General features: G+C 39.1%; 4 protein-coding genes across 4 annotated transcripts; 3 read left to right on the top strand and 1 right to left on the bottom strand.

Annotated features, from left to right (window-relative positions):
• The first annotated feature begins 1,940 nt into the window (after nucleotides 1-1,940).
• LOC149070120 (uncharacterized) lies at nucleotides 1,941-8,601 on the top strand. Its single transcript, XM_089249273.1, has 2 exons — nucleotides 1,941-3,428; nucleotides 7,906-8,601. The coding sequence occupies exons 1-2, from the start codon at nucleotides 1,941-1,943 to the stop codon at nucleotides 8,599-8,601; spliced, it is 2,184 nt and encodes a 727-aa protein (XP_089105399.1).
• Nucleotides 8,602-14,385: 5,784 nt separating this feature from the next.
• LOC149070119 (uncharacterized) lies at nucleotides 14,386-17,187 on the top strand. The gene is made up of 2 exons (XM_089249272.1): nucleotides 14,386-15,873; nucleotides 16,609-17,187. The coding sequence occupies exons 1-2, from the start codon at nucleotides 14,386-14,388 to the stop codon at nucleotides 17,185-17,187; spliced, it is 2,067 nt and encodes a 688-aa protein (XP_089105398.1).
• Nucleotides 17,188-20,473: 3,286 nt separating this feature from the next.
• On the bottom strand, nucleotides 20,474-26,878 carry LOC149070118 (intracellular coagulation inhibitor 1-like). Its single transcript, XM_089249790.1, has 2 exons — nucleotides 26,466-26,878; nucleotides 20,474-21,975 (listed from the first exon to the last, which is right to left on the bottom strand). The coding sequence occupies exons 1-2, from the start codon at nucleotides 26,468-26,470 to the stop codon at nucleotides 20,667-20,669; spliced, it is 1,314 nt and encodes a 437-aa protein (XP_089105916.1). The 5' UTR covers nucleotides 26,471-26,878; the 3' UTR covers nucleotides 20,474-20,666.
• Nucleotides 26,879-38,475: 11,597 nt separating this feature from the next.
• LOC149070117 (leucine-rich repeat protein soc-2 homolog) lies at nucleotides 38,476-71,710 on the top strand. The gene is made up of 14 exons (XM_089250143.1): nucleotides 38,476-38,893; nucleotides 42,284-42,415; nucleotides 43,393-43,461; nucleotides 44,546-44,761; nucleotides 46,958-47,053; nucleotides 47,349-47,469; nucleotides 48,358-48,466; nucleotides 49,204-49,297; nucleotides 49,636-49,740; nucleotides 50,981-51,095; nucleotides 52,501-52,713; nucleotides 55,448-55,585; nucleotides 58,060-58,229; nucleotides 60,834-71,710. Exons 1-14 carry the CDS (start codon nucleotides 38,588-38,590, stop codon nucleotides 60,867-60,869), a joined length of 1,920 nt encoding a protein of 639 aa, XP_089106269.1. The 5' UTR covers nucleotides 38,476-38,587; the 3' UTR covers nucleotides 60,870-71,710.
• The last annotated feature ends 379 nt before the right edge of the window (nucleotides 71,711-72,089 follow it).

The following is a 72,089-nucleotide window of genomic DNA, read 5'->3' as shown; positions in this document are numbered from 1 at the left end:
GGAATGTTCACCTTGGTTACCGCGATTCCCTAGCAACAATGGTTCTTCACTTCTTTAATCTTGTCAGTATGTGTATGATGATTTATACGCCTTTATAATTGTTTGTCACACTTTTTCAATCCGTCCAGTAACTGAAAAAAAAACCCCGGGCAGCGTCGGGTATTATTACAGGTAGTTATCAAATAAAAATATAAATAAATAAATGAGATATCATTGAAATTTATTCTTGAAATAAATTATTAAATGAACAAAAGGTAAATTTAAGCAATTAACACCAAAACAGGCCTCCTTGGACAAGAACCTTCGTAAACAGATGAATGAGACATTGACTTTTATCAAAGAAAACGAAGAAAATCACTACTCACGACGTTTCTGATGATAAATAGACAAACGACATATGGCTGGTATTACACTATAAATGTTTCAGAAAAGTTCAACAAATTTTATAAAACTTAAAAATGCAACCAATAAGCTTATTGAACTCCACTTATTACATTTGCTCGAATGTAAACAATACGCTTATTGGTTGTTTTTCAAATTTTATAAAATAACTTTTCTACAACTTCTATAGTGTAATTCCGTCCTACGATACATTCCGGCAACCCAATGAATGCCGTTCTCATAGGCCGGGCTTACACTAGAAAAGTTTCATAAAAGCTCTGATAAAACTAGAAAAATGCAACCAATAAGCGTATTGGCGAATTTAAGTCATTCGACTTATATTGGGGGGGTTTTTTTACAAGTTATGTAAAATATCTTTTATCATCTTTTATCAAACTTTTATAGTATAATTCTGGTTATAAGTAAGAAACCGGTACAGTTCGACGCAGGGGACCAACTCAAGCGACGAGTATTTCCGGTGGGCACGGACATATGATCGCACCGTTCGGTCCTGAAAATCTAAACGAATTTCTTGTTTACTTTAAACCACGACAACCAATCATAAAACATAAAAGAAATGTTTTATGAAGTTCAGCATTTGCACTTTTTTGTCGATTTTTTGTGCAACCATAATTCAAAAATGTGTTAAAAAAGAAAGAAGTTATTCTACCACAAAAAGTAAGCCTTAGCGTGATTTTTCAGGATGCTCATAATCTAAGCCCTACCCCGAAAATAAGCCCTAATGCATTTTTTGTCTTATTTTCGAGGAGAAACACTGTAGGTGTAGGCCCCGTCTTCACCGCATTCACCTCTGGGGGGGACAAAGCAATGTGGTTACATTCTTTAAAAACGCCACGCTTTTTTGAAACCCCGCTAGGTTTGATATTAACTGCAGGGGAAACATTATCATGAGATTCCCCCTTATGCATTCAAAGGCCGCAGGTCGTGGCCGGATGTCCGCGCGGCATCAACACCGTACTACGAGAACATTTCTTCTACGAGAGATAGAGACTTATGCTCTTTTTTTCATTAAATTTATTCAATTTAGCACCCGGAAAAATGGTTCTTCTACGAGAGTTGTATTCGCAGGGCCCCTTATGATGAAATCCACGGGCTGTGCCAATAAATTGAAGGGCCCGGACCCTGTACGAAAAGGGAACTCTTTAAAAGCAATGTAAAAACGATGAGTTGTGAAAACTTTTCTATCTTAGCTCATAAACTCCCATGAAATCTCCCACGAGAGGTCCATGGACCCCTGGTTAAGAACGCTTGGACTCTAGAAGGAACCGAATTCTTTTTAATTGAACCATCCTTCACATGTATACAAATACAAATACAACGCCACAACAGGCAAAATGCACAACCAGGTGGCTGAGAAAAAGATGCCCATACCTCTCTGCATACTCTCTTACATACCAGCATCTCTCTACATGCTAATTTAAATTTTAACATGTATAGTATAATTTAAAAATTTCCATAATGTCTTATTTTATTATCGTTTTAGAGAAATCAGCTTGTCATCGACTATTGGAATAACATTCTATCCAACTTCAACCGGAATGGCCGAGAAAAAGACCAAAAGCAATTGTAGGTGGTTCTGCAGAATAACGAGGTTCTTCTTGCTCGTACTCATTGCCGTACTCACCGTATTCAACTTCCTACAAATATTCAACATCACGGAAATGTCAAGAGCTCTCCTCAATACAAGTACAGCACTGGAAGTCCACGAGTACCTCATCGATACGCCAGGATGCCGCATACCGAAATTCGATCCCTTCCACCCGACAGTCGCCTATTACTACGAGAACGTCACCAACGAATTATGGCAGTGTCACAAAGACGGTTACCTGACTGTAGAAGGTGACCGAATCTACCTCAACGCGACACTCGTGCAGAGAGACTTCAACACGACTGACGTCGACTGCTACTACCAGTCGATAAGGCGACCGATTCTCAATGAATCCAATTCAGAAAAGCCCGATCATAACTTTCACATCTCGGAAAAGGCGAACCTAACTTTCGATTCCCCGATGGTGGACGAGTTCCTGAGAGTCACCTGCTACGCTGATGGCAACAGTACCATGATCTTCGAAGATTACCTTGCCCTTGTGATGCTAAAACCAGAAGTGGAGGCTGTCCGGGCACCAGAGGCCGAAGAGTTCCTGTCGGAGACTGCACTGAGTGTCATCCTCGTGGGCATCGACTCAGTCTCGAAGCTGAATTTTATTCGTCAGTTCCCCAAGACCTACGAGTTCCTACAGAATGTCATGAAGCCATTCGAGTTTCACGGCCATACGAAGATCGCTGACAACACCCACGTCAACATCGTACCGTTACTGACAGGGCGCTTCGTATCCGAGTACCGGACTATGGAGAACATTTCGAGCACTTACTACGACGACCTCGATCTCATCTGGAACGATTTCGAAGGTTTAGGTTACCGTACTCTGTACACAGAAGATTATCCACGTTGGGGGACCTTCACGTACAATAAGAAAGGCTTCTTGGATGAACCTACTGACTATTACTTCCGACCTCTCAGTCTAGCCATGGAAAATTCCGATTGGAGGAGCAAGCACGGTGCTTACTGCTGCGGTCACACGTCGGAGCCGGAATTCTATTACGACTACTTGCTGAGATTTCTGCAAACCATGGACGACAGGCCTTTCTTCGCGTTCACGTATGCCTCAAGGGTGACGCATAATTATCTGAACGAAGCCAAACACTTGGACGAACCGACTCACGAATTCTTCCGTAATCTTCACGATTCAGGTATTTTAAATCGTACGGTGTTGATTTTTTTCAGCGATCACGGCATACGTTACGGTGGCATACGCAATACTTACATCGGGAAGATCGAAGAGAGGATGCCGTTCATGTTCCAACACTATCCGAAATGGTTCTTGGAGAGATATCCAGGCATAGCAACGAGTCTGACAACGAATCAGCGTCGTCTAACTACGGTTTTTGATGTCCACAAAACTATGCTGGATGTGATGATGCTTTCACTCAAGCTGAATCAGGATAAGGATCCGGTATTGCTGCCGGTAAGTACAGTTTTCTGTTCTTAAGTACAGTGATCATCTCTCACTTATGCGTCGGTGCAAGGAAACAAGACAAAATGACGAATAAGTGAGAGAAGCGTATAAATGAATAGCATTATTACGATACGGTATATCTTTGACCGGGAGTACGGAAAATAGTCTTATATTTGAGAGAAATGAAAAAGTGTGAAAGGTGTATAAATGAGAGATTACTGTGTTAAAATTCAAAGAAATATTTTGCATGTAAGGGGCCACACTCAGTTTCAACCTAGAGAGAAAGAGATCAGGTCGGTGAGCGACTAAAAGAGTGACCCAAATCATGTGCAAACACGTGAATGACCAAAAGAGTGACCCAGGATTTATGATCAAGTTGAGGCGCATGGGAGTGACCAAAAGAGTAACGTAGGGAGTTTATGAAAATGATCAAAAGAGTGACCTAGAGAGCAATTGACCAGGTCGGTGAGCGACCAATAGAGTGACCTAAAGCGTGTGGAATGACCAAGGATTGAGGCACCAGGTCAGTGAGTAACCAAAAGAGTGACACAAAGAATGCGTTAGCGTCGGAAAGTGACCAAAATATTGACCAGTCCATGTCAGCGAGAAACCGAAAAACTGATCGGAAACATGTGCAAGCATGTGAGGGAGTGAGGGACAGAAGTGCATATACAGGAGCGGGGACTGAACGAGTTTTAAAGGGTTTTACGAGCTTTGCCAGAGCTGCAAATTTAAGGAACTAGTGGTCAAGAAAATTAGACTACAATAGGAGGAGGGGGGTGGCAGGCATAATTTGCAGGCATAAATTAATCTCCCGGCGGCAAAACCATAAATCCGCCGCTGGGACCGCTATCAGATACGGTACTCAGTGACCTTTTCTAACTTCGAGACGCGAATCCCAGCCGGTGTCGCATTTTAAAAAGTCTGTCCGCAGAGAGGAACAACGTGAGACATTCACACAAGCAGACGACAGGTTAAAAATCGTAAAAAGTGAATTTTCCCACACTCCACTTTATAGTGATGTGCTGCCATCTAATGTCAAATTTAAAAGTGACTCATTTGGTGATGATGAAGTTTAAAGTAAAAAATCTATATTCTTTATTCCGTTTAGTTCCTTATAAACAAAGCTCATAAACTGAACTGGAAATTTAAACTGAAAGTTCGGTTATTTTATTTGAGCATAAGGAGAAGTCCAAAACGAATTACCTCTTAATGAGCAGACGACAGACAAGAAGTCGGTTCCCCACAAGCTAAGCACACAAACAGAACTGGAAGTTCAAACTACCAGTTCAGGAATTTTTTCAGGACACAAGGAGACGCCCAAAACAAGTAACCAGAAGCAGACGACAGAGATTATATTACTTGAGGGCACTGAGTACTGGAGGGAGCATCCAGCCATCGCGACTGCAGCGACATCGAATGCAAGGAAACCACGTGACTCGGTGGAAACGAAGTTCCCGCCTGGCGATTTGTCCATAGAAATGTACAGTTCGGTCTCTAAATATTGGGTTTTAAAGATTAAAAAAAAGGATAAAGAACTCTCATCTAAAGGTGAAAAAAGATTATTTATTTCATTAATACTGGAATCATTCCTTTATCAAGAATAATTTCTTTTATCATTTCTTGAATTTTCCTTCATCAATTCTGGATTTTCCTTCATTGTTTCTGGAATATTCTTTCATTAATTCTGGAATTATTCGCTTTATTAATTATTATTTCCTTTATTAATTATTATTTCCTTTATTAATTATTATTTCTTTCATTAATGCTGAAATTATTTTTTTCATTAATGCTGAAATTATTTCTTTCATTAATGCTGAAATTATTTCTTTCATTAATGCTGAAATTATTTCTTTCATTAATGCTTGAATTATTTCTTCATTGATTCTGAAACTATACCTCATTAATTCTGGAATTGTCTCTTTCATTAATTTCGCAATTATCTCTTTTTCATTAATTTCGGAATTATCTCTTTTTCACTAATTTTGGAATTATCTCTTTCTCACTAATTTTGGAATTATCTCTTCCCTTCATTCTGGAATTATCTTTCATTAATTTTAATATTATCTCTTTCATTAATTTTGGAATTATCAGTTTTATCAATGCTGTAATTATCTCTTACATTAATTCAAGAATATTTTCTTACACTAATGCTGAAATTTAACTTTCACTAATTTTGGAATTATCTCGCCCATGCTGAAATTATTTTTTTCATTTATTGTTTTAAACTCCTATTTATGCCATAAGTAAATAATGGGGGATCGTGGAATCACGTGATGTTCCGACGAAAGATATTGGGGGACTTGTCAGCACTGCCAAGGCGGAGACCGCTGACGTCATACTCTCTTCGGAGCATGGGCGGAGATACGGGGGGTCGTGGGGGGGCATTGCCCCCCCCCCAGCGTCGAAGGTGAAGTCGACGGATCTAATGTATACATGCATATGTGAATTGGCATCATCATCGTGCCCCCACCCCCCAGACTTCCAAGTCTATCTCCGCCTATGCTTCGGAAGCTTGATTTATACACTGTTGGTGCTGCCATTTAATCTCGAAATTTCAGGCAACTCATGCGATGATGAAAGAGAGATAGGGAGAGTTCTTTGTTATTTTTTGGCATAAAATTTTTTTATGAGACGAAAATTTCGGTAACAAAATTCGTACATTTGCAATAATCGGATTTTATGTAGAAAAGATAATTATTTCTTTCCACAAAAAAATTTGGACAATACATGGATGATCGAACAAAGTAGTGAAAATACGGATTATGTTGTCTTCAGATAGGGTTACCAGATTCAAAACTGAAAAAAGGAGGACGCCTGGTGCTAACCTTAGACAGTGTCGTCTTAACGCATTCCTCCCCCACCGCGGGCCGTGCCCGAAGGGCCTCCAGAGAAGTGGTGCCTCAGAAAAACGAGAGGTAGTTGAATTTTTCGAGAATTTTTCAGGTAGGGCCTCCGAAAAATCCCTTGGCTCGGGGCCCATGATGCTCTTAAGACGATCCTGCTTGTCAGCCCCACGCTTGTGGGGGGTCATGGGATTGCAGTACTTGATTCCTTTACTTCTATTAATTTACATTACTAATTAAACAAAAACAGCAATAAAAAATTCGAAAGATGATCAAAGTTATCAAATTGCAATGTATATTTGATAAAGACATGAAGGGGAGCTTTAAAGGTATGACAAAAATTTATGTCTGTTCAATATGGTTCGAGCCACGATGAAATGTCAGCAGGTGGACCACGCGCTAATTATTATTAATAATTTATGAATTTTATAAAATTAATTTAAATGCCATTTCCTTTCAATGGATCGTGTTTGTTTATGATCCAGACTATCAACGCGTTCCTGAAATAATGAAAAAATGAGCGTAATAGAAAAAAAAATTTCCCTTTGAAGATTTACGTCCGTAACTCGAAAAGTTTGTAAGTCGGGGAGCAACTACATAAAAAAGTTTTATAGGGAGCCACAAAAATCTTTTTTGCATTGGGCCGCAAAATTGTCTCCCATTTTTTAATTTAAATATCTCAGGGAATAATGCAGTTAAAAACATGTAATTTGTTTGTTGGGCTCAGAAGAGAAAAAGCAACAACAGTTGTAATTGGAAGTTAGAGGACAGGGGGGAGGGATGGTATAAAAATCTTCATTTTTCATTTTGTGTACACTGTATTTTCGTCCTTAAAACTCATACAGGGTGATTTCTGATCACATTTTGAGAATTTATAAAATTAGAACCATACCACTACGACAAACGGTTGATGAGACAAAGGCTGTAACAACACCCCAAGGAGAAACCAGTGAATCTTAGAATGACCATTATATTACCAACAGGAAGGGCCGCAAGTAGTGGGGGGAGCAGGCGGGTCTGATGCCCCGGGCCCATTACAAAAGGGGGCGCAAATACCACCATTCAACCTATCTTTCAGCATTACGGGGGGGGGTGCCTAAATGAGTAGTTGCCCCTGCTAACCAAGTATCCAGTTGCTTCCTTGAAATTAGGTATCTTATTTCTAACGAATCGCCGTTATATTGGATATTTTTTCTTTCAGATACATTCTCAAGTTTGTAATTTGGCTGCTTGAATGTAAATCTGCACGCGTGTCGCTTAAGTAATCTGTAAATTCGTCGCGGGCTGCTTAAGTGATCTGGGAATGTTCCGCGGTCCACTTAAGTTATAACGCCTAGTTCATTTAAGTGATCTATGAATGTGCTGTAAGTCACGTAAGTGATCTGTAAATTTGCTGTAAGTCACTCATGTGATCGTTAAATGTGCCCGGTCATTTGAGTAATCTTCAAGTGTCCCGCGGGTCATTTAAGGGATCTTTAAACGTGTCGTGTGTCGTGGGCAACTTATGTGATCTGATAATGATCTGGGAATGTGCTGCTCCAAAGTTAACTTTTACACATTTGTCCTGCGGACCACGGGTTAAGCATGCGTGTCTTTGACGAAACGTATCTAATTTGAATAATGTTTCCATTTCGTTGCAGGACTACTTGTTCGGTCACGGCCAGAGTCTGCTGAAAGAACTGCCAGCAACCAGGACCTGCAAAGATGCAAATATCCATCCCCACTGGTGCACCTGCCACGACCGCAAAGCAATTCCCATAACGGACGCGAGGGTCATTGCTGCTGCTCAGGTAGTTATACAGACCATCAACCACTGGACGAACAGCAGCTCGTCGTCGTCTCTAGAATGCGCCGAGCTGCGCGTCGACAAAGTAATCGACGCTTACGTCACCGCCCCGTCGTCGACGCGGGAACTGAAGGGTCTGGAAGACGAAAGACTCGAATTCGACTGGGAACACTTCCATAAGAACAACACCGACCTATCGAAGGAGGAACAGGGACCGTTGCAATCCAGCGACATCAAGTGGTCGTCGGAAACTTATTTGATGACGGTGAGCGCTCTTCCCGGTGGAGGAATATTCGAGGCGACCCTAGCGCAAATCGGCGGAGAGTTCGTCGTACTGGGTGACATCAGCAGAATCAACAAGTACGGTGACTCTTCTTGGTGCGTATCCAATCCAATCCTCAAGAAGTATTGCTCCTGCATAGCGCCTAAACCAACTACTACCACCAACCAACCAACTACTACTTCTACGAACCAAACAACTACTACCACTACTACTATCAACGAAACAACTACTACCACTACCAATCAAACGAATACGACTACCAACTAACCCACCAACCTAAACTAACAAAAAATAGGGCTGGCAATCTTGGAAGGATTGGTGTAACCATACAATAGGAAAGAATTTCACTTACTTATGGACTTGAATCATCTTTCGAGAAAATTAAAGGGAAAATTTATGAAAATACTTGTTATGGAGGGTGTCCTGTAAGTCTTAATTCGGCCTTTATCACATCAACCGTTCGTCGTAGAGGTGTTATTCTAGTTTAAAAACTGCTCAAAAAGTGTTTAGGAATCACTTTGTACCACTTTTGAGAAGGTAGAAAATGCAATATGTCATAAGTTGGCTTCATGCGTTTAGCTATACTACATTGGCTAAGTTTTATACGGTTTCATCCGTCTATAACTTCCAATCAAAAAGTTGTTGCCCTGTGTGTCTCCTGAGGACACCAAAAAAAAGGGGTTTCTCGTTTCTAAGTGCAATATTCGCTGAGATATTTGAATTGAAAAATTTGGCAAAAGTTGGGAAAGAACAGCATAGATGAGGGAAAGAAACGTTGTCCGTTGGTTTATATGCTGTTATTTACTAATTTTTCTCAGACTTTCTCGAATTCAAATGTCTCACTTAGAAGTGTTGAAACATTTTTTCGTTTTGTTGGCCTCAGGAGAGACGTTGAAACAAGTTTCTGATTGGGAGTTAGAAGACAGCGGGACTGTAAGGTTCAGGAGAAAAAGTGGGAAGAAGGCCTGGGAGAGAAACAGGAGTCGCGAGAGAAAATAAAGGGAACGATTTGAGACATTCGAAAGAGAAGTAGTGTGAAAGTTTGTACCGAAGAGACAGGACGGTTTCGTTGGAGGTGTTGGATCATAAATGATGAAATAAAGTGTTGTTTTCTTCTTTTGGGAGTCTAGAACCCAGTTATTTCGTCCTGAAACCGTAGTAGAGGTACAGCCGAGGACCTACGGACCGATAAGAAGTCGGGGCAAAGTTTACTGGGACCATATAAAAATCTGAATTTTTTTTATTTTATGGCACACCGTATTATCACTCTCGAAACTGGTACAAAGTTTAAATTAAACACTTTTCAGAGTTTTATAAATTACAGCCGTACCTCTACGAAGAACGTTAGATGAGAATAATGGCCGAATTAGGACTTGCAGGTCTCCCTGTATATGATGTTTCACCAAAAGTGTCTGAAAGGAACGAAAATTCCCATGATTTCATTTTAAAATTCATGTCAAATGTAACAAATGATCACATCAAAAACACCCAAAAAATTATTATTCGAGGAAAATACAAAAATTAAACTTTCTACATGGCTTCAATCATAATCATTGTTAATTAGTCAAATTTGCACCTTTGTCTATTGTACCAGAAAAAAAAATTGGCGATGGCAATTGTGAAGTTTGAGATATCGGTGATTGAAATTCTTGATTTTTATCCCCTGTGAAGTCCGAAAATTTATGGATACAGTGTGTGTGTCACTTTTGATGACAGGGGGGGGGGGCGTTTGGACAATGCTTACGTCAGCAACCACCCTTTATGAAAATATGAGTTAGGATTCAGAAAGGCAGAGCTGATGACGAAATTTTGCTGACAAGGGGGGGGGGGGGGAGAGATCATCGTTTTGCTGACTTTTGCTGACAAGGGGGAAGGGTCAAAAATGGCTAAAAAATTGGTTACGTAATACTTGAACGGCCCCTTACGAGAAATCTCATCCTTAAAACCCTCTTATTTCAGCATTTCCGAACACTACAGCAGGCTTTGCTTACATAGCATGTTTTTTACTCCTCTCCCAGGGCCGTCTTAAGAGCATCAGGGATCCCCGGGCCAAGTGATTTTTCTGAGGCCCTACACGGCAAATTCTCAAAAAATTCAACCACTTTCTATTTTTCTGAGGCCCCCGGGCCATGCCCGGGTGAGCCCATGCGTTAAGATGGCACTGTTCTCCCCTCCCCCCCACCCCACCCCCCAACCTGTCAGATCAACTGCCAGTGCGTGGAGTCAGCTTTTGTTTGAGTTTGATGACGGAAAGATAGAGACGCGGTGTTTTATTTTTTTTATTCTCCAATTTCCTTCATGGTGGTCGTACAATACAAATAATAGAAAAGATATAGAGTATTTCTCTGTTCCTTTTGGCTTTTTATTTATTAACTTGTAACCCCCTTTGCTTTGACTTGTGAGAAGCGGAAGCGTTATATCGACTGCATGAAATCGGAAGAGATAATCCTGAAATGAAGATGTGGCATTTTGCAGATGGTTCGCGGATTACCACTGCGGCAAATAAGATAATACCGATCAGGGAACTTTAGAAAACCACTTGAAGGGTGAATGCAGTATAAAAGCACTAATTTTTATGTTTCCCCCTAAAAATTACTTTTTGAAGGCTCAGTCACCACGCCTAAATTTTCATTTTTTTTCGGTGATAGTTTTCCATGTTTTTTACTTGAGCAGAAGGGGTTTCATTCCTTTCGGACACACCCTGTATACTTGGGATTATACTAAACCTCAACATTGAATGAATATGAAAGTATTCGCTCTGAAGTTAAATGTCTTACCTGTACAGCTGTAGATAAGCAATAAAATTAGAGTTTCTATGTTATAAAAATGGCTCATCTTATTTTACTCCCGCGTGTTTTTCTACACATACTCACAGGTACGACACCAAATTTAAACGGGTTCTTTGGAAGAGTGAGGCCAAACTTAAAGTAGAAACTTTTTTTTTTTCTTATTACACATTCTCCAAGTATCTCTTTAGGGAAATTTTTTTACATCATATAGTTCCTCTCATTTTATCTGTTTTTCCCCTCAACCAAAATTCAAAACGAACTTTTTTACTGACTTTTAGTCACATAAAACCTTCCATATAGTCCTTCAAAATCAAAACAAAATCACCGATAACAATGTTGTTTCGTCCACTCTTTCTTTCTCATTTTTAAAACTGCGTTGAAATCGAATTGACGTTTGTCGCAATAAAAAAAATCGGATCTAGAATCAACGGTTTTCAAGCTTCAAGTAGGCCTACTCCTTTTTTGAAATGAGGAATACGCTTGATACCCTTACATATATGCCAAAAAAAAACATGCTGTTGCGTGCGCTTACAAATTTGTGTGGTCCCCTTGCCTTGAAATTCGTAAGAGGCTTGCGTATAATAAGGAATGCGTCGTAGGATTTTGTAACCGCCCCCAAACGAGATATGCACACTATTTAGATTGCGGGGGAAACGTTCATGCTCCTAGAAATGCGTAGGGTGCTTCCATGTTCCTTCAAGCGCGCCGGAGACTTGCTGACCATTTATTTGGGCATACCTACAAGTCTTACGTTCCTCTAGAAATGCTTAAGAAGCACGTATTCCTAAAAATAGGTAAGCTTCCTTCGCTCTCTGGGAATACGTATTTCTTAAGCATTATTAGGAAAAAAGGAAGGAAGCTTGCATATTCCCAAGACTGACTGAATAAATATTCCATTTTGGTTACACCAGAGTTTTCCCTTCAACCACCCATAATTCCCAGAGTATCAACAGAAATGCAAAGGCCTAGAAATGCTTAAGAAACGCGTATTTTAAAAAGCGAAGAAATCTCGTGTACCCTCTCGTACATTTTGTGCAATAACAACTGCTCCTCGTATCTTTTTTACTACCACTTCACTCACTTTTTTTCCGCGCTATTGTTAATTATTTTTCGTATCCCTCAATGACCCTTCAAATAGCTCAAAAGGGGGTACGTGTACCGGGAGCCGAACCACTGAACTATTTGGAATAGAAAATTCAAAATTATGAACCATTTCATTCTACTATTATAGCCCCTGATATGTTGACGAATGTCTCTTCGGTGACCTATTGTCTCCAAAAAATATATTTACAGTAAATTGTATATACCATGGGACGCAACTATAAGGAGGCTCGGGCAACTCAGACAACGTTTTGTTGTATTTAGTTTAATTGATGTTCAACTTGAGGGAATAGACAAGGGTTGTCTGGGTTGGAATCTTTCGCGGGCCCCAAGCCAGATACTTCATAGGGACCCACTTCTAGAGTTTATTTATTTATTTATAGTGTGGAAAAAAAGAAAATGTTAAGGGTAGTCCCAGGTCCCCGGGCTGGAGACCTGTCAGCTTCTCCCTTGTGGTGGGGCCCATGCCTCTTCCTCACAACTTATCCCAGAAATTAATAACAAAAAAAAAAAATTTCCCCCCTTTCAACACGTATTTGGCGCCTCTCCAGAACGGACAGAAATTTTCGAATTTTTTTTTTTTTTTTTTTTTTTTTAAGGAAATGAAATTCACCTCGAATTTAGCACCCCTCTTGAGCGGCAACCCGTGCGGCTGCAATGGGTCGCATGGCCCAAGAGCCTCCCCATACTCTATCACAAGGGGCAAGTGCAGAGTTTGGTTCCCTCTCACCTAGAATATTTTTCTCCAGAACGTTCAAATGAAGGCAAGAGCAAAATTTGGCTTCTTACTAGTCCGGTCCCTGAAGTACCAGAAACATCTTTGAAATAAATTTCAGAAGATCTGGATTGAAAAGCAGGAAATCCTGCTTTAAAAGCGGGAGGTATGGTCATGGACATTTTTCACGCTAATCAATGGTAAGACCAATGTGTGTAGACCGAAAATTGCAAAAAGGAACCACGGCTAAACGCGTTTCGGAACTATATGAAGTTCCTACATCAGTAGCAAAGAAAGAACTTCATCAGAACTTCGCCGTGGTTCCTTTTTGCACTCTTGGGTCTACACACGTTGGTCTTTCCCTAGTATTGTCATTATAATGGTATGTGATTTTCTTTTGAAAAAAAACAAAGTCAGGTTTATCTCGAGGTCCCCCAGACAAGCGTTGCCAGCCTCCCGCCAGGGTCGTCTTTAGGGTCAGTACACGAGGCCTCACACCCGGGCGGCAGCTGGGCCGGTGCTACAGACAAAACCACCAGGAAAAACCGAGTTCGGACACTTTTTTTCAAAACAGTTTCTATACAATTGCAAGCCGATAACAAGCCATAATCGATTCTGATTGGAAGATAGAATGCCATCCAATACACAGGGAAAAAAATATTTCCATAATAAATGATTGATTTGTACTTTTTGTATTTGAAGAAAAAGGTTATTTTTGGGGAATTTTTCATATATAGAAATTTTTCCGTGCGTTCTTTTCGTGTGCGTTCATCTTGTCAACGGTCACGTATCACAAGCTTTGGTGCACTTGTTGAGGGAACATCGTGATATCAACTCTTCGACGTCAAATTGAAGCGATTCTCCCACCATTCACAGTAAGTGTTAATTATCTATTTCATTTACTCCATTCAAATGAAATGGATTCGTCCGAGTTTTGTTTATGATAAGAGATATATCATTATACATCCGCACACATTATCATTTCGATTAGGAGTGGTATAAGACCTGTGTTTTCATAAGTAATTGAAAGGTGAGTTTGAACTAAATCACCAGACTTCCCCCAAGTTTTCGGTGTCCTAAATTGACAACTTCAAGTAATTTTATTTTCATTACAATAATGAACGTCGGTTGGTGATAATCGGCCGAAGATGTTCAAGTTTGGTTTCAATGACATGGGATTAACAGTGGATTATCTATCCCCCCCACACAGTCTAAATATCTTGTTTCTTTACCTTAATATGATTTTTATGACTGAATAAATCGTTTCACTGTTCTCAGCGAAACACTAGCCAAGACGTGAAACGATATGAGAGTCATTTAGAAATCTCATATACGATTATAAATCATTGTCTAAGCCTATTTTCCATCTCCGTTCAGGTTAACCAAGAGCATCCCCCCAGCTACAAGGAACGCTGCCGTCCACTTCTCTGCGGGTGACTACAAGGAATGGCTCAGAAAACGAATGCGGAACTACGCAGAAGTGGTAGTAGAAAGCTCGGAAAAACTACGAGGTACTTCCTGCTCACTCTGATCACGACATTCACCGTGCTCACCTACCTACAAATAATCAATATCACGGGTATGTCCCGAGGTGTCTTCGAAAGAGCTATAGCGCCCCAGGAGTACCTCATCGACACGCCGGGATGCCGTATTCCGAGGTTTGATCCCTTCCACCCAAACGTCGCTAAATACTACAAGAGAGCAGCGGATAAGATAAGTATGTGCCACAAAGACAGCTACTTGAGAGTGGACGGTAACCGCATCCATCTCAACGTCCAGATCGTGGAGAGGGACTTCGGCACGACTGATGTGGATTGCTTCTACCAGTCGATACGGAGACCGGCCAGAAAAGAACACATTGGGAATTCCCCTGACAATACCTTCCTCATCTCGGGGAATGAGAACTTGACATTTGGTTCGCCGATCCCCGACGAATTCGTCAAAGTCACCTGCAACGCTGATAGCGAACTGATATTTGAAGATTACCTTGCCCTAGTGACACTCAAACCGGAAGTGGAGGCCGTACGCTCACCCGCGGCCGAAGAGCACCTGTCGGAGACTCCACTGAATGTTCTGCTCCTAGCTGTCGACTCTGTCTCGAAGCTGAACTTCATACGTCAGTTCCCTAAGACCTACGAGTTCTTGCAGATCGTCCTAAAGCCCTTCGAATTTCACGGTCATACGAAGATCGCCGATAACACCCACGTCAACATCGTACCGTTGCTGACTGGCCATTTCTTGTCCGAGTACCGGAGTATGGCGAACCTTTCGAGTACTTACTTCGATGACCTCGACTTCATCTGGGGCGATTTCGAAGGCATAGGTTACCGCACTTTGTACTCGGAGGACGTTCCGCATTGGGGTACCTTCACTTACCAGAAAATAGGTTTCCTGGATCAACCTACCGACTATTATTTTCGACCTCTCGTTCTAGCCATGGAAGATTCCGAGTGGAGAGCCAAACACGGTACTTATTGCTGCGGTCACACGTCTGAACCCGAATTCCATTTCGACTACTTGCTGAGATTTCTACGAATCATGGACACGAGGCCTTTCTTCGCGTTCGCGTTCGTTTCGAGAGCGTCTCATGACGATCTCAACGAAGCCGGGCAATACGACGATCCCGTGAACGAGCTCCTTCACGAACTCCTCGAATCGGGCGTCCTCAACAGGACCGTACTCGTTTTCTTCAGTGACCACGGGATACGTTTCGGAAACATCCTCAGTACTTACATCGGGAAGATCGAAGAGAGGATGCCCTTCATGTTCCAACACTATCCGAAATGGTTCCTGGAGAAATATCCGGACATAGCCGCGAGTCTGACGACGAATCAGCATCGACTAACCACGCCTTTCGATATCCATAAAACTATGCAGGATGTGATCATGCTCTCGCTTGGGTCCAATCAGGGAGCGAAGCCGGTGTTACTTCCGGTAATTGTTATCAATTGTCGTATTGTTTCCTACATGTATAACATACTAACATATGATCATACACATATGTAACATAAGTCATTCTCATTTGCCCAACTTTCGGTTTTCAGTTGCTGTGGAGTAAACCATTTCAGAATTTCCACTCCCGCAGTTTGAACCTGAGAATCTTATCACTCTGGTTAACCACTTCACGTACAAGGTTTTGGCAAGAAATTTGGATTATCTCTATTTAATGAACCGGCGATAAATATGGTAACCTCATCCTAACCTTTCCGCACTTTTGAAAAAAGAAGGGGGGGGGGAAGAAAAAATTAAAAGCAGTACATTTAAATTATCACTTAAGTGACCTGCGACACTATTCCAGAGCACTTTAATGCCCTGCGGTGCAGTTTCACATCGCTGAAGTTACTCGCGGCACAGTTATAGATCACTCAAGTGACCCGCGACATATTTATTGTGAGCTCAGCAGCATTACTTGAGTGGCCAGCGTTTACAGATCACTTAATATATCCACGGCACATTCAGGCATCACTCGTTTTAAAATCAGTGAAGTGACCCGCACTCTCGTAAAGGATGAGCACCTTGAACTAAAGCCTTAGCTGCCGCCCGGATGCCCCGCATCCCTTGCACCCTCGCTTATGCCACTCCTGTGTAATTTACGCACATCCTTGTAGAAATGTGTCAAACTATTTCATGAACTATTCGAATATCGCTGACGCTCTTATTTTGTTGCAGGACGGCGACGGTCACGGTCAGAGCCTGTTCAAAGAACTCCCAGCAAACAGAACCTGCAGCGACGCGAATATCCATCCCCACTGGTGCACCTGCCACGACCGCAAGGAGATCCCCGTATCCGACCCGAGGGCCGTGGCGGCCGCCGAGGCAATCATCCGGACCATAAACGGCTGGACGAACAGCTCGTCGTCACCCGAATGCTCCGAACTCCGCGTCGACCGCATCGTCGACGCGTACGTCACGCCGCCGTCGTCGTCGCAGAAGCTGAAAGGTCTGAGAGACGGCGACAGGCTCGAATTCGACTGGCAACGTTTCAAGGACACCAACATCGACCTCTCGAAGGAGGAGCAGGGACCGCTGCAGTCCAGCGACATCAAGTGGTCTTCGGAGACGTACCTGGTGACCGTCGGGGCCCGCCCTGGAGGAGGTATATTCGAATCGACGCTCGCGCAATTGAGCGGACAGTTCGTCGTACTGGGTGACGTCAGCAGAATCAACAGGTACGGCGACTCTTCGTGGTGCGTATCCAGTCCGATCGTCAAAAAGTACTGCTACTGCAGGAACCCAAAGCCAACATAGAAAACTCGAATAGTATAAAGTATCTGAAAAAAATGTCTTGACTCTGGAGATGGCAGAGAGTAGTTTATGTACGTGCTCCCTATCCGGTTTGATGAAGAATCCCGTAAAGAAACATAATATCCGACAAAGCTTGTGAAACAAACAGGTTTGTCTTAAATTGTTTGCGCAGCAGATGTCTCTGCAACCTTTGACTTTGTAAAAAAAATACAAAACTTTTCAAATCACGTGCAGTTACGCACAAACTGAAAATTTGTGTTTCAAGGACCGTATATGTTTTTACAGTAAATGTGATATAAATCGTTTAATATATATGTTACTGCCAAAGCCCGAAGTGCGGCCAATTCATGGCGGGCCCGGCCACTTCGTGAATTAGCCAGCAGTTTTGACAAAAGTCTGGATTGCATAAATGATTCGGACTTTCACCGGCCATTTCGAGAAGTGGCCGGAGAACCCTGGCCAAAGATCGATATGCTGATGTTAAGACGGCCCGTTAGTTTTTAATCGCCAACGTGTGATGCATGTCTATGTATATATTGCAACTATCGAATTAGCTGCATGTGGCGAGAGAGGGAAAAAACTATCAAAATAATTACATAAACGTAGTTTTTCCCGCCAGATTTCGGAGGAGAAAAATGATTATCGCATCGTTATCGCGGTTTGATGAGTTGCCATCACTACCGTGGGCATAATTATCACGAAAAAACACGCCAACTTGACGATGATCCCGAATCATGTCTTTTGTTATCCGACTTTGGCCAGGGAACACCGGCCACTTCGCAAATTGACCGGGTCAATAATTAACGAAGTTGGCCAATTTCATCCTTTGGGAGTAGCATATGCATACTTAACAACATATGCATACCGCAGCTTATGCATAGTACCCACATAAGCATGGTTGGTAAATTTGATAAATACTCGAAATTTATCTCCTTTATCTGTGATTACGCATAATATTCTGATTGGTGTTATCCTAGTATGTGTTATTGGTGTTATTCTGTATAATTCTGGTGTAATTGGTGAATTTGATAAATAAAATAAAAATAAAAAACCCCGAATGAGTCTAGTATGGGTGATGAATAGGGCTCGTATTCTTATAACCTAAAAGTCTTTGATCATTTCTGTCCCACCACGGTCATACGAGGGCCAATTAGAGAGCTAAATTTTATCCTCACGGGATATCGCTTATTGTCACCAAAAAAACTGTCAAAGATAAGTTGCCAAATACAGGCAAAAGAAGAACTGTCACAGGTAAGTAAAGTTGTCAATTATAACAAAAAGAAATTGTCAAAGGCATGACAAAGGTGAGTTGACCGATATCTCTATATAATTACTGAAAAATCACCAACTTGGGGGAAATAGAGGGGGAGCTACCGCATATCGAAATAGATTAAAATGTAATTCACCAAAAAAACTTATTTGTTTGACAACTATTGATATCACAAAAAGTAATTATGATAATTAGAGTCATAATTACCACGGTATGATTTATAATTACGGAAATTATCTCAATCTCCTCGATTTCAATCAAAGAAAAATAAAAATTCTAGTTCAAAGTTACGACAATTTTTCCCGTAAAATATGGGTTATATGGTCATCTCCTTTTAAGGCTGTATAGATTCCGCTCTGATAAGTTGGGATAAAATTAGACTGACCATATTTCTTCGAGAAAAATACGTGAAATCGGGATTCCAAATACGGGAAATCGCCAATTATTGCCAAAAAGGAGGACGGTAGATAACCCTACTGATGAGTAGAGGTGTGCGTTTACGAATGTACATTCCAGATAGCGCCACTCATCAGAAGTAGGTCTGATTCAGTCAATGTGATAGCTGTGACTATATGTCCCGTAATTTCACGTGTTTTCATTCCCCTGACCAAGGTGACCATACGTCCCATTTTTATGAGACAGTCCGGTTTTTTTTTTGTTTTTGGGTGGGATGCAGATCAATTTTTTTTTCCCCCAGAGCTACCAAGTTGGTTTTGAATCCACGAACTTTCTGGACAATATCAAGGACAGACTTGATCATTTTACTAATGGGGGGCGAAAACAGTTCTGCGACCCTCTACAGCAGACATCTTCAACCCGTTGCTCGCGAGCACCACGGCACCCTAAAGCACTCAGAGTGCTCGATACTTATGTTCGATTTCGTGCAAGCGAGTACTTGATCAACGTTCCAATCAAACATGTACAAATGACGTTATAGGATTTAAATCATCCTGATTTCATGCAGTCGTATATCGAACTTTTGCCGAAAAGGGTACTCTTCTTTTGATGATGGATACAGGCAGTGCTCGCAACTAGAAAAAGGTTGAAGACCCCCCCTCCCCCTGCTCCACAACATACATGCTCAACCCATGACCCGCAATCCAATTGTGGCTCTCGGAGTCATCTAATGTGGCCCCAAACCTAATCTTGCAAAAATGAATCAAGCGCGACACACATTCCCAGATTACTTAAGTCAGTATTTGTCAAACGCAGACCGGCGCTGGTCCGCGAAACATTTTGACCAATCCGTACAGCCGTTACTTAAGTGTTCCACACCAGTTGTGTGATCTGGAAATGTACCGTGGGCAATTTAAGTGATCTAGAAGTGCTCTTCGAGCCACTTAAATGATCTGGGAATGCGTCAAGTGCCTCATAAATGACCCATTAAAATGCTAAGTGCCGCCTAAGTGAGCTCTAAATGTACGCGGGCCAGTCAAGTTATCTGTAAGTGTGCTGTGAGCTTCTCAAGTGATCTGGAAGCGTTCAACGGGCTGCTCGAGTGATCTGGAAATGTGCCATCAGTCCCCCTGAATAATCTGCAAATCTACCACGAGCCACTTGGACTCGGAGGCGTGCCGCATGGTCATTCAAGTGATACGGATAAGTGCTTGGGGGGGGGGGGCGTCGCTTAAGTGATCTGATATAAATCGTTGATATCTTAAATTATCTGAAATTATGTCGGGAGCCACTGAATAATATGGAAATGTGCCAACTTAAATGGAACTTAATTGATTTGAAAACCTTTCTTGGACCTATTGCGTGATTTGGTTATTTGTCGCGAGTGGCATCACATGATTCTAAGGGTCACATTTAGACGCCTGTTGAGTTGCGCATCTATATACTCTATGCTACGTATGCGTCCATGAAATCACCATGTACTTGTACACCATGAGTGAATTCAAATCTCACTGCACGGGGATCCAACATACGGGTATTTTCGTGTCGGAAACCATGGGGAGACGTCCTGTACCTGACCTGGATAAAAAATTCATACAGCAATTAATTAGACGAAGCATGCAAAATATTTCAAATTTTCTATATTCTGATGATCATTAGGTATGTGATGCATTGCAAGAAAGTGATGGCACAATCTACACAATCGGAACATAGCATTGTATGTGTATATTTTTTTACATTTCAGGAACTTTTCCGGATAGCTGGCGCAAACTACATTCGGTCTATCAGGTCAGACAGAACTTGGCCGGGGTGGTCTCTAGAGCACATTGACTCTTCCGACGAATAGAATGGCTTCGGTTCGAGTGTCCCGGATGAAGAAGACGAAAGGGTGGTCAGCTGTGAACAGAGGGTGCAGAGGTCCGCCGGTGCGGACACCCGCAGACACGCCGGTCACGGTCGCAGCTTCGCTGCCTTCCTCGTTCACGTCGACGATGCTCTTGTGTATTATCTTCGTGACGTAGAGACCTTTCTGGGGGCTGATACCGGTCAGGTCGGCTCTGTCGGCATCGAAAAGCGACTTCATCCCCAACCGCTTGAAGATGTCGATCATGTCGTAGTCTTCTTCGAGGGTGAAGCGAGGGAGCGTGACCTGCACGGTGACCATCCTCAACATTCCCGACACGGACTCGACAAGTTCCCTGGTGAGTTTGGATTCGAGGGTCTGCAGACCGTCGCGTTTCTCTGGGAGGAGGATCAGCATCCTCATGCGCTCTCCCATGTACGGCAGTTCCAGGGCGTGGCTCTGGACGCTCGTCACGAAACCGTAGTTGAACTTCTTCCTCTGGCGCATCATCGGCACCGTCTTCGGCACCTTGCCCTCGTTGTAGAACGTGTCGGGCATAGTCAGGCGCTGGTCGAACTTCGTCTTCCACGTGCCTTTGAAGTATATGGCGTTCAGGAGGAAGAGCTTCGTCAGTGGGTCGAGGGGTTCCTTGAGGACGTTGGATATCTTGTTCTTGGTCTTCCAGGCTGCCCAACCGTTCACCGACTCGACCACGGCCCCCGGATGCGTCCCGAAACTGACGCTTTCGGCCGCTGCGTCGTAAAACTGCCTGGCCTTATCCTTAAATTCTGGCAAAATATCGAAAGACTTCTCGACCAGGAGAGCGTTGGCGATTTCCAGGTCATAATTGTCGTTCCCGCCGCTACTGGATCGCTCCGCGGTATTCATGCCGTTCATTACCTCCTTGTAACCAGGATACAGGTTCTCGGATTTCAAATTGAACGAGTCGTATCTCAGTACCCGGGCCATTTCCTCAGCTGTCCGATTCCTGGCCCCCATGTGGACGATACTCATGGCCATGGAGACACTCAGAGGCGAAATGAAGATGTTTCCGGACGACGGCAGTTCGTTCAGGAGAGCGAATCCCAGAGAATTGCTGGCCTTGACCACGTCTGACGCGGAACTGCTGCTCCCAATAGGAAAGCCGTTTTTGCTGCCGTTGCTCGTTGGGTATCGCTGTTGGTTCCTGTAGTTCTTATTGTAGTAGCGCACGTTCTGTGGAGTTGAGGCAGCTGAGGTCAGCATCAGCAGGAATAACGGCAGAACTGCAATCATACTGTATCTGAAAATGAGATGGGAAACGATTTAGCAATACGGCAAATGGTGCGAGGATTGTTTTTCCGAACTCCATCGAAGTGGAAATGAATATTTATTATGAATATACAATTTTTTTTTTACTGTATGTATATAATGCGGGTAAAACTCTCTTCAATTTTTCTGCATAACTGGCATTTCGATTGTGACATTTACTGCCATACCTAGGCAGAAAAGTTTGTTGGAAAGACCTTTTAGACCTCTTTTTTTAATTTAAAATATATTAGGATTCATCCCGGGCAAAGTGCTACAGCCCTGTCAGCTCCCCTACGGAGGAGGGAGAATCGTGAGTGCTGTAGTTTGGAATTATTGCTCTTTCTACACAGTGGAACCTCTTTAACGGACACTCCCCGTTAGCGAACACCTCCCATTAACGGCATTCAAGTCTTCTCACTAGTTGCCATTTCCAGGGACAGCACTCAAATGCAATGGATTCGACCACTTTATTATTTTACTCGCAATAAATAGCAATCGAATTTTTTGACGGTAACAGAAGTTTTTAAATATTTTGAACTGAATTTGCATTTCGCAACTTGTAAACCTCACCCTCAATCATTGGTGATAAATGCCGAAAACTTCAAAGAGTCAAAAATATCTCAATTAATATTACATTTAAAAATATGAATTTTTTTTTTAAACGACTTCTCGCAGACGTCACTAATTGCAAGTTTTAGCATACACGGGATCCACATAAAAAGTTAATTTTTCTACTTTTTCACGTATACGACCTGTCGGGAAACGTGAAGTTAGTTCAAGTAAACCGCACGTCATTGGAAAATGTTCTTGCAATTGAGCGTATGTTTCTAAAGTCACCGGTTGCAGAGATATCCGCTGTGCAAACAATTTGGGATCACGCAGGGTGTCCTTCCTCTAAGTGCTAGCGCGGCCAGAGGCGGATTTAACGGCGGGCGCACCGGGCCCCGAAAAACCCAAACTTTACGCTTTTTCTCATTTAAGGGCCTAGTATTTTTTTTTCTTAGGCCGTGGCCTCGACCGACTTTGATCCGCCACTGAGCGCGTCCTATATCTCATCAACCGTCCGTCGTAGAGGTTCAGTTCATAAAATGCCCAAAAGGTTCAAAAATTACACTGTATCAGTTTTGAGAGTGAGAATACGGTGTGTGACAAAATAAAAAAAAAATCTAAATTTTTATACTGTCCCTTTGTTATCTAACTTAGAACTTGGAACTAACTTTGAACCTCCACTTAGAAACTCGGATTTTTTTTTTTTTTTCCTTGGCCTTAGAGGGCAGGGGGATAATATAAAAATTTAGATTTTTTTTATTTTGTGACACACTGTTTCTTTACTCTCAAAACTGGTACAGTGTAATTTTTGAACGTCTCTTGAGCATTTTTTTTAAATTGGGATCATACCTCTACGACGAATGGTTGATAAGCTAAAGTAGGGTTACCAGATTCGAAAACTGCCAATGGCCATACCATGCTGAAAACACCGGTTCTCGTCTGACAGATTCAAAAACGGAGAAAGGCGGACGTCTGCACCCTTAGTAGTATCACTTATTTCAATTTTCACAATAGATGGCACCAGTATTCCGGCCAATAAAACCGAATGCAACAATAATTTTTCCCAACAACATAATTGCTAAAAAAAAGCAGAAAAAGGAAAATATTCTTGGGCTGTTGGTGAATCGTGCGGGAAAAAAACACTCATATCCAGTGTCGTCTTAACGCATGGGCTCACCCGGGCACGGCCCGGGGACCTCAAGAGAAATGAGGCCTCGCAAAAATCAGATCCGGTTGAAATTTTCTACGATTTACCAGGTTGGGACTCCGGAAAACCACTTTGCCCGGGGGCCCCATGACACTCTTAAGACGGCCCTGCTCATATCAATGAAGAATGTTTTCAATATATGTTTAAAAGTGGGGGAAACATTTCCCCAAGAAAAAAAAAAGAAACATAATTCTGGAAACCTGAAAAGGAGGACAAAAGGGCGAATTTTCCGAATCGTAGGAGGACGCTCGAAATAACATCAAAAGAGAGGGCATGTCCTCATGAAGGAATGTGGTCGGTAACCCTAAGCTAAGGGTCGCATTAGCCACATTACAGGACACTTTGTATAACCACCTTAATTGACCAACTCAGTTATAAAGCTATTCGCAATCAATGGGGGAAAAACTGAAGTTTTCATGTTCATGACTCATATACGACATGCGTAGATTCATATCTGACCCTATAATGCATAAAAACAGAGGGGGGGAAAAAAAGAATATAAATCGATTCTAATCATGCATATCGATGACGATACTGACTCGACATGCGTACAGAGATGGCAATCTCCATAATCAAGAGGAAGTTTTTATTGCTCTCCCGGAATAATGGGGACGCGGTAATAAATAATTTGCATTGATGATTTCAATCAAATGAAAAAGTGCCATCTATTTATTTTCTTTTTATCTATCTCTCTCACTCACTTTTGTCACGTGAGTCAGTGATTAGTTGTTCGTTATTCGAGAAGAGAGTTTGTTGTGCGTATTTATTTGTATGTGATGGGAATTCCAACCTCTGGAATGAACCCATTTCTCTCTCTTGTTGATGACGCTTCTCTTCCTGGTTTCCGTGTCTCATTCTACTGCTGTACTTACTGTGAAGGGTTCTTCAATTTCTCTTGCCGTTCTTCCTATGACCTCGGGGTTTGTTTTTGTGTATGTGTGTGTGTGTGTGCGTCCGACTGGATACTAATAATTATAGTTTAAAGGAACCGCAATTTTGTCGAATCTTTCTAACACGTGTGGGCTGAAACTAACGTGTTGGTGGGAAAAAGTTCAAGGGCAACTGCAAAATCAACATAACTCGAAAACCTGTGCATGTAAATGTATGAAAATTTTAGAGCGATAATTGCAAGTAGAACAAAACATTTTCTGGTGAAAATAATTCTGTTGGGTACTGCACTGCTCCAGAAAAAAAATTATTGAGATTGTAGTAAAAGTCAAAACCTGCAAAAAAAAGTATAAAGACACACGATGTCGGGGAAAGAAATTTGCATTTTTCTCCCCATATTGGCCCTAACAACCGAGATCAGTCATGGGCTTTGGAATCGAATTTTTTTCTCTGAAAATGTGAAGGTGTCCAAAAAAAAAAAAGACAACATATTTATTGGGCATTGAAAAGTTAAAATAATTGCTGCCAGAAACTGCGATACGGATCTAAAGTATGCGAGGTGGGGGATATACTGCGAAAAATAGGTGAAATGACCTTCTTCAGTGACGTCATGGAGGCCTTCTTCTATAAGTTTTTTCCACCCTGTTAATTCATGAGCCCTTAAAAATTCAGGTTTGGGAGCTTCCCAAAAATCCCAGCGTAGGGACTTCGCATCAGTCTGGCGGGGGGGAGGGGGGTCGCCAGCAAAAAGTTTACTATGAGGGACGTAATGGTTCATCCCTCATTTCGGCCGATCACAATGCGCTGAATTTCTATAATATAGCTAGGAATGTAGGGTTTGTTTATAAGCGGCCGGGCCCACGCGTTAGAACGGCACTGGTTCTATGTGAACTTGACATTGAACTTCAATCAGGTGTCCATTCACGGTCACAGATACGAAAGGAAGAGACGAGCACCGAACCCTGCGACAACCCAAGCAGTACATATTATCATTTCTAAACTCTTCTTCACCGCTATCTCGAACTTATTGGCACAAAGGGTCCGTGGAGCATGAAAGATTAAGAAGCTCTGCCATATGCCCCCCCCCCACATGCCCCCCAATGCCACCCACATGAGGCAGGCTGACGGGTATTTAGCCCAGGGCTATGGAGATCAAACTTATTTAGGAAAAATCTTTGTACTTTGCAAATACACTCAGAAATCACTATAATAATTAGAAAGGGGTTTCGATGATCGATGACCACAAGATAAAAGTGTTTTCCAAAGGTGCCATGGATGAAATAAAGTTAAGAAATACTGATCTATGCGCGAGGCCGTCTTAAGAGCATGATGGGGCCCCGAGCAAATTGATTTTCTCGGGCCCCCTTCTTCGAAAATCTTTACCAGATCTCCAATAGACCGAAGAGGATGAGGCTGTTATCATTTCGAAAACAAAATAAACTCTTCACCGCTACTTCGTCTTATTGGCACCCCTGCGTCTTAAGAACCCCTGCCATAGAGCGCAAACAAGAGACGGGCCCCTTTGAAGACGCACGGGTATTTAGCCCAGGGCTACGGAGATCCAACTTATTTATAAAATAATTTTGTACTTTACAAATTCACTCGGAATATCATTTCAATAAATTAGAAAAGGAGTCTCGATGCAGGGATGCAGGTGCCCTGACCGCAAGGGAAAAATAACGTCCAAAGAGACCATGTGTGAAATAAGGTAAAGACGCACTGGATCTAAGTGAGCTTGACATCGAACGTCACTCGGATGTCCATTCACGGTCATCGCAGATGCGAAAAAACAAGGGACGAGCACCGAACCCCGCGACATTGAAACAAAACAAACTCACCTCATATTTCCGGACTAAGTGCTTAAGAATCAGGTGCTCACGAAATCGATTGATCACAATCCTCCGTCAACCGCAGAAAAATCATCAGGTAATAAATTTCAACCAAACGCCATTTCGATTTGGGTCTTTCCCGTAGAAGTCTTTCCTTCGAGTGAGCCGAGTGTGGAAAAAACGCCAAAAAAAATTGCGAAATGAGTCGTTTCACCGGAATTTCCTTCAAGTTTTATAAGAAAAATACTTTTTCTTTCTCGTCTCGTTTTCTTTTGAAGGTCAGTTTTTCTTTCTTTCTTTCTCCCTTACATTCAAAGATGGAGAGACCCTTGACCCACGTCCGCTGGTGGAAACGCGTGCAATAGCAATACTAATACGAATAATACATAAGAGATGCTTGTGATCTTACAGCTCGGGCACGTAATGATGCGGGACAAAACCTGTGGGGCCCCGTGACGTCGAAAAAAAAATAAATAATAATAATAATAGTAATGGTGATGATAATCATTAAAAAAGAAGAGTATATAGTGCGTAAACCGGTTTCATTGTCATTATCATCGGTATCTTTTTACGTTTTTATTATTATTTCCTTGTGTTTCTCGTTCGTGTTTTATTTTTGAAAAATTCGTTCGGCATTAATTTCGTAGTATATACAGGGTGTGCGAAGAATGACTGGATCAAAGTGAACCGTCGGAAAAATATGGTTAGCGAAGAGAGACGTGTGCCGTTTGCAGCATTTTCCATAAAAATCCAAGTCAATTTTGAATCGTGTAATTTTCAGATAAGTTACTAAGCTTGCCAATAAATGGCGATGAGATCGATATGTCTGTACTGTTATTTAACCGTATATGCACCTTGTACACACATTCTAGAAGCATTCTTTTCTTAATTTGCATTAGTGACCTTCCAGAATCCCTCAACTGCACCACTAAATTTTTTGCTGATGGCTGCGTAATTTACCGTATCATTTACCATGAATCTGATCAAGAGCTTCTCCAACATAACCTGGCTTCCATCGCGAACTAGTGTTCTTTTTGGCAAATGCCAATCAATATCTCAAAAACGGTTCACATTAAAGTTACCCGTAAATTACTCCTTCTTGAATACTCATACTCCATCAGTAATTTAACGTTATCCCAGGTTTCTCAAATCAAATACCTCGGTGTCATAATCTCGTTGGAACAAACATGTTGACTACGTTTACCAGAAGTGTCTTCTTAAACTTTCCTTCCTCCGCCGCAACCTTAAACACTCCACTCGGGATACATCAGACTACTCTGTTACCAAACTTATATCTCCCCCGTTCTTTCCTACGCCGCTGAAATCTGGGACCCCTACACCTCTAGTAATATAGACAAACTCGAACCAATCCAAACTATATCCACCCGATTTGCTCACGACCGCAGGTCAGCTTTCGTTTCGGTGTACGAACTTTTCAATCGCATGCTCTTGTATAGGTCAAAGGGCTAACAATATTGTATAAATAAATAATTAAAGCATAATTTCACACGAATCGGTTACATGCCGGAACGTGCATGCGTTTGTTTCCACAGGAAAGTAAGGTAACATAAACCATCTATAGCAGAAGGCCTCCGCGCAAAGCTCGTGACGTCACTGAAGAAGGTCATCTCACCTATGCCCCTTGGAGACACTACAAAAAAGTGTAAAGTGTATATGAAGGCGTCTTAGTCGAGATGATCTTCTTCAGTGATGTCACGAGCTTCGAGTTCCGAGCGTAAGGACCTAGAAAAAAAAATATTGTTATAGATAGGTTAGGGGCCGTTCAAGTATTACGTAAGCAAATTTTTAGCCATTTTTGACCCCCTCCCCCTTGTCAGCAAAATTTCGTCATCAGCTCTGTCCCTCTGAATCCTAACTCATATTTTCTTGAAGGGTAGTTGATGACGTAAGCATTATCCAAACTCCCCCCCCTCCCCCCCTTGTCATCAAAAGTCAGCAAATCGGAAACCCCCTTCCCCCCCCCCCCATCCATGACGACGTAATACTTGAACGGCCCCTTACGGTGTAGGCAGTGTGCGCATTTGCGCTATTTCCTATTGAATAGGAATTCCGTCGGGACCGGAGAAAATGTTTTCCTATTTCCCCTCTCAGTGCAACAAAAAAAAATACCTCGTTTCTAAGTGCAATATTCGCTAAAATATTTGAATTCCGGAGAAAAATTGGGAAAGAACAGCATAAATAAGGAAAAGAAACGTTTTCCGCGTTAGTTTTTATGTTTTCCCCAATTTGTCCTCAAACTTTTTAATTCAAATATCTCACTGAATATTGCGTTTAGAAGCGAGTTGTTTTTTTTCGCTAAGGAGAGACTGGGAAATAACTTTCCAATCGGGTTTTTGAGGACAGGGTGTCTGTATAAAATGGTATTTTTTTGTACTTTAATAACTATGCAACCCCTCGCAATGTGTATGGCGTATCTAAGGTCTACACGTTATTTGAATCCTTTTTTTTGAATTGGAAGTACGCCTCTAGTATCAACGGTTCGCCAGTAAAATGTGGCCTAGGTACTTTTCTTACTACCCTGTATGCGTGGACCTAGCGCATTTATATTGTTAGAGGTGAGCGTGTTTCGTGTTATAAAGGTGCTGCCATCAGTCTTCGGTATTTTGAAATGTAAATTGAGTAGTGTCAGTATAATTATAAGCTGAGTAGTGTCAGTGAGTAATTTCAGTATAATTAAGCTCAGTAGTACCAATTGAATTATACTGACACTACTCTGACCTATGTAACGCCCGTAGTGGTGGACGTATTTCATTGAAACTTGGTATATACGTTATTTGGACCATGGGGAAAAGATAACTGCGACAAGAAAGCGCCACTTCTTCAACTGGTGGCCAAAAAAATTAACTTTTTTTTTTAATTGAATCTTTCTTTTCCCCACATTCCATTTATCCTATATACTACCCTATCCTATATTCCATATATCCTATGTAGCATTTAGACACTCAGAAATTCGGCGTATGCCCGCAGGGACGGGGTTTGTTTAGCTATACCCCTATATAGCAAGTTTCATCAAAATACCTCCATCGCAATGGGCGCTACATACGTCTGAGTAGTGTCAGTTGATTTATAACCACCCTGTATACTTTCTCAATTAAAAAAGCGTATGTGTGGGCTTCTTGAGGGCTATAACATGCCAATTATACGACCGACTGAACGAAAGTAGGCAATAGGGTTTGTGGACCATCGATACGAGAAGCAGGTTTTGTGTGTTAACGTCTTTTGATCTATAGTCGACGGCCCTTTTTCTTTGTTTCAACAATAAATTATGAGCGGAAGAACTGTGTGTAAAAGATTCATATGGAAATGTTGTTTTCGCAGTCGTTTTGGCATCTTTGAAACGATTTGTTGAAAGAAAACACATTTTATTTTCTTTGATAGCCGGGTCATCAACACAGATTAGTGCCATCTAGAGCTGACGCTGCCGTTGATTACAGGGTGTGTCGATGGGTATGCAGCGTCAGATGTTTGCAGATTCCGATAGAGATCATCGAAACGAGCATTTTAATGTGTTTTATGTAGGGATTCCGAACCTATGGGTATCCAAACGTGGTTCGCAGGGGCTTCCGAGATGGGTCGTACGAATCTACTTACAGCCAGGGATTCTTGAGATATGGGTTATGGTCCACAAAGCTGGTACATAGGGGCTTCCGAAATGGGTTGAAAAATTCACTCAATCGGCCACGGGTTCTTGAGCTACTACAGTACTTCTAAACCACACATACACCTCGTCCACATTCCTCTACGGAACTTCTAAATCACACATACACCTCGTCCACATTCCTCTACGGAACTTCTAAACCACACATACACCTCGTCCACATTCCTCTACGGAACTTCTAAATCACACATACACCTCGTCCACATTCCTCTACGGAACTTCTAAACCACACATACACCTCGTCCACATTCCTCTACGGAACTTCTAAATCACACATACACCTCGTCCACATTCCTCTACGGAACTTCTAATATGTGCACATGTCGGAATGTGCGTGTATGTGTTCTGATCCTGACGTAGAGTTTGTTTCTGGGTAATGCTTGTGATGTATAGTGCCGCCATCTGCCATCAGTTTTCCTAACTATGAGTGAAGAGTAATGATTGAATAATTGTATCGTTGTGTAGGCCTGTTGCTCTCTGTGGCGAGACTTTTAAGATTCTTGTATTCTTGAGCTATGGGTCACGAATATCAAACTTGTTTCGCGGGGGCTTCCGAGAAGGGTTATACGAATCTGCTTATAGCGAAGGGTTGTTTGAGCTATGGGTCACGTCCAAAACATGATTCAATGAGGCTTCCGAGATGGATAGTATAAATGCATCGAAGCCAGAGCATTATAAAGATACCTCTCAGGATGTCTGTTAAACATGTGCCAAGTTTCATTTCTTTGAAGGATGTCTATAGTTAAGTGTAAAAAAAAATAACACTGTTTCTTAGCATTTGTCAAGTAGCGTAATATTCAGTATAAATATTCTCATCAAAGCTCAAATCAAAGCTCCACCGAAATCTTCCCGAAGATCCCTGATCTATGTAATATGACGCTATATTCTGCGACCAGAGGGCAGGGCCGTAAATAGGATTTTAGTCGCCAGTGGCAAACATTATTTTGCCCCCCCCCCCATTTTCAAAATCATATAATTTTGTAACGGTGTTCTTTGTTTCCGCCTAAAACTGCCACCCCCCCCCTAAATTTTACCGCCCGGGACAGTTGCTCCCCCCCCCCCCCCAGTTACGGCCCTGTCCATAACCACCACTCTCTCTTCCCGCTCCCCCGTGAAGCAAAATTCTAGATTCGGAATATGCAGTGTATAGTATTTGTCACAGCGTACCCATTGGGGCACCCTGTAAATCAAGGGTGCTCAACCTTTTTCGAGAGTGGCGGGCCACTTCATTGGTTCGAGAGGGTGTCGCGGACTAGTCAAGTGGTCTAGGACTGTGCCAGGGGTCACTTAAGTGATGTGTAAATGCGCCATGAGCTGCTTGAGTGATCTGGAACCGAGACGCAAGTCACTAAAATTATAATAAACTATGCCGCGGGTCACTGAAGTGACCCGAAACTGTGCCACGGACTGCTTGAGTGATCTGTAAATGTACCGCGGGTCACATAGGTTATCTGCAAATGTGGCACGATCGTCTTGGGTGATGTGAATCTGCGCCATGATCACTATAGTGATCTTAAACTATGGCATGGGTCACTCAAGAGATCTGTAAATATCCCGCTGGTCACTTTAGGGATATATTGAGAGTAAAATATTCCCAATGCCTGCAACTCGATGTAACAAACTGTCTCTAAAAAGCGCCAGTTAGAAAAAAAACCGGCCAATGGTTATCCAGATAGCAATATCCAATTTATAAACATTACTGGTGTAAATATGGTCGGTCGTGTCATACTATAGTTTCTCCCAAGACCAGCACGGTTTTGACTTACTATTTCGATAACGTGAAAAAAATTTCCTTGAACGGTTTACTGCCACCTAGTTTCCAATGATAATACTAGATGTATGATTTATTGTCTTTTTTATAAATAACAGATGGCAGCAGCCAGTCCATGATTGGTTACATTTTTCCGATGATGCTTTTCAGTCTGTCGATAGATGGCACTAAAACCACAAATGTTCAGACGTTAACATTTAAGAACTGAACGAAAATAAATTAGTGTAGGGCCCGTGGGATCTTTTGTGGGCCCACATTCCAGACTTTCACAGGGCCATGGGCGGAGATAAGGAGCTCCAAAGTGGAGTGGACAGATCTAATATATACAATCTAATCCCGTTTCAACGAATACCGCTGTAGCAAAAATCTGGTTTTAACGAACATTTTTCTAATCCCCACAAATAAGTTTACATAGGAACAATGCTAGGCATGGGCGAAGATACAGGGGGGCGTGGGGGGGGCATTGCCCCCTCCCCCCCCCAGAGTCAAACGTGGAGTCGAATGATCTAATGTATATATATATGTATAGATGAATTAACATCATCATCATCGTGCCCCCCCCCAGCAATAATGATCTTGCCCCCCCCCACCAGACTTCCAAGTCAATCTCCGCCTATGATGCTAGGTAACCTGGAATTCCTTTATAACGAAATTTCGTTTTAACGAAGTGATTCCTCCGGTCTCTTGGTGTTCGTTATAACGGGATTCGACTGCATATGAATTGACATCATCATCGTGCCCCCCCCCCTAGACTACCAAGTCTATCTCCGCCTATGCACGGGACCCTCCTTTATGATGAATTTATGGCGTGAGACAAACAAAAAATGAGAATCGTCCTGGGCCCCAGCACTGCAAGTCCCATTCGTGTGGGGGGGCCATAACTTAATCACCTGCGTCATACATGCATAACCCATGGCCCGCTGCCCAAATGTGGGCCTCGGAGTCAGCGCCGTCTTAAGGCATGGGCCCACCCCGGGCCGTGGCACATTACCAGATTACTGAAGTGGCGTGCAGTGCAGATCCAAATCACGTGAGTGACCTGGGGATGTGCTGCGAACCACTTACAGATAACAAGACCCGCATTACAGATAACTCGTGACTTGGGACACAGTTGCAGGTAACTCAACTGACCTAGGGCACATATCCTTACCGCCAGTGACCTGGAACACATCTACAGATGACTCAAATGAGCAGGGGCACATTTACAAATGAAAGTGACCTTGGGTACATATCCTCACAGCCAGTGACCTGGAACACATTTACAGATGACTCAAATCTCTAAAGTGATCCGCGTTGCCACCACATCACTGGTGGCCCGCGACAGAGTCCCAGGGCCTTTAATTAAGTGACCCCCCCCCCCCCCTGGGCAGGAACGCCGGAAGTGTTTTGAACTTGTGGGTGCTCGTCCTTTCAACTTCACGTAGGAAATTTTGATTTCTTAATCAATTCTGTGGGTGCTCTCCGAGGCTACTGCCCCTGGGGCACCGTTCCAGATCACGTAAGCAGCCGGCGGCGAATTTAGTTTGCTTAAGTGGCCCACCACACGTTTTCAAACCCCCAATTAAGTGACCCGCACTCACAAAAAAAAACAAAAGGTTGAGCACCCTCGGTATATATACGTATTTATTGCGGGATTCAAAAACATCTTTTTTTTTAACGAGTTTACTATTATGTACGAATACATCTATTGCGATTCATTCGGATACAATTGGGAAAAATAATAATAATAATAATAAGCGTTACTGGGATACACACACACATACACGTCCTCCGCTACAGCTGATATGAGCTTCGAAGTCCGCGAGATACTAACCGAGAAAGGGTTCTTGAATGGCGTCCTCGAGCTCTTCCTCCAGGCTCTTCTCGTTGGCCACGACGATGAGTTCGTCCTCCCTCTCGTCGTCTCGGTGCTCCGTCCGACGGGACATCAGGTCCTTGTGAGACGACTCCAGTTCCCGCCTGGAGTTCTCGACGCTGTTGTAAGTCAGCTGGAGGGCGGCCAGATCGTCCTCGGCCAGCTGCAGCTTGTTCTCGGCCTCGAGGACCTTGTTCTCGTACAAGTCTTTCTTCCTGTCGGAGGCCCTCAGAGCGGCTTTGGTCGCCTCGAGCTCGCGCGTCAGGACGTTCACGTGCCGGTCCTTCGATTCCACGCGTTGTTTCAACCGGGCGATTTCTTCCGCCTGCGAATCCCTGTTCCTGTAGAGATCGGCCAGTTCCGTTTGGAGCTTGGAAATCTTTCTCCTCAGGGGGAACGGCTTCCCGCCAGCGGGAGAATCTTCGGCTTCTTCGAGCTTCCATCTCTGGGCCCTGAGGCGATCGTTCTCCTTTCCCAGGAAGTCAACTACTTCGTAGAGAGAAACGCAGAGCTTCACGATACCTTCGAAGCACCTCTCGGTGTCGTTTCGGTTCCTCAGATCGTCCAGAATCTTCTTACGCGGTGCCATCTGCGCTATTTTATTTCTCACACGCCTCGCAACACCCACAGTGCTAGTCGGTGACGTTCCAGAGTAATGTCGCGCTTTAATTCGAGTGCTGAACGGCCTTGGCCTCGAAATCTTGACTTGCGATCAGTGTTGCCAGATACTTGGAAGTAAGTAAGCTGACCATATTTGCTCTTGCAAAATACGGGACACTGCCAATTATCGCAAAAAAAAAATTGATGCTAAAAATGCAGCAAGGTTGCCAACTTTGTTAAATCACATACAAGTCACAAGGAAGAAACGAAGCACAGCTGCGAAAGAACTTTTTCTGAGATATTTTGGCAATCTTTTTGACACTGAATTAGCACTCACTCACTGCTAAAAACATCATTTCAGTTATGGCCAAATTGTGTTGCAGACAGAAATTTCGAGGGCATTGACACTCAGATTATAATACAAATACAAATACAACGCCACAACAAGCAAAATGCCCAACGAGGTGGCTGAGAAAAAGATGCCCATAAAAATATGGATGTCATATATTTCCAAAAAAAATATAGCAACCCAATTAAAAAACCAATTAACAAAAATTATAATCAGTGTATACACATGTATAATCAATGTATACACATGTATAATCAATGTATACACATGTATAATCAATGTATACACATGTATAATCAATGTATACACATGTATAATCAATGTATACACATGTATAATCAATGTATACACATGTATAATCAATGTATACACATGTATAATCAATGTATACACATGTATAATCAATGTATACACATTATCCATATATACACACAATACATATACATATCAATATATACACAAATTATTGTTGATACTACTGTATAATAACAAAACCAGACATATCTCCGGTTCCATCCCGGTATGTCCGTCACCTCGTAAGGTTTGAGATTGTCTCTCTTTCTTTAGGGAAAAGCGTTTTCGGGCTTCAAGGAAAGGGTCCCAAGGTGTCGTCCGGGGCCGTTCAACTGCGTTCGCAAATTCTTAGCCATTTTTTACCCCCCCCCCTTGTCAGCAAAATTTTGTAGGTTCTGCTCCCTACCTCCTAAACGCATATTGGTGGAATCAGAGACGTACGAAGAAGTTATGGGGGGGGGGCTCGTGTCCGTCCATCCCCGAAACGACCAAAAATTTATTTTTTTTAATGCAAAAAAACATTTTTAAGATATTCATCACGACCCGACGTCTAAGCCATGAATGGTAAATCCTTAGTCCAAAGACCAAATGTGGCCCTGGGGCTTATCTGATGTGCCCCCCCCCCCTTCAATCCTGTTCTTGCAGCCCGTCCCTAAATGAATCCTAAACATCCCAAAAATGAACTAAGCGGTAAGTTTACACATCGCTTAAGTGACCTTGGCACAATTCCAGAGTATTTTAGCCTCCCTTGGCACATTTTCAGACCACTCAAGCAAGCCCGTGGCACATTTAAAATTTAAAGAACATTTAGAGATCTTTTGAATGACATGTGGCACAGTTTTAGAGCACTTAAGTAGCCCCCAACGTGGTTCTACCTCTCACTTAAGTTACTCGGGGCCCATTCCCAGATTGCTCAATTAATTCGTGGCATAATTACGGATCACTTGTGTGATGTGTGGCACAGTTCCAAAGTCTTAAGCGGCCCAGACGTATTTCCAGATCACTTGGATCCTAGAAACGTTTAGAGATCGCTAAAGTGGCTCTGTAGGGGACTTATCAATAGGGGGAATGTTAGTTCAGGTGCCCACAAACGGCTGAGATAAGCACGAATTTTGGTGGCCTCTTGTAATGTTCAGAAAGAGATTAAAAAGTGAAATTTGCGCCCCTTACGGTTCGGTGAACGGGACACTAGAACTCGCAATCTCCTTCTCCCCCCCCCCCCCCAGTTGTGGTCCTGTGTGACGTTACCAAGAATGAGCGCGGAGGCGTCCTCCTTCTCCAGTATTAGAATCTGGTAACCCGACATGAATAGGGTGACCAATTTCCGGGACAGTCCTGGTTTTTCTATTTTTCTAGCTGCCCTGACTTTTTTTGAAAAATTTCCCGGTTTTTCGCGTATTTTGTGGAACGATTTTTGTAGACCGTATTTTGAAGACCAGTTTTATGTACTTTTCTGGAGCAAATATAATCAGCCCACCCATGAATAATGCATGTAAGTTTGAGCTTCCATCTATATTTCAAGTTGAAAACTGCAAAATGAATCTGTGGTACCTCATCTTTGGGGTCATTCAAGTCTTACGTCAACATCGACGGGGGAGGGGGTTTCCGATTTGCTGACTTTTGATGACGGGGGGAAGGCGAGGTTCGGATGATGCTTACTTCATCAACCACCATTTATGAAAATATTCAATATTCTTAATGGCATCTTACTCGGTGGGCCAAAAACGAGAAAAATCTTTCGCTACTTTGTGGGCACCTGAACTAACATTTTCCCTAATGATAAATCCCTTACAGAGCCACTTCAGCGGTCTCTAAATGTTTCACGGATCCTTCAAGTTCTCAGGAAATGTGTCCGGGCCGCTTAACTGCTCTGGAACTGTGTCACGCATCACATCATGTGATACGTAATTATGCCGCGGATCACTTCAGTAATCCGGGAACGGACCGCGTGTAACTTGAGCGATGCAGAACCACACTGGAACCCGCTTAAGTGCTCTAAAACTGTACGACATGCCATTCAAGGGATCACTAAATGTGCCGCGGACCACTTAAATGTTCTGAAACTGTGCCGTGGGTCATTAAAGTGATTCGTGAATGTGCTATGGGCCTACTTGAGTGATCTGAAATGCCACGGGCCACTTAAATTCTCTTTAATTATGCCACGGGCTACTCAAGCGATCTGTAAATGTGCCGCTTAGTTCATTTTTTCAAAATTTTGTTTGAGGTGGCGGGCTACATCAGATACCCCTGAGGGCCACATTTGGTCCGCGGGACATGGGTTTAGCGTATATTTCTTAAGGCGCGTATACACTAGCGCGCCGATCTTGCAACGCACGACCCCCCTGCAGCGGTTCTAATCCGCTCGTGGGTACACAAACTTCCTCTGTGTTCGTTGAAAAATCCGATTCCAGGTGGGTCCAGTGAAAACAGCTTATCGGGAATTATGAGAGACATCGGTTGCGTGTAGTTACAGAGACATATCTTACACAAGGGACGGACTTTATTTCACACAACATCCTATATACATGACGAGAAACGAACTGCGCAATAACTAGAATAATCACCTGATGGCGCTTTGAGCGCGTACATCAATCCTCGCTCTGAGGAAGTGGCTTTCTTTTCCCACACGTCGGCGGCGACGCCACAAGCTCAAGAATCGTTCGCAACACTGTACAAATTGCTGAACAACCAATTGCTTTCATCGCATGATCTGCGCGCTAGTGTACACGCGCCTTTAGAGGGTGGGTCGCAATTGAATTTCTTAAAAAGAAATTATGAATTCCATTGAAATTAACAGAAATTGATTATAATAACAATAAGGGGATGTTCTTCAGAAATGTTAATTTCTTTTTTTAAATTTTTTCATTAAAAAAATAAATTTTTGATCGTTTAATAAATTTTTGGGGTGAGGGCACGGAAACCCCGATTCCCCCGCGTACGTGTCTGATCCCACCCACATGTGTTAGGAAATTGGGGACATAATTGATGACGGAATTTTGTTGACCCGGAGGGGGTGGGAGTCAGAGTTTTGCTGACTTCTGCTGACAAGAGGGGGGGGGTCAAAAATAGCTACAAAATTTGCTGACTTTAAATCTTCTCAAAATCTAACCCAACTGTTGAAAAAGGGTTATTTTTTTTCTTTTAAATTATTAAAGCTGTTATTTTTTACTTTATTTTATTTTTTTATGAAATAACTTTGTTTTCATAGTAAAGATATACGTATATTCTCACTGTCATATGAAATAGAAATTTGTTGTTTTTAAAATTTGGTCATTTCAAAGTCCTGACCGTTATAACAAAGCATCCGTTCATCAAGGGTTAGGGCTGTTTATTCACATAAACAACCAATCACAATACAGTTCTTATTGCCGATGTGATCAATTCAGATATAAGATGAGATGCGATTGGACGTTTCTGTTGAGGAGACGCCTGCAGCACACCAATGTCTATCCGTCTCGCCGCGATCGGGCTCAGGGGCTTTTAAAAGTCCGTAGTTGTGCGGCGGTTTGTTTGTGATGGTCGTTGAGCGTGTGAAAATGATAACGGCGAGCAACAACATCGTATCTCATTGTGAATCGAAGCCATGAGAAAGTCGTCCAAGACGCGAGGAGTAGATAGCGCAAATAGTTCATCAGTTGCTGCCGAAAGACTGGCCGATTACAAAGGCGAGACAGCTTGCGGGTCGTCATCCTGTGGCTGTAGCCCTAACGTTAGTCCTAGTTCACCCGAAAACACCAGCGGCTCGAACCCGAGCTCCAGCGCGACCCCTTGCACAGCGGCGGCGGCCAACATGTTGGGAAGACTCAGCATATCGCAGCAGGACACGTCGTCGACGGCGGCCAACACCGAAACTCCCGAGCAGTCCGGCGGAGCCAAGGACCCTGGAAAAGTGAGCCACGAAAATCGTGATCTTGTTGAGTTTTGTTTTGTTGTCATTTTTGTTTTATGTATATTAGGCGGGTTCTTAACATTATGGGTCGCGGAGGGCTTTTCTCAAAGTCTCGCCACAGAGAGCAACAGGCCTACAATGATACAAATATTCAAACATCACTCTTCACCCAGAATTTTTAATACAGATGGCACAATTAAAAATGCACACTCTGCACTTATACACACTCAGACTGTCGGGTACACATACTTACACTTCCAGCACAACTCAGTCAGCTGTAAATTTCCCATGACGATATACTGGAGGTGCGTTCAATTTGAAAGAGGCTTCTCTCCCCCATTAAAAAGTCTCGCCACAGAGAGCAACAGGCCTACAACAATAGTTATTCAATTATTACACCTCACTCATAGTTGGAAGAACTGATGGTAGATGGTGGCACTACACATAATGTGCATCACACAGAAACAACCTTCATGTCAGGTTCAAGTTGCACACGCCCACATTCCAATATGTAGGCCTACCAATTCGTTAGAAGTTCCGCCAAGGAATGGCAACGAGGTTCATGTGGGGTTTAGTAGAAAGCCTTCCAATATGGGTTGTACAAAATCACTTGCAGGCCTCAATTCTAGAGCTATGGGTCATGACCCTGACTTGATTCGTAGGGCTTCGGAGATGGGTCGTACCTACAACCAAGTGTTTTTGAGCTGTGCATTATGATCCAAACTTGATTTGCAGGGTCTTCCATGATGGAAAGATGACGTCACTCTCTGATATTCATACAAAGTTTTTAACAACTGGCTGTTGCAAAGATAGTTTTAGAAAGAGAAAATTCAACTGTTTTTTCGGGGAATTGAACCCACATTCTTTTACTTTCCATGTGATTGCCCTAGACTATAAAGGCAATGAATCTCTCAATCTTTCTTTGGAGCTCGTGTACACTGAAAGGAACCTGACTCGGGCCAAGCTCACAACTACTGTGTTGCCACCAGATGGCAATTTATGAAAGGATGATGTCACTCTATTATCCATACAAGGTTTTTAACAACTGGGTGTTGTGAAGATGAATTTTCTCTTTCCAAAAATTCATCTTTGCAACAGCCAGTTAAAACCTTCTTCCATGATGGGTCGAAAAATTCAGTTACAGTCAAGGATTCTTTAGCTACTATTACTAAACCTCATATGTTTAATGAAGAAGGAGCAGTTGGTCATTAAAAACATTCAAATGATATAAACTTCTGTAGATAGAGACACACAAGACCTACTTTTTTGCATTGCAAGTGGGGAGTATTTGTGTAGTGACTCAATAATTTAAACAACATATATACATAATCTATGGAGAAAGACGGTCTCTCTCTTGTTAGCACAATATACACGGAAAAGTGGCTGTATGAAGTCCAAGCCACTCGTCCAGCATACGAGCATTGGCGGAGATATGGGGGTTCATGGCCAAAGGTAAAAAGCAGACTAATCTAATGTACTTGCATATATATAAATTGACTTCATCATCATTATGGTACGCCCCCCCCCCCCAGACTTTCAATTTCATCTTCACCTATGCACACGAGAGATTGGGATTCAATTTCCCGTTAGGGCAGAGATAAATTTTCCTTTCCTTAAACATCAATATCCCATATCATAGTTTCCAAAACTTTTTTGTTCCATCGCCCCCTTCATCAGAAATTTTTTCTCTCATCGCCCCGCAACTCAAGTGAACCCATAAGATCCTATGCTAAATCTGTAGCTTTTATCACCCCCCCCCCCTGTACTATTCCATCACCCACTTTGGGAAAAACTGTCCTCTATAGTGGCAGGAACATCTGGATTTATAGAATAAATGCACATCCAGTGGTGACGGGAATGAAACGGCAGTCAGTTTACCATAAAAATTATTTTAAAAAGAAAAAAAATTCATCTTTTTTTTCACATATGTTGCCATCTGTTAGCCCTGATGTCAGTTGTAAGCTGTTAGCAGCATGTTACTGATGAGACCAGAAACACATTCCGCCTTGAATCTTTTGCATATTTCAAGGCTTTTCCAAGGGATGGATGCATGTAGGATTTATATATAAATCAAACTTGTATATGGTGACAATCGTAATCACATCAAAATTTAGTAAATTAAAAGCAAGTTATAATTGATAATCTTGTAGATAAATTTCATAAGTTCACATTTGATGGTCTGTTTTTCCCGCGTGATGATTTCCATATATTCTATAGGGTGTTGAATAGCTTACCTCTAGGTATTTATCAAAACGCTGACTCGATCAGTGGTTGTAATGGCAAGTGCTAAGTGGTCCCAGATCTCTCACCAGTAAATAGTCAGGGTCTTATAATGTGGATCATGATAAGCTTGTCTGTGCTCTACTCTTATTGTGAAGACAGATGTTTTTTTCCACAATTGGATAATGCGACCAAGTCATGTATAGTTCATTGGACTTTGTAAAATCTGTCTCTTCCACAACTACTGGTCTGCAATAGGCACTTCCAAAGTGAAGTGTTTCTGTACCCATGCATTATAAAAAGTATTGTAATTCGTAACACGCATTAGAAAGTTCCATTCTAACTCCTCACAATTTCTGAATAAAACAAAGAAAAGGATTTCAGCTCGAAGGTGAGAAAAAATTCAGTTTTAGAATGTTTAGCGAAAAATGCAGGATTTAGCATTTTGAAACCCATTATGTTGGCAAGAAAAAAACGAGTGGTCCCATTTCCATACATCCTGTTCAACCAAACGGGACATATGATCATTATTACAATCAGGATTTTTTTTCAGATTTAGTTATCAATTGGTTATTGTTATCAAAATCCCAACATATTTACGTTAAGCGGTATGCACTGTATATTAGTAACTAAACCATGTGCACCTTGTTAACATTAAAAGTGATAGGCCTATACTGAAAGTGCGATATAAATAAAGACTTTACCTAGTTTTCACCATTAGTTGAAATTTTCGCAGCTGTTTTATTGAAAGGTGCGAAATCTGCAAATAAATTTATAACTAGGCCTAGCTAGATACTATGATATGAAAATTTTTAAATTGTTAACTGTAACGCAGCGGTTCTAAACCTGTGCTTTGGGAAGCTCTTGGGGCTCCCTTTGAACTTCCCAGAGGATTGGTGAGTGCTCGAGGAAAATAAAATAAATTAGTAGGTTTGATAAATAAATAAGAGGCTTACAGAGGGCTCCGGCATATAAATTATTTAACTGAAAAGGGATCCATGAGTCATAAAGTTGAAAGCCACTGCTTTAGCTTAATCTATGTTCAAATTTGCATCATTTGGCTTTTTGAGAAAGTGAAATTAGTTTCTCTAACATACATACTGTATTTTGGTATCATTCATTATATGTAATGCTGCAACTTTTAATTGCATTGATTTTCTTAAAATTTAGGAAAAAAAGCTCAGTTCAGGGTCATTAGGGAGTGGAGATGCAGCTCGTCCAAAGCAGGTCACAGTTACTCATCCTGGAACAAACAAAGCTAAACGGACATCAAAGAAGAAGGGATCCATCCAAGCAGATTTGGTAAATGATGTTAACAACCTTTGAATGAGATTTAACTAATTCTTGTACCACATTTAAAATCATAAAAAATTACAACCATAATACTAGGGCTGGACAAACCCAAGTTGCCATGGCAACTGAGAAACTGGTATTGGCACCTAAAATTTTATTTGTGTAGTTACTAAATTGCAGGCTGAGAGTAGCACAATCTATTTGGAATTTATAGGAACTTATCTGCCAACATGGTAGAGGGTCACTATGCCCTGAAAAAGTCAAAGGAAGCATTATTCTAGACCTTTTTCTTTGGCTATAAATTTTTTTTTTGGTGCCTAAACATTTTAACTGGTACGTTGATTTTTTTTTCCCCCCGATTTGTGCAGCCCTGCATAATAGCATTTATTTTTGTCATGGATTCAGTGTGATCTTACATAGTTATCCAAATGGACTCTTTCTGTAATCCTTGTTGTGTCGAATGGTAGATTTCACATGTAATCAGATCGCAAGGTGTTTATAAGCAGATATTAAGGTAGTGGTGGCAGTGTTTAAGTTTTGTTTCCTTTGACGTTTTGTCAAATTTAGTTTCTTCTCAAAAATCATTACAGACTGGAACAATCTCCCACCAAGTATCGTAGATTGTACTATGATTTCCAAATTTTCTTGTAACATCAATCTTCATTTTTGTCATATTTAACCACTGCATTCTCTTGTATAGGCCTTGGCCAAGAAATATTGAACAAATAAATAAGTATAAAAGTTATAAGTATAAATCACAGCTTTTTTGTATAAGGAAGTTCAAGGATTCTTATGTTCCGTAAAATCCTGTGTCAATTTCTGATCATCTGTCAATTTTAGTCAGGAGCAAATGCTGTTAGTTTGTTCCCAATCAAGGACATTTAAAAAATGTTGTGTTTTGTTAAATTCAAATATATTTCTTTCAATGTGAAAATATTATTTGGAAACAACGAAATTTTTAGTGATTTGTTATTTTTTTCATCAAGGATGTATCTAAAGAATTTTCGAGATGCAAAGAAGAAGGTTCCACAAGATTGGATTTGAGCAAATCAAACGTGAGTATAATTTGTAGTTATTTTTAGCTAATATGTTATGTACATCAAATGGGGAAAAATGCTATAAAATAATGTTTGTGTAATTTAATGTTAAAGTAATATTTTGCTTTTATGCACAAAATGTTGTACCAGAACTTCTAACGAATTGGTAAGTGTTGGAATGTGCATGTTGTAAATTTAACCATAAAGTTTGTTTCTGTGTAATGAAAATTTGTGTGGTGTGCTGATATCTGACATCAATTTTTGTAACTATGAGTGAAGTGTAATGATTGAATAATTATTCAATCATTACACTTCATTGTAGGCCTGTTGCTCTCTGTGTTGAGACTTTTTAACAGAGGAGGTCAACATCGCATTCACTCCTTAAAGTTGGGAACCACAGGAAACCAACTTCTGCATACCACTACTGTGGTGAGGGTGAGGTTCGAACCCAGGTCCTCACAATGCGAGTCCACCAAGAGGGTTACATGCCGGAAATTACAGTACTTTCACGGCTATCTACTGTCATTCAAAGACAGCTTCTATTTGCCGTAAATCTGTTTCTTTCCTACAAGATTGCGAATACTCATTTTTTGGGGGAAATCGTAAAGCATTCAGATTGGAACACCCTTTAAAATTGTAAAAAAAATTTCCAAGATCATTGGGGCAGGAGGAAACCAGATCTGTAAAAACTTTACCTTGAAGTTTTGTCATCCAGCCCAGCCCAGCCCCCCCCCCCCCCCAAAGCAGAATGTGTCAAAATCTGTGACGTTCGTCGCAGAACAATTAGCGCTACTGCAAAACAATTCGGAAGAATTTTAAGAAAAAGTGTAAAAAAAACTATTACATGTATGGGGATTTTTACCGCAGAACATTTCCAGTCAGCCGAGGGCTCGTTGCAGAACAGTGCTAAGCATTCTGCTTTAGGGATCCAGCCTCTATGCAGTCATCACCATTTTGCTTTTTGGAAATTGAGTGTGTACGCAGAATCAGCTTTGGAAATGAATTATTTAATTCACAGGGATGCCAGTGAATGATGTAAGGGACCTTGTATACCTTACTATCCTGTATAATTGAAATTGTAAGCATTCAACTTTTTTTTTAGATTACTGTTCTACCAGCATCAGTCAAAGACTTGACACATCTGACAGAGTTGTATTTGTATGGCAACAAACTGACAACCTTACCGCTTGAAGTCGGCTGTCTGGTCAACCTATGCACTTTAGCTTTGAGCGAGAACTCTCTGAGTAGCTTGCCGGATACATTATCCAGTTTGAAGCAGTTGAAAGTCTTGGACCTGAGGCATAACAAACTAAGTGAAGTGAGTTGTTTTTTTTTTTCATTTTATTTCAAAGACACACATAATAGGACAAAAACACAAGAACACACTAAACGACATAATACAAAACAATACAATGTCGACTACACAAAAAAAAAGATAAATAAAGAAAAATAAACATGCACTTTGTAACCTGTAGGGCAGGACTTGACAAATAAAGGAAAAAAAATCTAGATGCCAAGCGTATTTCTTTTGCTCAAGCCAGTAATTACACATACAAAGTTTTAGGTGCCAGTACTTATTTTTTTAGTTGCCATGGTGACCTGGTGCCTGAGATTTGTCAATCTCTGCTATGGGGAATTTACAAAATCCTTCCATCAGGTCTAGGTGAGATGTTAATTTGAAATTGTTTCAATGCAGCAGCGTTGGTCAGGATATTTTAATTAGCATGATTATAATTTTTTTTTCACCAAGTATGAGTCCGAGAAACGTTGAGGTGGGATAGTGAGAGATCAAAATATAAATTTGTTTTATGATGTCAATTCAGAATAATTTTTTTTAAATGGTACATTACTGTATTATAGTATCTCACTGTATTATAGTTTCATAATTTAAGTCTTTTATAATTGAAAAAATGTCTTTTTTTTTTGGAATTTGTTACATTGTTTGTGTTATTAGCGCCATGATAAAAGATGCATCCCTTCATCAGACTTAGACTATGATCCTCTGGCATGAGATGAGATATTTTAAAGTTATCTCACAGTGTCTTTGTGCACAGCTTCTGACAGACAATGAAGTTCCTTGATTCCCGTTGCTGTCAATAAAGAATGTTGTCTTGTATTATATATATATGTATATGTTTGTATATATATGTTATATATATCTTATGTATATGTGTCTAGTTATTCATGGGGTCCATGCGAGGCCTGCTGGCAACGTGCATATGCACCTGCCCATGTAACCTCAACTTTGTGTCTTGTCCGCTGGTGCTCTTTCAGTGCTTAGTGCTCTGGACTAAGGAGCGAATCGCTCTTCCACCATGGCCCAAACCCTCTGAGTGACCAGCTTATATCCCCTATGGGGACAGAGCAGAGGTCATGGTTGATTTGGGATCCTTGCAATGGACGTCCGTCACTATGACCACATTATTAATCTGCAATTCTTCACTAATTATTTCAATTTTAACCTGAGACAGTCTTGTCTAGTACTGTATGAGAAAATTGTACAATAGAACTTGTTTAATTCAAATTTTGTATAATTCGAACATTTGTGAACTCCCCTTCAGTTTATATAGAATTTAATGTTAAAATTACTGGTTTAATTTGAATTTTTTTTTAACATTTTGGGTAATTCGAAGTTGTGGGGGGGGGGGGGAATCATGATTTTTTTTGTATGAGCAAATTTAGTTCGAAAAATTTCTAGAAGTAGTCAGACTGTCTTTTCTCAACCAAGTTGTTAAACAATAAATCTTTAAAGACAGGTAAAAGTTTGAAAATTCTGGGGGGTTTTTTCTGTTATTTTTTGATAATTTAATTCCCATTTTAACATCGTTCAGCTGGGGGTGCATCAAGAATGAGTAACATAATCGGTATCAAGTAGTAAACAATCTATGGATCAAGGTGCAAAATTTAAAATCTGAATCTTTTTATTGTCACTGAGCACATGAAAAATATTGGGAAGTACAATTTTGTAATAAGTTGATGAAAGTATATTTCTTTGGTATCATAAGAATGATATGCAAAATTTGCAGAAACTGTTTCATAACAGATTATTATATGAACTGGTTTTCATAAATAAGGCTAAGCATGGCCAAGAAATTCTGCAGTGATACTGATTCTTGACCATATGGAATAATGCAGTAGCTAAGATCAATTATTGTAATTGTAAGTTATTAAAATTAGGGAAACTAAAAAAGGGAAACGAAAAAATAACTGATGATGAAATTTTAATAATTGAATAACTAGTATCTCCTACGTGAACGTTGATAATTAAGTGTTGCAATTTTTATACGTATTACAGATCCAGGATAAATCAATTGTATAATATGAATTTTTTTCCAATGACTTTCAACTTAAAATTTATTTATCAACAACAAATTTCAAGTTCTCAATCTATATGCAAAGTGATATTTGCAATGTGCAGTTCCATTGTGCTGTATTAACCTTAAAATACCTTGTATTAATGAATGAGGCTTATAATGAATTATTTTTTCAACTGTAATTCTAATTTTTCTCATAGATTCCTGAAGTTGTCTACAAGTTGACATCATTAGTCACATTATATTTAAGATTCAACAGAGTAAGGGTTGTAGGAGAAGAAATCTCTAATCTAACCGTAAGTTGCTCTTATTTTTTATGAGATTCATGCGGTTGTTGAAGAATTCTATATATAGATTTTGTTTTTGAATTTATGTAGAAAAATGCATTTTTTGGGGGAGGGGGGGTTATAGTATTACAAAATAGCATTAATTGTCTTTTTAGAAAATTCAGTGTGTGTTAATAAAGTGATCATAATTTTATTTGATTCTTATATAATATGTACAAATGAAACTGAAAATCATTGAAGGAAAAAACTTTAATAGAGAAATATGATCTTAGTGGTAGTAATTTTGTTTTTCTTATCGTCATAGAATCTCACGATGCTCAGTTTAAGGGAAAACAAAATCCAAGAGCTTCCAGCTGGTATAGGTAAACTGACGCAGTTGGTCACGTTTGAAGCATCAAACAACCATCTCAGACATTTGCCTCCAGGTAAGGCTTTCTTTGTATTTGAAAATAATTTCTTGATCACAGTAAAATTTTGAGTTATGAATAAAAAGTCGGAGTAAGGATGGGGTAAGAAGTTGCATCAAGTTAATTCATTAAAAACTAGTTAATAACTCTTGGTTATAAATAATAAGCAATGTCTTGTAACATGAGCAAGCATGTTAAACCCATTTTGGCTTGATGAGCTGGTGATATTTCACAATGTTAGTATCACTTATACCAAAGCCTCTCCCTTGAGCATCGTATTGCCACAACTAAACCAGCAGTTCATTTTGTCCCACTGTGGGCAAGACCCATCTGAATGAGTTCAAGTGCTGAACCCTAACATTTTTCAGTGCTTCAATGAAAGACCAAATTAAAAAATATATGCAATTGTTTAGGTGCCCCTTGTTTGATTTGGGACTCCTATTCCAGGCCCATGGGTCCACTTGTTAAATTTCCACTGACTATAGGAGTGCATTCATAGCACAAGCCCATGAAAATTATGTCTTACTGAAAATGGATTCAGTACTCATGGGTATTAACTTGGAAAATATAGAATTTGGTGTGAACATTAGGCCAGGATTACGCTATAAAAATTTTAGAAACGTCCTTTTATAAAACTTGAAAAATGTGACCAATAAGCATATTTTTTACATTTGAGTGAATATAACCATTAAGCTTATTGGTTGTTTTTTAAGCTTTGTAAAAGATCTTTTACAAAACTCTAAATCTATCTAACTTTTATTGTGTAATCCCAACTTAAGAGCAATGCACAAAAACCATATCTCTATGGAAATAATGATTTCAAATTCTATAATTTGCTTATTGTACTCAAAAACTTGAAAAATAAATTTTTCCTCATAACTTCTTGCTTTTATAATTTTCCCGTAGAAATTGGCAACTGCATACAGCTTTCAACGTTAGATGTTCATCATAATGAACTTTCTGATGTGCCTGAGACTATTGGAAACTTGGTCAATCTTACAAGGCTGGGTTTGAGGTTTGTTTCTATTTTTTGTTTGTTTATTTCTTAACTATTCATCCAAGTAGTGTACTAGTTCATCAGTGTCACCAAAATATTGTTCTGAAAAGAAAATGATAAACTGTAATTTTTAGAAGTTGCGTTTATATTCATTACCATTTTTTAATGTAAATTTCTTGCTCTAAGGCTTTTATGAAAGAGAAAAAATTTTATAAAACTTTTTTTTTTCTATCTGAAAATTTCTTTTATTTGAAATTTTAATTATTCAAGGTTTATTCACAAAGTATTTGACAATTTTTTGTGCATAAACCAATGAAGCTAGAGAGGCATGGTTTGGTGCACATATGTAGGCGAGTACAAAGAGAGATGTTTTTCCTCAATCTGCAACACATCTAGAAAAGTGACTTTGCAGATATTATTCCGAGGCACACTTGTAGGCGTAGAAAAAACATCTCTTTGTCTCTTGAAATTCTTTCTATTTCTTTGCTCCAATTTTCGATCTCATGATATCTTGTAAGGAAAACTGTTAACAAATTTATATTTTATGTTTTCAGTAAATTTTATAATGTGTGAGATGAAATAAGCTACTTATTTATAGATGCCCCCCCCCCCCACTCCATCAACTTGAACATTTTTTATTGCACTTTGCACATTCTTTCTGTTATTGTGTCAAGATATAATTTTGATATTGCACACAGCTTTTCTAGACTTTAATTATGAATAAAGTAAAACTAAAAATTTCCCATGCTCTCCAGGTACAATCAGTTGGTACGGATTCCTAAATCTTTAAGCAAGTGTGTGAATATGATGGAGTTCAATGTAGAGAACAACAATATCTCTCAGCTGCCTGTAAGTAAAATAAAGTTTGAAACTCTTTTTTTTTTTCTTGGAAATTATGGGTATCATTGCAAAGTTAAGATCATCTGTGATCTGATGACAGAAAATGTTTTATAATTTCAGCTAATACTGTCAAATATGCAAAATACCTTTCAAGGTTATCCAAACTAATAAAAGCCTCATGATTTGAATTTTTTTTTTAATATTTTAAATCAAAGAACTTAAACTTGTTTTTTTATTGAAATTTGTTTGGCTGATTTTTTTTAGGGCAGGGAAGTTGTGCACTGTCATCTGTACTTGTCTATGTCTAGCATTGTTAGTTTATTTCTGCTCAATAATTTCTTGTATAGGAGGGTCTGTTATCGAGTCTTTCGAATTTGACAAGTCTCACGCTGTCCAGAAATAGTTTTACGTCATATCCAGTTGGTGGACCATCACAGTTCTGTAATGTATATGTGAGTATCGATTTATCATTACCTAATAAAACTTGACCATCTTCTTTCATGGGATTAAAAAAAAGCACAACCATCAAAATTATAGTGCAGGCTTAGAGGAATGGGATTTAACCATGCTACTTTGCCTAAACAAGTATAACAAAAGGGTCACAAAAATGAATTTTTAAAGTAATTTGTTGCATGATGGTGATTGTGTCCTATTACCACAGTATATTCGTATATTCAAGGTGTAATATAACAGTGTATATACTGTATTATATTGAACTAGCAGTAATATTTGGTGTTTTGCAGGGACTTCTCGTATACTGGGAGCATTGAAAAAGCACAAAAACATTGTGAACGGATAACCATGTTTGGAACACAATGTTTGGGAACCCCAGTAACCAAAGTAAACATTCCAAAGGTCATTGTTGAGGCCTACGAATCATTGTTGCCCAACAGTTTTTGACCATTTCAGACATTTGCCCAGCTCTGACAGACTTGTATCTAATCATTCATGTCTGGTTCCATTTGGTGTACAGTGAAACCTCAATATAACAATTCTCTGTGACCAATATAACAGATAACCAAAAAACAATGTCGCTGTAGAGGGGTTATCATTAGATGGGGTTATATCATTAGGGGGGGGGGTTATATCTCAAAAGGTGGTAGTTTAACATTAGAATAGTCATTTCCAAACAAGCTTTGAAAAAATATACTGTTGAGGGATTTATCGTTACATTGAGTATTGTTGTAGTGAGGTATATATAGTAGACTCAATTATCCAATCTCCATACCATCCGGCCTAGTTAAAAATTCATTCATAATAATTCAATGTGATTCAAAAGCTTCACAAAATCTGGTTTTGGGATGTAGCTATGTAAAAATTGGCTATTAAAATTTCTTGCACTGTGCTACCCAAACGTCGTAACTTGTTTTCACTTGGGTTAGAGCATAAGTAGATGGGCATTGCATCATGGAAGAGGGCTAAAAGAGAGAAGCAGTCATCTATCAAGGACTTTTTCAAGAAACTAAAAACTGAATTTTGACTCTTTCATCTTAGGCCTACCTTTTTGACATTTGCATAATTATTTATCCATTAACAGTCAAACTCACAGTGCCAGGTATTAGGTATCAGGTATTATAGCTAGTATACATATATAGAGGTAGATGACAAATCCCTTTTTGCTTGAAGTTGTTATTAGAATATCAAGCATTTATATGAATGTGTTAAGTCTAAAATAACGTTTTATATTTGCAGTCTGTGAATTTGGAGCACAATCAGATCAGCAAAATACCATTCGGTATTTTTTCCCGTGCCAAAAACCTGACCAAATTGAACATGAAAGAAAATCAGCTCACTTCATTACCTCTAGGTATATTATTATTCATCTAACCATGATCAATCAATACAGACTGTTCCAAACTGTTTGCACAGTGGATATCTCTACAACCGTTGACTTTGGAAACATGCTTTCAGTTATGAAAAGTTTTCTTGAAGTTCACTTGAAAAAGACGAAAAGTGTTGACATTACCAAAGCTAAAGAAAGATTGAAAAATATCTGCTTTAAGCAAGCTAGGAAAGATACCCCCCCCCCCACCTCCCCCAATAAAACCATGATAATAATAATAACGTGATCCTCACGTATTCCCAAGGGATCAGCATGATCCGTCCAGGGAATTTGTTAGTGTTAGGTTAGTAGACAACCATGCCCGAACCGTGATTCGAACCCAGACCTGCACAGTGAGAAGCTAGTTCCCTAACCACTCGACTGCCAGTCGAGATAAGAACTGTTTTGTTATCAAGAAGACCCTTGTCTTCCTTTCATTAAAGCACACCCACAGGATTAAGATGAATTCATAGAGGAGAAAAAAGATCAGCTACTATTCACGCGTTTGTTTGCTTGTCAATCGTTTATAACTATATACACTGTATCCAGATCCGCCATTGTTTGCATCTATAGCTCACAGGTATGGTATGTACAATTGTTTGGAAGTGGATTATTGTTTCCATAGAACAAGGCTATCGAATTGGGAGATGAGGATTGAAGTTTCAAGAAATACCAACTGTGTTTTGCATCATTGACTATAAAAAACTGAAAATGAGTTATATTAGAAAGGTGTTCGATTGACTGAGTTTGGAAAATTAATGTTCTACTGTATATAAAATCCTATGTTTTGGCAACTTACCATTGCGTTGGCGCAAGCTTTCATTATCTTGAAAGTTTCCATTTTTTAGGGACTATACACAAATAGAATGAACTCAACCATTTTATTTTTTTATTCACAATTAATCATAATTACATTTTTTGACAATTTTGAAAATTACAGAATTTTTACAATTTTTAATTTAATTTACATTTCACAATTTGTGAACCACACTCTTAATCTTTAGCTATAAATTCTGGAAATTTAAAAGTCAGATATCTTCATTAATATTGCATTTAAAAATATAGGGTGTTTTTCGTAAATGACTTTTAAGAGCCCCACACACACACACATTTAGATTTCACTAAGTGGAAGTTTCAGTCTACAGAGTCTACATCTTTGGAAAATTCAAGACATTTTGAGTAACTGCACAAGTTTGAAAACTTTTGTAATTGAAAGTATGTTTCTAAAGTCAATGGGCACAGACATATCTGATGTGCAAATAATTTGGGACAACCTTTATAAGTGCTGCAATGAAGTTATATCACACATTTATGCATTTTTGTGTGAAAAAGTATGACTCTGTTGCTATGTTGTAAATGGCTCTTTTATTTTTCCTCTTTCTTCTTTCAGATGTCGGAACATGGACAAATATGGTTGAATTGAATCTAGGAACTAATCAACTTACTAAGCTTCCTGATGATATCCAATATCTTCAGTCGCTCGAAGTATTGATATTAAGCAACAATTTGCTCAGGAGACTTCCGCCTACAATAGGAAATTTGAGGAAACTGAGAGTCCTTGATCTGGAAGAGAACAAATTAGAATGCCTTCCAAATGACATAGGTACGTAGCGATTTATTTCTTTCAGCATTTGTGATTTCTTAAATTCTGTTGTAATTATTGTGTGATACAGTCGATACGTGTTGTAGCAACCATGAATTCTAGCAGGGTCACAAATTGCAAAAAAAAAAAAAAAGCTCTAAAAAATTTTTACCTGGAAAAAAAGGTCTAAGCTAATGCTTCTTTTGACTTTTTCAGGGCATAGTGACTATCTTTCATGTTAGCAAATATGTTGCTATAAATGCCAAACATTTTGTGCTGCTCTCAGCCTGCAATTTAGTAACTGCACGAAGAAAATTTTAGGCACTAATACCAATTTTTTAGTTGCTATGGTCACCTGGGATTTGTCCAGCTCTGCATTATTGACTATTTAATTACAACTAGTACGATAAGACCCATATGTTCTAATATAACTACTATATGTTTTTCTTTCCATGTAATGACCAGCTACTGAAAAGTCTGTTTTTGATTGAATGATGAGGATGGTTATGCTATCTTGTCCTCTTACCATTTATTAATATTTTATCAAACATTGTGACCCTGTTACTTCACTCAAAAATTCCTTTACAGTGATCTAACGTGCATTACTCTTTGTGAATTTAAATTAGCGAGTTGGAGTCTCCTTTGGTTTGAAGAGCAACCCAACAAGACTAAAGTTATATTAATAACTCTGGCCATTAAACATTAGAATAAAAGGCTGAAACTTGAAAGTAATAGATCAATCATTTAGATTTAACAAAGCATTTTATTCATAGAAATGTAAAGTTACTGATTACATTATTGTATTTGTACCATATTTAAGTTAATACGTGATATGAGGGACATTCAAAATCAAGAGCATGAAATGTGTTGAGTACGACTTACTCCATTCCAGGGTAGCTTCTCCTGTTTCTTCATACTGCCTCTGTTTACTCGACTCATGTGAAACTCAAGACCTAATTTCTCTCTAAATTCTTACCCTCTCATCTACTTTTCCTACTCTAAAATCATTTCATATTTTCATCATAATTTTAACTCTGCCTTTTGTGCTAGTTCAAAACTTTTCATTGGATCATCTTATTCTTTTCTTTACTCTTTGTCCCACTCTCCGCCATAGAGCTTTCACTTCATTGATTAGAGTTTAGTTTTACCATTTTCTCTGATAGAATCTCATGAAACTATAACCTTTGACCCAACCATTTTAATTCAGATCAGTAGTACATTCATAGGAATAGTCTACACACATTCCTTAATAAATCAATGAGCAATCAATTCGGCAAATTAGCCTTATCTTATTTTACATAATATTTCCAGTGCTGCGGTCTTCAGCTTGACATGAACATTATTTCTACCTACCTATTATTCTATATTAGGACCTCATTTTATTACATTTTTCCAATTTTCTCTAATTACATATAACTGCATTCCAAAATATACTTTTTCCCATAAATTCAACAACCTTTTCTCATTCCGATTAGACTTTTCCATTAAAATTCACCACTACTCAATATCACCCCCTGACCTACATTCTTGTACTGACATAGATTCTTTTACGTTTCTCTAGCCTCTTATTTTTCTTTCTCCTCAGCTACATTTTTCCCATACTATTATTTCTATTGTATCCATATAAAACTATTTCAATTTTCCTAACTGCCTTCAATTAACTCATCTAGTTAGCATTAACTGCACCTTTAATTAACTCATCAAGTTATAACAGTTATGAGGAACATGGACTGTAGTAGTAAAAAGATAATAGTGGTCACAGAGCACGGCCCATTTCCAGTCTATTTAGAATTGTTTAAGTGCTCAACTCACTCTGCTTATAATTGTGGAGCTAGTGGATCCCTTTGGCAATATGCAACGCAGTGTTCAAAGACGACCCAGTTCCACTTTGGTAAGATGCCGGAGTCTCATACCTTAGCCTGAAAGATAAGGACCCTTCGTAGTCCTACAAACTTCCGCTGCCTGATAGGTCTTGTCAGGTTTCTGGAACAGAACTTGCATCACATGCGCGACAAAACCAGAGGAGCATGTGAACTGAGAGGAGGCACCAACCCAACATATGTGCCATCAGGGGCGTGCTGCAGTCAAGGGAGGGAGTACGACTTGTAGCCAAGACTGAGAGGAGTTACCAATGTCACATACCTGCCCTCGCGAGAGTGCAGCAGTCAGGGGAGAGCATGCAACTTGTGACTGCAGCGGACCTATAACTATTGAAGACGCAATACCAACTGTGGACCTGATATGTGGAAGCTGGACACTATATAAACATGGATGGCTGTGATTAGCTGATTCACTGTGATTCAAAATTTTATATTCATTATTGACAATCATTAGATTTAGATTATTGGCAATCATTTGATTAACTGACGATTGCTAGATTTTGTAGCATCTTATAATCTTGTTTATAATTTTGATTGCCCATTGGCATTTGTTGTTTAGATTTCAATTTTCTGTTGTGTGATTTTAAGTTGACGATCGTTTATATATATATATATAATTTTTTTTTTTTTGCCTTCGTCCGAAGTGACAATGTTTTGTTGTTTATAAAACATTCCGGATATACCCATCCTTCAGGAACTCTTCGATATCTCTTTGAGATGGGAAGCGGGGTGTGCCTGATCTTCAAAGGACTGTGGTGTAAATCATACGTGCAAATGCAAAAAAACTTTTTTTTTCTTCCTCCACCCCAATATTTTGATAATAAAATGTTCAAACAATCAATTTTATTAATTTTTTTTGTAATAATTTCTCTTAGGTTTTCTTCGAGATCTACAAAAACTGATAGTCCAAAGTAATCAGCTGCAAAACTTGCCTCGTGCAATTGGTCATCTGTCAAACCTCACTGTTCTCAATGTTGGGGAGAACAACATCAGCTTTGTACCTGGAGAAATTGGTAGTTATTACAGCTTTTATACAGTTTTGGTTACTTCATCATAAATTATGAGTGCAGTAAAACCTCTTTTGTGAAAACCGGTGGGACAAAAAAAAGAATTGGTTTATAAAACAGTGGTGACTGTTAATCAAAGGTTTAAAAAGCATACTTTTATTATACACACTGAAATTATTCTTTGGTCGTAAAAGAGGGATGACTGCATCTGAGGGGTGTCTGCTAAGAGGGGTTTTACTATGTAATATGTTTTGTAACTAGAATAGTGTGTGGTAAACTGCGCAGTGAAACACATCTCAGAAAATAGCTTTTGATGCTCGAAGGAAAAAGTGGCTGTCTGGGAGGTTGGGTACTGTACCATCTTTCCATTTTATGATCGCATAAATTAGTCACATTTTGGCTGTTTATATTTTAAAAAGTATACCATTTAGATGAAAGTCAAGTTGTATCAATAGTTACATCTTGTTAAGAATAATCAATCATACTTCCTTCAATTAGCTTTCATTTATGATACAGGAAACTTAAATTTCTGATTTTTGTCATTGCTAAAACTATGTATCATTTCTCTTTGGGAAATTTGAAGAATACACCTTGAGAGAAAAAAGCTGCTTGTTGTCATCCAAACTAGCAAAAAATATTTTTTTATTTGTAATAAATGGCAGTGGACAAGTTAGACCTGTAGAAGTGGCAGCAGATTGTAGGTAGTTTTAGCATTGTGTCTTTTGTTTATTCTAAGAAAAACTCCATGAAGAGGGCATGGATGTTATGCAATTGCTCCTTCTAACACATTCCTCCTTTGCACAGCAAAACTACTTTAACCCTATGGAAATCACTAAGCGCACCATTCATGCACATAGGTACAGTAAAAAATAATGGGAATCGTCTCACTGTGAGCACAGCATTCATAGCATGCAGTTTTCTTGCTGGGTAACCAATAAAGCCATGACTCCAGAGCCAGTGTAGTGTGTCAAGCAGTGTTGCTTAGAAAGTTGTGTTTTTCCATCTGTGAATTTTTTCGTGGAAGCTGTTTTGCATTGTCCTCATTTTTTTTGTCATGGCAGACTTATGCATTAACAGCATACAACCATTAAGTTTTGCTCTCTACTCGGGAAAAGAGCCACAGAAACTTTTGGGATGTTGAAAACAGCTAACAAGGATGCTGCTGTTTAATTTTGTTGCATTCCAAAATTTTGACAAACGAGACACCAGAATGCGAACAACTAATTTTTTTTTGGAAAAGTAACTTGTGTGACATTTTGCCATCTGACCACAGAAATAACAGGAAATGTCGATTTACGACCAACCGCACGTATAACGAGTTCCTTCCTCTAGGTCAGTCTATTAAAAAGGCTTCCTACTTTGATGTGCTTAGTAGATTACGCAACAGTGTGCAGCAGATGATACCCAATTTGTGGGAGACTGGTTATTGGTTTTGTCATTATGACAATGTTTCATCTCACACAGACCTCACAGTGTGCCAATTTTATCAAAAAAAAAACGATATTTCTCCTGTACCTCATTTAGCTTATTCGCCTGATTTAGATCAGTGGGATTTTTTTATTCTCACAGATGAAGAGGGGACCTGAAAGAAAAGTGTTTTGCTAACATGGACAAAATGAAAGCAAAAACAATAGAAGCACTGTCTGGCATCATAACAGATGAATTTAAAATGTTTTTGATCATTTATCATTTTTGTCGCACCATGTCATTTTATGCACACGAGGGCTAATTAGACTGAGACCTACAATTTAATGCTGATTCTGAATGGCAATGTTCGAGATTTTGCCTTTTTTCACCGAGATGTTGGTTCGCTAACCTCTTGGTGTGGGTAGCAATCTTTTTCTGTGGTCATGTTATCACTGTTTCTGTTGTACCTTTGCTTCAGAAACGTTTCTAACATGGACGAATCGGGTATTCAATTCACAACACCTCTAAACATCCTTTAGTGCAGTGTTTCCCAAAGTGGGCAATATCACCCCCTGGTAGGCGATGGAATGGTCCACGGAGGCGATAGAGGCTACACTTGAGTTGGGGGGCAATGAGAGGAAACAAATTGCTGATGAAGGGGGCTATGGAACAAAATGTTTGGGAGACTATGCTTTAGTCCTTTTGGCAAGTATCTTATCAACCTGACCTACCATGCCCAGAATTTGAGCAATGGAAGAAAATACTGGACAGGTTTATTTACTCTGATGAAAAGTACTTTGAAGAGGGAATTAAAGAATCTTCCTATAAAAAGAATTTTTGAATAAGTAAATTGTAAAAAATAAATCATGGTTACTTTTGGATACACCCTCACATGTGGCATATTGCCATACCAAGCACATAAAAAAACATGTCCAGCATATGAAATATAACAATCAGAAGGAACGTTGGTGATTAAGTGTAAAAAAAAAGGTTTCACCACAATATTTTTTTCCAGTTGTGCTATTTTCATATTTCATGTTTGTTTGTTTTTTTCTTATTTTCAAATTTCTCAGGTACATTGGAAAATCTGGAAACCCTACTCATCAATGATAACCCTAGTCTTCACAACTTGCCATTTGAACTGGCTTTGTGTGGTAGCCTCCAGATAATGGGTATCGAAAACTGTCCTCTATCACAAATACCTCCAGATATTGTGAATGGCGGACCATCTCTAGTCATTCAAGTAAGCTTGACTGCATTTGATTCAATTTTAAAACTCTTCGTGTTCCACAAAGTGTGCTATAAGAGAATGCATGTTGAAAACATTTTTTCCCACTTAGCCATTTTTTACCAGTTGGATTTTTTTTAAATTTATTATACAGTTCTGCTACTGCTTGATGTGATCACATCGGGGGGGGGGGGCGATACTCATGATAATAACTGACTGATAACTATATACGTGACCATATATCCTATTTGGAAATGTGGCAAATCAGTTTTTCTTTCCAACCTAAAAAGGTTTTTATAATGTTTTTTTTCAATAGTAGAAACAGGATTTTTGCCCCTCTTTAAGCAAAAACCATCTTTTCCATTAGGAAATTGTGAGGACTTGAAATGGAACTGTCTCATGTGTATTTCAAATTGTGATACTTTTTGAGAAAGTCTTTCGGCTGAGAAACTGTGAATGTGATCAGTTGAAAAAAACTGACCATGAACCGCAAAAGGGATTTTTTTTACCTTGCACATGCCTTCATAATGGGAAAGAAATCGCAAAAGAAGCGCTACACATACATGGACCATAGCGGCTATTATGGCCCGATTGTGATTGTGAGTTGTGACATTGTGATTTGAGTACAAAAATTTTTGTCAATAAGGAAGCCTTTTATGGATAAAATCAGTCTGATTCAACCTTAGCTTCAAAATATGTGAAAAGGGGAAAACTCTGAAAATAAATTGATAGCATAAACCAAAGTCCTGATAACTGCTAAACAAATTTTTTCCCATGTTATGATATTGGTCCGTTCCATACTTAGCAAAAGTGGTAACGATCCCTGTATGATAACTTTACCAGTCATTCTAATAAACTGTAATAACTGTAATCTACTGTAGTTATTATACAGCGTGCATAAGAAACTCCTTTTATCCTGGAGTAACTCGCCAACCGTTAATCCCAGAAGCATACTTCCAATTAAGAAAAAGTATCCAAATAACGTATATAGACCTCAGATACATCATTCATATTGTATAGTTTTTTTAAAATTAACTTTTTATTTGGGCAAATACCTCTCTTGAGGTCAATAAAAAAAATTCCATGTTTTCAAGTGCAATATTCACTTAGATATTTGAATATGAAAATTGCTGAAAATGAAGGAAAGAACCACAGAAGTTAACAAGCTCATTCTATGCTTCATATGCTGTTCTTTTCTTTTCCTCATTTTCAACATTTTCATATATCTTAGTGAATATTGTACTTAAAGACATGGATTGTTTTTTTCTGTCTGGCCAAAAACTTTCTAATTGGGTTTTTTAGAACATGGTGACCAAATAAAAAGTTAATTTTTTCTTTGGTTTTAATAACCCCTTGCAATATGAATGAGATATCTTAGGTCTACATGTTATTTGGATACTTTACTTCAATTGGAAGTACGCTTTTAGGATCAATGGTTCACAAGTTATTCCAGGATATAGGGACTTTTTCATACGGTAAAAGATAAGTGATATTGGAATGCAAAGGATTTATGTTACATTAAATGTGATCAATTCAGTTATCATACATAGTAATTGGTTATTATGCACAATCACAAAGCATTTCGTTAATTTAAATAAACTTCCCTAAATTTATTACTTTTACCATAATTGTGCATAATACCCCATCGCTGGTAAATTTGATAAGTACTTGAAATTTATTGCCTTTATTTGTGATTATACCCACTAGTATAATTCGTGAATTCGATAAATATGAAAAAATTCCAAATGAGTCTAGTATGTGTGTGATAACTATGGTCGGACTCTGATATAATGATAACTAGAGCTCAGATTTTTATGGCCTAAAGATGATAAAAATTGGAGCCCTAACGATAACAAATTTTACGATCGGGCCCTGATATAATGATACATGTATAATTGCTTACAATGTATAGCCCTAGGTATCATTATATCTGGGTCCGACTGTAATCATTACACATACTTGACGCATTTAGAATTTTTTCATATTTATCAAATTCACCAATTACTAAGGCATCTGTTCTCAACTGGTGCTCTGCGGAACCATTTGGGCTCCATGTGTACTCCCCAAAAGCTCTGCAGCTCGAGGAAAATAAAAAAACTGAATTTGAAGAAGAAAATCTATAAATATTTTTAAATAATATAAAAATAAGTCAGTAACTTTGATGAATAAATAAATAAAATAGACCTACGTGCTCTGCCTTAAAAATATCAGACAGAAAGGGCTAGTCAAAAAGGTTGAGAACCACTGCACAAGGATATTGTGCATAATCACAAATAAATGAGATAAATTTCAAGTATATATTGAATTTACCAACAACACTTGGGTATTACTCATATTCGCCGGCAAAAGTGATAAATTCATCGAACTTACCAAGACAGATTGGTAAGTATGCATAATAACTGGATATTATGTATGATAACTAATTTATCACATTTACTGTAATATATACTCCAAAAAATAGTATTTTAAGTTTTTAATTTTACTGTTACCATTAATATTTTTGAAGTTGTAGTCTGACGTTTCTGGTATTTAACTGACTTCACCATTATTAGTCTCAGTAAATCAAGGATCCACTACATTTGCATTGAAATGTAACTCTTTTTTTTTTGTTTCTTTCAGTACCTGAAAATGAAAGGTCCATTTCGTTCGATGTGAGTCTAGAGAGAGAGGGAAAAAACGTGACCAGAAGAGAAGAGGAGCCCTTACCATATCAAGAATTCCAACCTGGAGAGGGGGCTTTTCGGAATCAAAGTCGCTCTCGACACAGGTTGGAAAGAGAGCGAGGAGTTAGCTTGCATGAGTGCTGATAGCCATCCCCCTATAATGCTCAGTATGTGTAATATTCGTATGTCTGTTATATGTCGACTGAATGTCATTGCGTATTGACAATGTATTCCAATCATTTGGAGCTGCTTGATGGGCTCGCAACACTGAATATGCAGTTTTGCGTCCGCCTTTGTTTTTATATTATTATCATTATTTTCCCCTTTAGTTTTATCGTTGAATCGTCTTTTTTTTTTAATGTTAAGCAAAGTGTGTTCATATATGATAAAGTATAATGATTATAAATATATTGAATAATTGAATATATATATAAATATATAAATATAATTATGTATCTATGCATACATTATATGTATAAATATATACCAGCTTGACCTTGTGTGCCTCCACAAGACAATTACTCGAATGTGATGAGAATTTGCAGTTCCCTTACGAAAATGCCAGTTGTGTGTTTGTAAAATGCGTATAAATTGCCTGTATATATATGTGTTGCACGTATGTACATGTTGTATCAATTTAATTCTGTGTTTTTACTGAGTTATGGTTTTTATTTTATCTAGTAAAAATATGTATATGTACATTTGCGTGATCCTGCTCTGTGTGCATGCATGTTTACAGAGTACGTATGAACATTAATAGATTAATGTTGTACGATTTGTTTTTTATTCATGTTATATTGTCTGAATCAACGCTCACTGTTTAGGTTTTTTTCGTTCAAAGAAAATATGGTAATATGCATGTCATATTCTCACATTACACCTTGCATATGCCTGCATGATGCTCAATGAATATCATTTCTCTGGAATTTTGCTAAACACCATGACATATCGCCAATAATTGCCTATAAATGTAATGCCTTTAATCATTTCTGTCACACCATGGTCTTTTTTATGCATGCAGTAGTACCAAAAGAATTAATGTGTAAATCGCTCTCATTGCACGTAGATGATGAGCTCAGTAGGCTGAACCAATAGCTTGCTGGTGGTTTCAGATGCTGAAAAAGAACAAGAAAATTTTTTTTCTCTTGTATGGAGAAGAGGGAAGATTCAAAAAAATATTTTTTCTTTTTCATTATTTTATTTTATATTTTTTGGGTAGTTTAAGGGATGAAGTTTTTGATTCGGAACAAATGTTAAATCTGGGTACAAGGAATGAATACGTGTTTTCCATATTTGACTGAATAAATTAGTAGTATTGAGTAATAGTATTGTACTGTTGTTGGAGAAACTTTAACTGAATATTTAACAACGTTTTTTGCTCTTATGGGGGGTCTCTTCGAATAATATATATATATCAATTTTTCTAGGAAATCCTGGAAATGATATCCATATTTGTAGGTACTCCTACATTATGAGTGTTCCCTAACCTAACTCTAGTTAGGTAACCCACAAAGAGTTCCCAGAAAACCCCTCTTGATTATTTCCTTTATTTTCCCTGACAAAAACTCTCGAAGGGAGAAATTTAAAATCTCTTAACCTCCTAAATGTTTTTAGAGTTCGTTCTCCCCAACTTTTGTCAAATACAAGTGCTAGACACTTAATGTGATCGCATCTGAACTCAGGATTTCTGATAACAGTAACCAATTGATAACTATATCAGTAATCAAATTGGCCTCTGAATTTCTTTCAATGTCTTGTTTACTCAAATAGGAGGTATGTAAAAGAGATGATTCCACATAACTGCTTATAAAATGGTCAATCGTACTATTTTTTTCCACCTGCAAGTTGAAATCCTGCATTTTTTTATTCAGCCAATATGAGGAGTTAAAATACAACTACCCAATGTTTCATGAATTACAATATGTACTTTATTTTAATGTACTGTACGTTCCATGAATCCTTTGAAAAAGTCTCATTTTTTATTTTTTTATTCGTTTCCCTTCACTGGAAGTTTATTGTAAAAGCAGGCACAACACCATATCTGCACTCAGACTATTGGGTACACACATTCACACTTCCAGCACAATTCCCTCTGTAGTAAAATTTCCCACGCGGTAGACTGGAGTTGTGCTTGGTTTGAAAAAAAAAAAAAAGAGCTCCACTTGTATATTGTGACTACCATGACCCGATTTTGACATTATGAATTGAGTATAGAAATGTTTGCCAACAAGGGATGGAGAAAAGGGTATACCTTATAACCTCCTACATAGTTCTGCAAGCTGATAACGTTAATTTAAAGAAGGAAAAAATGAGTCTGGTTAAATCTTAGCTTCAAAATCCACAAAAAACTTTTGACAGGGACAAAAAGGATAATATAACGTAAGTCCTGATAAGTATGGTATATAGTAAAATCAAAAGTTAATTAATGTAAATGGTAACGACTATTAAAGAAACATATTGTTTCTGACCAGAGGATTAGTTTGTGAAAAGTGTCAATTTTTGCAAAATCTAGTGGCGGCCGTAGTCCTAAATAATATAAGTCAATATTTTTCCTTGCAGAATCCCAAATGATGTCTTAGAAAACCAACGTTGAAATAAATTTTGTCACATTACATGAACAGGATGCATGAAGCTTAGTTCATGCTGAGAGCTCTATGATCTATGTTGTCTGAAAAAAAAAATACATGTGAATGTTTCAAGCTTAGTGCACATTTCTCAAAGAGCATATATACACTGCAGGGTTGGAATGAAATTCAAATCATAACTTCTGAAAGGTTTATATACTTTTTTATTCTAAAACGTTGAGGAAGTGCAATATTGTGCCAAAGATTTAAGTTATTTGCATTGAAAGTTCTTGCTTTGTTGAAGTTGGATCTTTATGAGCGATTTTTTTTTTCTAACTGCAAGTGTGTGTGTGTGTGTGTGATTGCTCTCCTTTCATATATAAAAAAGAGGATAATAGATCAGATGTTATATTTATCGATTTACATTCACTGATTAAATTAAATCCAGATTAATTAAAATATAATTATATATGAGTACTTGTGCACTGGCTTCCAAAAGTTAAGCACCTGATGTCTTATATAACGTAACACCACTGTAATCATTTTGCATTGGACGGTTAGTCAGACACAAACATGTGGTATTCAGACATACAGTCCATTGGTGTAGAGCCTTTAGCATACAGTAGACACAGTACCGGCAGATATTGTATAAAAGCCAGCGCTCTCCCTGTTCCCCGATGCAAAGAAACAGCAATGGCATAGGCTAGCTACACACTGAGCCAGTGTTCCTTCACAACTATTTGCTTCCATAATGATTTAATATGCCAACACATGTTGTGACTGTTGACGTTCTTCATTCAATGTGTGGCCAGACTAATTGGAAGATGAGGAAGGAAGGCGGCTCGCTTGACTTAGGCTTGAGGCTGGAAGGTCCTAGTCATTCTCTTCGACCAGCCTTCCTATACCTTCCCGCCCAACATTTGATGCTCAATGCCAATGTTGGAGGGATCACACCACTCACCCATGGAACCATGGACCAACCTTGGAATGTATTGGGCAGCCTGGACAAGAGTGTGGCCGTGGCTTTTTCCTTAGAGACGCTGCAACCATGGGTGTGACAGTTGGAGATCCCTCGTCGATTATGCTTGGCTACTATAGCAATATACAAATTATGGAAACAATTTTAAACAAGTCAATCAACAGTCTGGAGACCTGTGCCCAGTCGACCAGGGGTGGCTCTTGGGTCATGAGGCCACTCTAGAAGAGGCACCAAAAAATTGGTCTTGCTCAGGTAGAGATTTTTTCTTGAGCCATCACTGATGATCTGTGTATATTGCTTAAGTAGTTAAGCAGAATCAATGAGAAACCTCCATAACTGTTGCATTCATGGTTGCAATCTCACTTGATAAAGTAAAATTCTGATTATTTATAATTTCTGAAAGATTAATCTTTTTTTTTATATTCTCGCTCTTAAACATTGAATTGACATACAAACATTATTGATTTTTGAAAGCCAGTGTATGTGTTGTCAATATTATAGAACATTTTTTCTGCTACATAAAAGACTAACGAAACACCTTCATATTTGGTTCATTCACAATTCGCATTTGAAATATACTATCAAATCTCTTAGTTGAATGCTCAAAGGCCAAAAAAATATTTCTGAGTTATCATTAGTTTGTCTCATCAAACTACACTATAACCAGAGACAGCTTGAGAGAAAAATCTCTTCCTGTTCAAACTATTTTTGGCACGCCTCTACAAAAAATCTCCAAGACATGCTAGACCTATTTCATACGTCCCGACCATGCTTGTTTTGGTCGACAAAACTTTGTGGAGGTCGCACCAACCCTGGCTATAGCACAGAAGGTTCTAGAGCCGACATGAAAACTTTAACAGATATCTGACTCATTGTGGAATTTGGTTTATTGAGAATTGACATTTTGAGAGATTTTTTGAATGCAAATATCGAGTGAATGCAGTTCCTTTATTCATGTTGAATCAAGAAATGTGTTGATTCCATTGTTGTTTTGTCATTTTTAAAATTTTTTTTTTTTTTAAAGCTAGAAAGAATAATCTGTATATAGCTATTTTCTTAGCTTATTCTGTGTGCCTGAAATTGTGCGTTGAAAATTATATAGCATCAAGGACATTTTATGTGAAGTTGAAAATTACATTTGAATGCACCAATATATGTTCACTTTGTTTTATTATTTCTGCCCTAGAAAGTTGTTACTCATTACTATGAGTATATTTTGAGTTTGTTCATATTGAGCAACGCTCTTTTATATGCGTTTTAATGTTGCTATTGCTGCAATTTTTAATGTTTATTTTGCATCCTGTGAAGTTTTTTTTTTTTGTGTTGTGTCTGATATAATTTATTGCATTTATTTTGTCATTTTTATGTATTTATACAAAATTGATTATGTCCTAATTTTTTTTTACTTCAATTTATTTTGATTGCTACCATTTTGCCATTTATGTAAATGTCCTAGATAGTTACTGGAAGCTAGTGGTTAAAGTATTATATCCTCAGATGTGAAAAATGCTTTATTTTCACACGCATTTTCAATTTTTAAATGCAGAATGAATGCCCGACTTGCAGAGATTTCTTCCAGCCCAGCTTCATAGCAGAAATTTTTAAATGCTGCATTTTAGGAAATCAGAAACGTTGGCATAGGCTTTCTTGGCTAGCATATAATTGAAAGCAAAGACACTTACTGGGCTGCTAGAAAGTAGCTTCTATTTCAGTCTAAGTTCAGTCTCCTGCAGCTGCAGACGAGATGCCCCTTCTTATCAACTTTTCTGAGGCTTCACTTGCTTTTGTGTGTTGTGATTGGCTGGATCCCTCGTGCTCGTTTGGAATTGGCTGAGAACAGTTACTATTTTGTACACACGTTGGTGGAGATCTATTGTCAGGTTATTTTCAGAAAGAATATCTGCATGTGAAAGGACTGGGAACTAGGCTGGATTTATATCTTGAAAGTTTCTTCTTTTTCATTAAGGGAAATAAAAAAGAATTTTCTTTTTTTATTTTTCTTTTAAATATGAGAGATTGATTTATATTAGTAAATGATTATGTGTATTGTAAAATGGGGTGAATAGAAACAATTTTTCAATTTTGAATGCAAAAAAACAATATTAAGTATTTAAGTGACTTCAGATCAAAGACAAAAAAAACAGTAAAAAAAAAATCAAAATTGAGTTAGCATTGTTTTCCAATTGAATTTTTCTCACTCTTTTGAATTGCGAAATCTGTTTCTATCAATAACAGACCCAAGCATTATATTTCTGGCTTCAAAAAAAAAATCATCAGCTAATAGTTCAATGGAAGTTGCGTAGCGAAAAGTCCTTTTTTTTATCAACTTAACTGAAGGTTGCAAATGACTGTCTTTGATGTGAAGCCACTCATTTTCTGAAATAAAAGAATTCTAGCTAATTTTGTATCCTATTTTTTTTTTTATAGATAAGAAAACAAAGTTCTAAAGTTAACTATACATTAAAAAAAATGTGGTGTTCTCCCCCCCCCCCCACACAGAGATGGAGGGGTGAATAGGAACAGCTATTAAATCCTTTGCTTGTTCCTATTCATTAATGTGTAGGATCAATTAGAACATGCACAAACTGTGAGGGGTGTAAAGGAATGTATATTGTCGCAAAAAAAATCCATGAAAAATACATAGGTACTTCTTTAGCTTGGTCTAATACAAAAACAACATTCTCAAAGGCTGCCATATCTTAAAACGAGAAGGTGTTCACATTTATTACCAAGGTAAATTTTTTTTAAATATTCAATCCAAAAATGCCTCTTCTGTTTGGAAATACTTCCAAGTTTGAAGAACCTACTTGAAAAAAAGCAACATATCCGTTAACAGTGTAGTATTGTACTACACCATCAACTACTAAAACAACTAATGGACATCCCAAAAAGAAGCCAAGATTATCCCTAGAATAAAGTTCTTCGGATGACTCAAACTACTCCCTACAAGATAGTGACAGGGTGCTTGTCATCAACATCATATGATGAAGAATCTAACATTCAAATTCCAGACATTCCTAGAACACCTGAGACTTGTTATAGTCCTGGAGACTTCCTAGTGCTCAAAGTGTACAGTAAGATCACAGTAAGACATATTTGGGCTCTATACTATGTTAGCAAAGTACAGAGTCTGAATGTGTGTCTCATCTTACCATACACTTTCAGCACTAGGAAGTCTCCAGGACTATAACAAGTCTCAGGTGTTCTAGGACTGGTGTATTTAAATGTCAGATTCTTCATCAGGAAAAGGATAACATGAGCTTTCTGTCACTATCGTGTAGGGAGTAGTCTGAGTCATCCGAAGAACTTTATTCTGGGGATAATTTTGGCTTCGTTAAATGTTCCTATTCCCCCCATTTTACGGTACATAAAAAAATTGATGTAAGAATACTCATATTATGCATATATGTAATTATAAGTTATTTTAGTTCATAAAATTCATTTGTATTTGTTTCTAAAGTGAGATATAACTTTTCAAGCGGCCAATCAGTTTTATTTTCATTTTTGATTTATATTATATGTATATGCTCAGTTCCTTGAATTTTATGTAATATTTTAAAATGTCTTTTTTTTTTTTTTTAGAATAATGTTATTGCTGTAATATTTATTCGTGCAGGGGAAAAAACCTGTTTGCACTTTGTTTAGCTTGTTAGAAAAAAATTGCTGCTTGCTTTTTAGCGGTACAATCCGTGAAACGTTTTTGGAGTATAGTTTCTGGGTTTGTTTAATTACTTATTTTTCAATGCACAATGTATTATCATCAATGTTGTTGGAGAGCTTTGTTCTAAAGATTTTAGTGCATACTAATGGCTGTGTGGTTCAAAAAAAAGGAACATTGGTGGGATTTGCCTGCCTTGTAATTTTTTTTCTAGTTAACATTACGATTAAAGGCATGTTTCATGTACAAGGTAAAGTTGATTAGTTTTTCTAAGTATGATTAGATGATCTTATTATTTGAATCAGCTGCTATTGTTAATGGGACGCAGTGGTAAGATTCTCGTCTACCACCATGGAGGCTTCTTTGAGGTTTGAATGTTCGATCTCAGCTCTTGGTATAAGGGAAGTTTTTGTTTAACAAACCTGAGGTGACTACTGATAGATGGTGCCCCAAATTGTGCCACTGTATGAAGTCCCCCATCCACAAAAAGTGTGAGAAAGCGTTTGCTCATGTGGATGAATCACTTGACGTGTGTGAACACGTCACTCTATCCAGTCTACTAGAGTTTGTTTTGTGTGGTTCTCAACTTCAAGTTGCAATTGCGAGCTGACTTTCTATTCAAAAAGTCTCACCACAGGTAGAACCAAATCCAAAGCCAGAAATTTATTTTGAAGGCAGACCAAAAAAAAAAAATAGATTAAACAATAAAATTACACATTATTCCATGCATATCAGCCATTTTCTAATATTTCGGGAGGGGGGGGGGCATTGGTCCCCCCCCCCACTGTGGCTTTGCCCATGACGCATAGGTACATGTATATGCACTGCATGCCAATTTTTAATAGGCTGATTACTAAATAAAACATGCATATTGCTAAATACGCAATGCTGTAGGTACACCAAAATTATAACTTACCTACTCCAGTTAAAATAGTGAATTCCTTTGTAAACGATTGGCTAAGTTTTTGGGTGGTTTGAGAGAAAAAAACCGGTTGTGTTACGAATGTGCAGACAACACCTGACAAACAGAACTCTATCAACCAAGTCCCCCACCCCAGCTAAATTGTAGTCACGATTTCAAGCATTAGAAACGCTTGTAATTGATGTCTGGCTTTGGCTTGAAGGAGCTCTTGGTAAGGCAGGCATTATATAGTGCCCCCATCCCCCCCAATTGACTAGGGCCAATGATGTTTGGTTGTTAGCAAACATAACTTTTTTTATTTTGTCAGTAGCAAATGCTTCTACTTGCAGGAAATGTCAAGGCCGTCTTGATGTTCTGCCCCCCTAATTTAACTGAAATTACCTTATTATAGATTTCTATGCTTCAACATAGTACCAAATCTCATTATCTTGAGGCCCCACTTATGCACTTGAGGTCTCTGGTTCGCCCTACTTAGATAGTGTCTATGCATTAAGATGGCACTGCCCGCACAACAATTCCACCTATCTTTTAAAGATGACAAACTTCTCATTCAACAATTTCTGATAAACAACTTCCCTCACTTATAAAAAAATGCATTTGCCTGAGGCTGTATGCGTGACCCCCTCCCACCCCAGACTGGTATTTGTGGGGGACCCTCTCTCTATGGTCAAACTTTTCACTGGCCTTTCTATACATATATTTTCACCTTTGCTGTGAAAAACAAAAAATGATTAAAATTGTCCCGGGCCCCGGGCTCTGTTAGCCTTGCCCTTGGGGGGCAGTGGCTATATGAACGTTGTATGTCTACCGCAGAACAGGCCCATAGCCAGAAATTTTGTTTGAAGAGGGACCAAAGTGATAGAACAAAAGATTTGGTCATCTTTTCTTCCTTTTTTCTGTCATTTTCTCACATTTTGGAGGGGGTCAGACCCCCCCCCCCCCCAAGTTCCCCCCCCTCTTCGCTACGGCCTTGCTGTGATGGCATCCCATGCCTCATTGCCTTCTATAAACTGAAGCTCTTTCTATCCAAAGAGATTCTGGACCCATTCCCTTCAATTGATTATAAATACAAATGCCACAACAGACAAAATGCCCAATGAGGTGGCTAAATGCAGTTGTACTGTGTATGTATATCAGTATGAGGACTATGATAAATATTAAAACAACTGGGTTATCAAACTGAGACCTTCTGCCCCAGGAAGAAGAAATATTTTAGAGGGTATGCGAGAACATCCAAAGATTTTAAAGTTTCGAAGCTATTTATGCCGTAAAGCATGTCCAAGTTTGTCTGCCAGAGGCGTGTGCAGGATCAGTCTTTGCGCGGGGAGGAGGGGCACAATGAATTTCATTCAGAGAAATTTAGAGTTACCAACAGGCCTGTAATAAGCCCTCCAATAAGGGGGTGCCACAAAAATTTACACTTTCCATAATTTTAACCCTTCCAAGAAGAGCCCAAAGAAAATTCTGCCCTGAGAAGGCACACTACAGCCCTGTTTGCCAACCTTCAAAACCCTTTTAAATTAGCAGAAATTGATTAAAATAGCCATATCAAAGTTTCCCAAACTTTCCTTTCCATCGCCCCCTTTCTCAAAAAATTTTTCTTCTCATCGCCTCTGAACTCAATACATGGGATCCTGTACTAAACCCTGAGCTTCTACCATCCCCTGAACCTTTCCATTACCCACACTTTGAGAAACTAATATAGAAGGTGGGGGTTTTTTTTTACGAAAATATACAGCACTTTAAATAATATTTTGGTCTGCCTGAGGAAGAAAGCATGAGCCTTCTGCTTATGCCTCTGTTGCCTATGAAAACATACTCATGTAGGTATGTTGAATGAAGAAACCAATCTGTTCAGACGAATAAAACTGGGTGTACTAGATAATAATGCTCTTGCACACGTTCATGTTTGCATACATGTTTTGCATTGTTATGTAACAAGCCTTCTGCTGATTCTGCAATGTATGCCGCAACTTTTGGTGCATTCTGCTTTAGGGCACAGATATACCTGTAACGGGCTGAAGTTGGTTTTTGCAGTTTTCCAATTTCAAGGCATGAATGCAAACCGGTCTTTTAAAAAATCTCTGCACAGAGAGCAGGCAGACCTATAACACAATGTAATTTATCTGCCCCCACTACCTGCAAGTCATTGAAATAAAATTATACAAATCATAAAGTTTGCAAATTCTTTTTAATAGCATATTCCCAAAAGATCCATCCATAAGAATCGCTGTAAATTACACATTTTACACTGTTTGAAAGAAAATAAAACAAGAACAAAAATTATATTTGAATAGACACAGACACGACATAAAAATTCAAGCATTTACCATCTTAACTTCAAATTACGAAAGGCAGATGGCAGCATGAGTAACTACACGAAAAAAATGCAGTTCTAACAATGTAAATATGGTAGGGCCACATATACACTTAGGACACATATTTCTACATGTACCGATTTATTAGAATCTCTGTAGAGGAATGTGTACGAGGTGCATATATAAGTACTAAACAAAAAAATAGCAGCCTTAATCAGATTTTTAATTGGCTATGCTTCCGAATAATATTTCTTTAAGTTTTCCATTGTTTAGCTTCAGGTTTGCATTTTCAAATTGTCTGACAATTCAGCTAACAAGTTTTCTTAAGACATTTTTCTTCATCATAACGTTTCTGAATTAGAGACACATTGAGACAGCTTTTTCTCGGCCCACTAAAGAAATAGACCTGTTGTAGATATCATGGGTAGGGGAACTTGGAAAGAGAAGTCATCTGGTCTACATAGGGGATTGAGTCCAGGTCCCCTTACAAACCGAACAAGTACGCTACCATATACACTACTAGAGAGACAACCCTGCCTTCCTTATTTCACGCGGTGTGGCGTGAGGTTCTGAAGCACACAGCAGGCATCACAGTAGCCTCTTTCAACTTCAGCAAATGCCCCCCATCCCTCCAGGTGGGACGGTAGAGAGATTGACATTGCTTTTTCTCTGTCCAATACAACAAGGAAATATGAACCTCTTCTGTATATTATGCTGAGATGAACTTGGAATGAAAGTCATCTGGTCTCTGGTGTAGTACACAGGCGGCAT

The sequence above is a fragment of the Pholcus phalangioides genome, unplaced genomic scaffold, assembly GCF_987345545.1.
Source record: "Pholcus phalangioides strain wild (caught in Gottingen) unplaced genomic scaffold, Ppha-v1.0 ptg000022l_1, whole genome shotgun sequence".
Taxonomy (NCBI): Eukaryota; Metazoa; Arthropoda; class Arachnida; order Araneae; family Pholcidae; genus Pholcus; species Pholcus phalangioides.
This window is presented reverse-complemented; position numbering and strand designations above follow the sequence as displayed.

Bases quoted from the DNA above. Each gene is read 5' to 3' on its own strand.
- LOC149070120 (XM_089249273.1), top strand. From the start codon at position 1,941: ATGGCCGAGAAAAAGACCAAAAGCAATTGTAGGTGGTTCTGCAGAATA. The intron at 3,429-7,905 runs GTAAGTACAGTT...ATTTCGTTGCAG, and splicing joins AGGATCCGGTATTGCTGCCG to GACTACTTGTTCGGTCACGG.
- LOC149070119 (XM_089249272.1), top strand. From the start codon at position 14,386: ATGGCTCAGAAAACGAATGCGGAACTACGCAGAAGTGGTAGTAGAAAG. The intron at 15,874-16,608 runs GTAATTGTTATC...ATTTTGTTGCAG, and splicing joins CGAAGCCGGTGTTACTTCCG to GACGGCGACGGTCACGGTCA.
- LOC149070117 (XM_089250143.1), top strand. From the start codon at position 38,588: ATGAGAAAGTCGTCCAAGACGCGAGGAGTAGATAGCGCAAATAGTTCA. The intron at 42,416-43,392 runs GTAAATGATGTT...TTTTTCATCAAG, and splicing joins GATCCATCCAAGCAGATTTG to GATGTATCTAAAGAATTTTC. The intron at 58,230-60,833 runs GTAAGCTTGACT...TGTTTCTTTCAG, and splicing joins GACCATCTCTAGTCATTCAA to TACCTGAAAATGAAAGGTCC.